Here is a 72,089-nt window from a genome sequence, read left to right on the forward strand (position 1 = left end):
AAAAGAAGATTTTTAAGTTTTCACTATATGCATATAGGGAAAATCAATGACCCCCTGGGGCGGGGCCAATTTTGACCCCAGGGCTTTTATTTGAACAAAATTGGTAGACACCTATTAGAACATGTTTGATGCTCAATATCTTAGCCATAGCTCTTTGAGTTCTTTAAAAGAAGATTTTTATAAGTTTTTACTATATGCATATAGGGAAAATCAATGACCCCCTGGGGCGGGGCCAATTTTGACCCCAGGGCTTTTATTTGAACAAACTTGGTAGACACTCATTAGAAGATGTTTCATGCTAAATATCTTAGCTCTAGCTCTTTGGGTTCTTTAAAAGAAGATTTTTTAAGTTTTTACTATATGCATATAGGGAAAATCTATGACTCCCTGGGACGGGGCCAATTTTGACCCCAGGGCTTTTATTTGAACAAACTTGGTAGACATTCACTAGAAGATGTTTCATGCCAAATATCTAAGCTCTAGCTCTTACGGTTCTTTAAAAGAAGATTTTTTAAATTTTTACTATATGCATATAGGGAAAATCAATGACCCCCCGGGGCGGGGCCAATTTTGACCCCAGGGCTTTTATTTGAACAAACTTGGTAGACACTCACTAGAAGATGTTTCATGTCAAATATCTTAGCTCTAGCTCTTTGGGTTCTTTAAAAGAAGATTTTTTAAGTTTTTACTATATGCATATAAGGAAAATCTATGACCCCCTGGGGCAGGGCCAATTTTGACCTCAGGGCTTTTATTTGAACAAACTTGGTAGACACTCATTAGAAGATGTTTCATGCTAAATATCTTACCTCTAGCTCTTTGGGTTCTTTAAAAGAAGATTTTTTAAGTTTTTACTATATGCATATAGGGAAAATCAATGACCCCCCCGAGGCGGGGACAATTTTGACCCCAGGGCTTTTATTTGAACAAACTTGGTAGACATTCACTAGGAGATGTTTCATGCCAAATATCTAAGATCTAGCTCTTATGGTTCTTTAAAAGAAGATTTTTTAAGTTTTTACTATATGCATATAGGGAAAATCAATGACCCCCCAGGGCGGGGCCAATTTTGACCCCAGGGCTTTAATTTGAACAAACTTGGTAGACACTCACTAGAAGATGTTTCATGCTTAATATCTTAGCTCTAGCTCTTTGGGTTCTTTAAAAGAAGATTTTTTAAGTTTTTACAATATGCATATAGGGAAAATCAATTACCCCCTGGGGCCGGGCCAATTTTGACCCCAGGGCTTTTATTTGAACAAACTTGGTAGACACTCACTAGAAGATGTTTCATGCCAAATATCTAAGCTCTAGCTCTTAGGGTTGTTTAAAAGAAGATATTTAAAGATTTTTCTTTTGGTTGCCATGGCAACCAGAGTTCTGCATGGAATTAAATTCTTTGAACAATTTTTAAAGGTGACCACCAAAGGAACATTCCTGTGAAGTTTGGATGAAATTGGCTCAGTGGTTTATGTGGAGATGTCATTTAAAGCAAAAGTTTACGGACGGACGGACGGACGCCGGACGGACGGACGCCGGACGAAAAGCGATCACAAAAGCTCACCCTGTCACTTTGTGACAGGTGAGCTAAAAAAATGGGGGCCTCCATTACTAAATACAATTTAGACTTCTTTCGCTGTGTTTTGTACATTAAGGACTGAAATTGGTGGGTTTTATTTGCAACAAGGGTGCCATAGTCACAAAATACGCCCGTTTACGAAAAAGCTTTAGATGGAGATGGGGGCATTATGGATAAGTGTTATCTAGCAAGCAAGTTTTTATTCTTGGCACTGTGTTGTTAAATGAACCTTAAAACAAATCAATAGGGAAGATATGCACAGAATGTGTGACCTTGACCTTGGTTGCAGGGACCTGAATTTTATGCACGGCACTCAGCCTCACAATGATGAACATTTGTGCCAAATTATATTGAAATCCCTCTATGCATGTAGAAGTTTTGCTCCAGACAAGTGTTTTTCTATGAGCTCTAACTGTGACCTTCACCTTTGACCTAGAGACTTGGTTTATGTGCAGGGCACTACGTCTCATGGTGGTGAACAATTCTATAAAAGTAACATTAAAATTCCTCCATGCATGTAGAAAATATGCTCCGGACAACATCTGGATATTTAATCATCTCCAGTGACCTTGACCTTGCAAATATTTACCTAAATTAAATGTGTAACACCTGTAGTCATGATAGTTACCATTTGTGCTACAATCCATCAATAAATGATGACTAAATGGTCCCTATAACCATCTTCAAATTTTTATCTGAACTTTGACCTCTATGTGTAACCTTGACTTTGGTCGCAGGGATCTGAATTTTGCATGCGACACTTAGCCTCACAATGGTGAACATTTGTGCCAAGTTATATTGAAAACCCCCTATGAATGTTTTGCTCCGGACAAGCGTTTTTCAATGAGCTCTAAGTGTGACCTTGACCTTTGACCTGGAGACCTGGATCATGCATGGAGCAATACATATCATGGTGGTGAACATTTCCATAAAGTATTATAAAAATTCTTCCATACATGTAGGAGATATGCTCCAGACAAAATCTGGATATTTCACCATCTTTAGTGACCTTGACCTTGTATATATTGACCTAAAGTACATGTGTCACAGCCGTAGTCATTATAATGACCATTTGTGTTACAATCCCTCAATAAATGATGATTAAATCGTCCCTATACACATCTTCATATTTTTATTTTTTTTTAAACGGGCGTATAAAAAGTACATGTAATTTAATTACTAAAAAATTCTGATTTAAGATTTTATTCTAGGGAAATACATTTCATTACAATTCTTAATCTTTGAATGAGCTGAACTGATATTTACTTGAAAATTAAAATATAATTAAATTTCTATGAGAAAGTATTTACATTTGATAAGGTAATTACTGTATGATCTTTATGAACAAATACCAAGTCTACAGAACACAATAGTTATCACAGTTAAGAATCTTGACCAATGAATGAAACATGTGTAAATAAATGTTACATTCTTTAGAACATACTCAAGTCCAAGAAAGAGGATTATTTCATGCCCTTTGATTAAATTCTATTTTTAGAATTGAAAGTGAAAATAGATCAAGGGGAGTAATTGTGTAAGTCATTTATGAACAAAGTAATAACTTTGTTGTCTCCCTTTGATTAAATTCTATTTACAAAATCTGGATATTTCATCATCTTTAGTGACCTTGACCTTGTATATATTGACCTAAATTATATGTATCACAGCCATAGTCTTGATAATGACCATTTGTGTTACAATCCCTCAATAAATGATGACTAAATGGTCCATATACACATCTTCATATTTTTATCTGAACTTTGACCTCTATGTGTGACCTTGACCTTGGCCGCAAGGACCTGAATCTTGCACGCGACACTCCGCCTCACAATGGTGAACATTTGTGCCAAGTAATATTGAAATCCCTCTATACATGTGGAAGTTTTGCTCCGGACAAGCATTTTTCAATGAGCTCTAAGTGTGACCTTGACCTTTGACCTAGAGACCTGGTTCATGTGCGCGACACTGCTCCTCATAGTGGTGAACATTTATATGAAGTTTCATTAAAATCCCTCCATACATGTAGGAGATATGCTCCGGACAAAATTGGACGCCGCCCGCCCGCCATGGGCGTTCCCATAATACGTCCCGTCCCGTTTTTCAAACGGGCGTATAAAAAGGCTAAAAACTGATCTTTTTGAGAACCCTGCCACATTATTTTGATGAATTTTTTTCTTATGGTACTTTTTCGTGGCTAAAAATCTACTGGCCCATCGGACAACCAACTTTGCAATAATCACCGGACCGATGCTAAATTAAGTGGCCTGGAGCCTCGGACTGGCGCTTATTTCAAAGACTAGTGTTTTTAACAAAATGCCTTTTCATTATCTACAATGTATATGACATGTCTGTTTTAGCCTTTTCATATTATATATAACATACCTGATCTAGCCTTTTCATATTCTATATAACATACCTGATTAAGCCTTTTTCATATTCTATATAACATACCTGTTTTAGCCTTTTCATATTGTATATAACATACCTAAATTAGCCTTTTCATATTCTATATAACATACCTGATATAGCCTTTTCATATTCTATATAACATACCTGATTTAACATTTTCATATTCAATATGACATACCCGATATAGCCTTTTCATTTTCTATATAACATATCTGATTTAGCCTTTTTATATCCTATATAACATACCTGATTTAGCCTTCACATATTCTATATACCATACATGATTCAGCCTTTTCTTACTCTATACAACATACCTGATTTAGCCTTTTTCATATTTTATATATTAACATTCCTTCTAACCTATTCATATTCTATATAACATGCCTGATTTAGCGTTTTTCTTATTATTTATAGCATACCTGATATTCTATATAACATACCTGATTTCGCCTTTTCATATTGAAACTGTTTTTGTTGAGGAGAATCTTCTACCTTGCGTCTTTTTATCTCCTACAACATAAATTATAATACAAATAATTGTGTTTTGTTTAGTAATTTTCAAAAGTATCTATTGTATACAGTAATATTGTCATTTTAATATTGAAATTGAAGAAAATAGTATTCACTTTCATTAGCAAACAGTGTCCAAATATATCTAAACAAGAGGGCCATAATGGCCCTGAAATCGCTCACCTTTATAAAGGCCTCCGGGGCGGGCAAATTTTAACCGACGGGCTTTTATTTGGACAAACTTGGTAGACACCCATTTGAAGATTTTTCATGATAAATATCTAAGCTCTAGCTGTAAGAAGATTTTTAACCTTTTACCCCATGAGCATATTGCGAAAAATGGCCGTTTTCATTGAAAAGCCTCCTGTAACAAGTTCAAACTGCTATGAAACTATGAAAAATGCTTCAATGAAACTTGGCACAAATGTTGACTACATGTACACCATAGCCTCTGTAACAGCATGCTCAATGGTAAATTTCCTGTTACCATGGCAAAGGGGGGACATCTCAAATTTGCCTAAAATCACTATTTTGCATTGTTTTTTTTTTCCATCAAAAGTGATTTCAAAGTGCTGCAACTTCTCAATGAATTGAGATAGAGTAAAAGGCTTTTCAGCGTCAGTTACTAGTTACCCTAAGATCGACCTGTGGCCATTAAGCCTGTCACATGTCTAAAATTTTCTTGGCGATGACAGGGACTCCGCCCCCTTCAAACCCCCAAACAGAAGGGGGCACATCCCCCTTCTGGCAACCCCCTGATGTAATATTTGGATGGGGGACGGCGCCAAAAAAGTGGTCACTTTTTTATCAACATTTCTCAAACGAAAAACAGTGTTTTGGGGCCTAAATAGGGCATTTTTTCACTGTTTGAGGCCTCAAAAAAGGGGGGGGGCAAAAAGCCGTCGAAACACGCTTATATAAGGGAAAAGGTTAAGTTTATACTATCAACATATAAGGAAGAACAAATTTTACCCCATCCCCCCTCTGGACGGGGCCAACTTTGTCCCCAGGGCTTTTATTTGAACAAACTTGGTAGTCACTCACTAGAAGATAGTTCATACTTGATATCTAGCTCTAGCTCTTTGAGTTTTTTAAAAGATTTTTTTTAAAGTTTGTACTATATACATATAAGGAAAAATCAATAATCCCTATGGCGGGCCAATTTTAACCCCAGGGCCTTAATTTGAACATTAATGGTAGATACCCATTAGAAGATGTTTCATGATAAATATCTTAGCTCTAGCTCTAAGGGTGTTTTTAAAGATTTTTTTTAAAGTTTTTACTATAAAAATATAAGGAAAACCAATGATCCCCGGGGAGGGGCCAATTTTGACCCCAGGACCCTTATTTGACTCTGTAGACACCCACTGGAAGATGTTTCATGCTTGATATCTAAGCTCTAGCTATTTGGGCTTTTAAAAAGAAGATTTTTTAAGTTTTTACTATATGCATATAGGGAAGATCAATGACCCCCCGGGGCGGGGCCAATTTTGACCCCAGGGCTTTTATTTGAACAAACTTGGTAGACACTCACTAGAAGATGTTTCATGCCAAATATCTAAGCTCTAGCTCTTAGGGTTGTTTAAAAGAAGATATTTAAAGATTTTTCTTTTGGTTGCCATGGCAACCAGAGTTCTGCATGGAATTAAATTCTTTGAACAATTTTTAAAGGTGACCACCAAAGGAACATTCCTGTGAAGTTTGGATGAAATTGGCTCAGTGGTTTATGTGGAGATGTCATTTAAAGCAAAAGTTTACGGACGGACGGACGATGGACGGACGGACGCCGGACGAAAAGCGATCACAAAAGCTCACCCTGTCACATTGTGACAGGTGAGCTAAAAAAATGGGGGCCTCCATTACTAAATACAATTTAGACTTCTTTCGCTGTGTTTTGTACATTAAGGACTGAAATTGGTGGGTTTTATTTGCAACAAGGGTGCCATAGTCACAAAATACGCCCGTTTACGAAAAAGCTTTAGATGGAGATGGGGGCATTATGGATAAGTGTTATCTAGCAAGCAAGTTTTTATTCTTGGCACTGTGTTGTTAAATGAACCTTAAAACAAATCAATAGGGAAGATATGCACAGAATGTGTGACCTTGACCTTGGTCGCAGGGACCTGAATTTTATGCATGGCACTCAGCCTCACAATGATGAACATTTGTGCCAAATTATATTGAAATCCCTCTATGCATGTAGAAGTTTTGCTCCAGACAAGTGTTTTTCTATGAGCTCTAACTGTGACCTTCACCTTTGACCTAGAGACTTGGTTTATGTGCAGGGCACTACGTCTCATGGTGGTGAACAATTCTATAAAAGTAACATTAAAATTCCTCCATGCATGTAGAAAATATGCTCCGGACAACATCTGGATATTTAATCATCTCCAGTGACCTTGACCTTGCAAATATTAACCTAAATTAAATGTGTAACACCTGTAGTCATGATAGTTACCATTTGTGCTACAATCCATCAATAAATGATGACTAAATGGTCCCTATAACCATCTTCAAATTTTTATCTGAACTTTGACCTCTATGTGTAACCTTGACTTTGGTCGCAGGGATCTGAATTTTGCATGCGACACTCAGCCTCACAATGGTGAACATTTGTGCCAAGTTATATTGAAAACCCCCTATGAATGTTTTGCTCCGGACAAGCGTTTTTCAATGAGCTCTAAGTGTGACCTTGACCTTTGACCTGGAGACCTGGATCATGCATGGAGCAATACATATCATGGTGGTGAACATTTCCATAAAGAATTATAAAAATAAAGTAAAAGGCTTTTCAGCGTCAGTTACTAGTTACCCTAAGATCGACCTGTGGCCATTCAGCCTGTCACATGTCTAAAATTTTCTTGGCGATGACAGGGACTCCGCCCCCTTCAAACCCCCAAACAGAAGGGGGCACATCCCCCTTCTGGCAACCCCCTGATGTAATATTTGGATGGGGGACGGCGCCGAAAAAGTGGACACTTTTTTATCAACATTTCTCAAACGAAAAACAGTGTTTTGGGGCCTAAATAGGGCATTTTTTCACTGTTTGAGGCCTCAAAAAAGGGTGGGGGGGGGCAAAAAGCCGTCGAAACACGCTTATATAAGGGAAAAGGTTAAGTTTATACTATCAACATATAAGGAAGAACAAATTTTACCCCATCCCCCCTCTGGACGGGGCCAACTTAGTCCCCAGGGCTTTTATTTGAACAAACTTGGTAGTCACTCACTAGAAGATAGTTCATACTTGATATCTAGCTCTAGCTCTTTGAGTTTTTTAAAAGATTTTTTGTACTATATACATATAAGAAAAAATCAATAATCCCTATGGCGGGCCAATTTTAACCCCAGGGCCTTAATTTGAACAAAAATGGTAGACACCCATTAGAAGATGTTTCATGATAAATATCTTAGCACTAGCTCTAAGGGTGTTTTTAAAGATTTTTTTTAAGTTTTTACTATAAAAATATAAGGAAAACCAATGATCCCCGGGGAGGGGCCAATTTTGACCCCAGGACCCTTATTTGAACAAACTCTGTAGACACCCACAGGAAGATGTTTCATGCTTGATATCTAAGCTCTAGCTATTTGGGCTTTTTAAAAGTAGATTTTTAAGTTTTTACTATATACAAGTAAGGATAAGCAATGACCCGCAAGGGCGGGACCAATTTTGACCCCAGGGCATTTATTTGAAGAAACTTGGTAGACACTGCCTGGATGATGTTTCATGCCAAATATTTAAGCTCTACTCTTTCGATTTTCTAAAAGAAGATATTTTAAGTTTTTTTTTTTTGGTTGCCATGGCAACCAGAGTTCTGCTTAGAATGTAATTCTTTTAACAATTTTTAAAGTTGACTACCAAAGAACATTCCTGTGAAGTTTGAATGAAATTGGCTTAGCGGTTTATGAGGAGACTTCTTTTAAAGTAAAAGTTGACGACGGACAGACGAAAAGCGATCACAAAAGCTCACCATGTCACTTTGCGAGAGGTGAGCTAAAAATTATCTATTCAATGAAAATCAATTTCATTGAAATGGGACAATTCTCTACAGAGAATGCCTAATTTCGACATTTTTGGGTGCAATCATACATAATTTTACAAATGAGTATTGAAAGGTTCTCCAAGATATTGGAATTGAGGGACTATAAAAACTAGAACTATCACTAAATGTGATTAATACCCCCCACAAGAGTGCTTCAGAAATGAGGATGTTACTAGTCACAGAATACCTTGTAAAATAATTGAAATATAGAGTTATGGTTGTGGGCAATTAAATATAGTTGTGGTTCTTGTATGTTGCATTTCCTTTCAATGTGGTTGGCCATTGATGAAGTTTTTTTGAATTACTCTGTAATAAGTCCAGAAAGACAAGGAAAAGAAACAAAGGGCAATAACTCTATAAATACTGAAGATGGAGTTATATCTCTTGTGCACTGCACTTCCTCTTATTGTGCTTGACCATTGTATGAAGTTGTTTTGAATTCCAAACAGTACGTTTTAAGTTATGCTCTGGACAAGGAAAAGTATCAAAGGGCAGTAACTATGTATTTTGTCAAAATGGAGTTATGGCTCTTGTGCACTGCACTTCCTTTTAATGTCCTTGACAACTGTATGAAGTTGTTTGTTTGTTTGTTTGTTTCATTTTACGCCTTTTTCCAACAGTATTTCAGTCATATAGGCGGGTAGTTTCCTAACCATCGTTCCTGGAGAGTTACACCAGTACTAGACTACCTTCCTCCGCGCTAAACTACCAAAGCATCTCCCGGGGATCGAACCCACGCCAGAGAGGTAACTGGTTTAGAAGTCATCGACTCTAACCCCTCGACCACGGAGGCGGTCATAGATGTATTGAATTTCAAACAGTAGTTTTCAAATTATGCTCTGGACAAGGAAAAGTAACAAAGGGCAATAACTCTGTAATTAGTAAAGATGGAGTTATGGTTCTTGTGCACTGCACTTCCTCTCAATGTGCTTGACCATTGTATGAAGTAATATTGAATTCCAACTTTTAGTCTACAAGTTATGCTCCGGACAAAAAAAGCAATGGAAAAGAAACAAAGGGCAATAACTCTGTAATTAGTCAAGATGGAGTTATAGTTCTTGTGCACTGCACTTCCCCTTATTGTGTTTGACCATTGTATGAAGTTGTTTTGAATTCCAACCAGTAGTTTTCAAGTCATGCTCTGGACAAGGAAAAGTAACAAAGGGCAATAACTCTGTAATAAGTCAAGATGAAGTTATGGTTCTTGTGCACTGCACTTCCTCTCAATGAGCTTGACCATTGTATTAAGTTATAATGAATTCCAACAATTAGTCTTTAAGTTATGGTCCGGAAAGAAGAAAGCAATGGAAAAGTAACAAAGGGCATTAACTCTGTAATTAGTCAAGATAGAGTTATGGTTCTTGTGCACTGCACTTTCTCTCAATGTGCTTGACCATTTTATGTAGTTATACTGAATTCCAACCATTAGTCTTCAAGTTATGGTCCGGACAAAAAGAAAGGAATGGAAAAGTAACAAAGGGCAATAACTCTGTAATAACTTTAGATAGAGTTATGGTTCTTGTGCACTGCACTTCCCCTTATTGTGTTTGACAATTGTATGAAGTTGTTTTGAATTCCAACCAGTAGTTTTCAAGTTATGCCCCGGACACAGAAAAGTAACAAAGGGCAATTACTCTGTAATACGTCAAGATGGAGTAATGGTTCTTGTGCACTGCACTTCCTCTCAATGTGCTTGACCATTGTATTAAGTTATAATGAATTCCAACAATTAGTCTTCAAGTTATGGTCCGGACAAAAGAAAAGCAATGGAAAAGTAACAAAGGGCAATAACTCTGTAATTACTTTAGATAGAGTTATGGTTCTTGTGCACTGCACTTCCCCATATTGTGTTTGACAATTGTATGAAGTTGTTTTGAATTCCATCCAGAAGTTTTCAAGTTACGCCCCGGACAAGGAAAAGAAACAAAGGGCAATAACTCTGTAATTAGTCAAGATAGAGTTATGGTTCTTGTGCACTGCACTTCCTCTCAATGTGCTTGATCATTGTATGTAGTTTTATTGAATTCCAACCATTAGTCTTCAAGTTATGGTCCGGACAAAAGAATGGAATGGAAAAGTAACAAAGGGCAATAACTCTGTAATTACTTTAGATAGAGTTATGGTTCTTGTGCACTGCACTTCCCCTTATTGTGTTTGACAATTGTATGAAGTTGTTTTGAATTCCAACCAGTAGTTTTCAAGTTATGCCCCGGACAAGGAAAAGTAACAAAGGGCAATAACTCTGTAATTAGTCAAGATAGAGTTATGGTTCTTGTACACTGCACTTCCTCTCAATGTGCTTGACCATTGTGTGTAGTTATATTGAATTCCAATCATTAGTCTTCCAAGTTATGCTCCGGACAAGGAAAATGCAACGGATGTCTGGACCGACCGACCGACCACCAGGTGACTCCTATATACCCCCTCCCAAACTTCGTTTTTGGGGGTATAAAAATTGGCTTAGCAGTTTATGAGATGTTGTTTTAAAGTAAAAGTTTACGGACGGATGCCGGACAAAAGGCAATAACAAAAGCCTCACCATGTCACATTGTGATAGGTGTACTAAAACAAAACAGTCTATAGTCCATACTTATTTTACCCCATTGATACACCCCTTTTTATTTTTTATTTATTTGCAGTCAGGTCTTTAGTTGCTGCATTTGAACCATTAAAGTTATGAAAACTTGCAATTGAGCTTGATCAGCCAAAATGAAGTCTTTAAACTTGCCCATGCTACCACGTGTATTAAGTAAAAATTTGTTATATGCGCTCACTGTAAATCCCCCGAACCCTACCCCCCGATCATATCCTATATACAGTACAGCTCAAGCAATTTTTCCTCTTTCCACTCAGTCACTGCGGACACTTTTAACGGCGAACAGAAAATCGCGGGGGACATACTATAGTATCCCACGGCGACAAATCGCCACGGACGGGTAGTTAAAAAAAACCTGCAATCCGCGGTTGAAAATCACAGAGATTTCATTTGCAGTGATTAATTTGCATATGCACGTAAATGTTCATTTAAATGTATTACGTAGTCTTCTTTTAAAAAACCAAAAAGACTTACAATGTGACTGATGATTTTAATCATTCAATAAATTATTTAGTTAGCTCCGCGATATTAAATGTACAATTACCGGGGAAAATCACATCACAAAACAGTTCAATGAAAAAAGTTTCAAGAAAACGGAATAAACAAAATATTAACGAAATTGGTCAACACTTTCAAGAAAATTAAATGCTTTGATGTTCTGTGTAAAAAGTTGAAACGATAGCTGCTAGAACACTTAAAAAGTTTTTTTTTTAGAAATTCTATTCATACTGGAAACAATAAATGCCACTTATTATATAATATACATGTACATTTAATAGCGACCAATCTTAAGAAGTTGTTAAATCCAATCAAGGAACTAATTTATTTATTCTTTGCTCAAGATCGCTTAATTAAGCAATTTACACCTACAAAAATTAAGCAATTAGCTCATACACCTAATAGTGCAGCCGTGGACTAGTTCATGTAAGTAATTATATATAATAGTTTAACAAACATTTCCTTAACATGTGTTTTTACGTAAACTTTGCAAGATGCCATTACAAAATCTGATCAAAAGCCACAATTTTTTTTGTCGTTAAATACGACTGTGATGGGAAAATGCAATTAAGAAGTCGAGAATTACTTCTCCATAATGGTGAGGTGAGTGTCATAGAAATAAATTAGAATCTATCTCATTACTTATTATACAACTACAGTAGTCCACGGTATGCGCTATCTAAAAATTTAGATCTGTGATCATGATGAAATAAACATATTTGTTACATCTTTTTTTCAGATCATAACCGTTAATGCGACATTAAATATTTCAAATAGAGAAATGTTAGTTCAAAAGTAAATTTGTGTGTATTACATGCTATGACCCACTTAAACTTTAGTTCTCGTCAATATTTGGAGGGAAGGTAATTAACACACGTAAATTTAACAGAAAAAATCGTTTAAATGGATCAAAGAAATAATTAAAAATTCTTATATGATTGTAGCACTGTAAAATCAGAAGGTTAAAATGGCTTAAAGCAGTTGAAATTAATTATGTTAAAAGTTACTACATATTAGGGTTTTAATTTCACACTCAAATCATTAAATTTTGTAATTATTTGCATATGACAGGTGTTACGTCCTTTTAAATACATAACATACAGATTTTCTTCTATAACAAGAGCTGTCGGTAGGACAGCACGCTCGACTATTCTAAGTGCTTGATAGTAAAAGAGCCTTGATAATGTTAAATTTTCTAAGTTCACAAAAGGGCTATTTTTTTTTATAAATTCATGTTATAGGCCTTAGAGAGAGTCTAATTATACAGTATTGGCTTGACTATTTGGAAGGTAATGTCACAAGGGTGTTTTATTGAGTATAATAATACTAATTACCTATGAATACATAAAATTGACAGAAAAGGTACAAAGGCTTGTTATTAAGATGTTTTATCAAGTAAATCACTGCTTTATCATTATGAATGCATAAAATTGTCCCAAAAAATGCACAAACCTTTCAGTTGTTATGGAGATAACAGCTTACAAGCAAAACTTTACCATGAATTTTTCAAGTTGAAAAAGGGAAGAAAAATCAGCCTAAATGCAAGATAGAATTATGGATCTTTGTCAGTGACCTACAATTCTGACCCTAAATGCATATGTGAAGTTTTAAATAAATATCTTTAATAGTTATTGAGATATGTAAAACTTGCATGTAAACATTAACCAAGAGACTAAGTAGAAAAGGGGATATGAATCAGCCTTAATGCAAGATAGAGTTATGGAACTTGGTCAGTGACATACAATTATGACCCTCAAATTATGACCCTAAGTACATGTGTAAAGTTTCAAGTAAATATCTTTGAAGACCTTTAACCTTTAACCAAAATCTCTAAGTTTCAAAGGGGCAAATAATTCTGCAAATATTGCAGACAGAGTTATGCAATTTTGCAAAATGATGGACATTGTTACTATAAAAAAGTATTGTAAATTTCAATTGAATAATTCAAGCAATAATTGAGATATTTGACTTTACAAAAAAACTTTAACCAAAATTTCTAAGTTTCAAAGGGGCATAATTCTGTCAATATTGTTAGCAGAGTTATCCAACTTGTCAATCTGATGAACCTTGTTACTATAGATAAGTATTGTAAGTTTTAATTGAATATCTCAAGCAATAATTGAGATATTTGACTTTACAAAAACTTTAACCAAAATTTCTAAGTTAAAAAGGGGCATAATTCTGTCAATATTGTAGGCAGAGTTATCCAACTTGTCAATCTGATGAACCTTATTACTATAAATGAGTATTGTAAGTTTCAATTGAATATCTCAAACAATAATTGAGATATTTGTCTTTACAAAAAACTTTAACCAAAATTTCTAAGTTAAAAAGGGGCATAATTCTGTCAATATTGTAGGTAGAGTTATCCAACTTGACAATCTGATGTACCTTGTTACTATAAATAAGTATTAAAAGTTTCAATTGAATATCTCAAGCAATAATTGAGATATTTGACTTTACAAAAAACTTTAAACAACGCAGACGCCGACGCGGACGCTGACGCCGACGCCGGGGCGACTACAATAGCTCTCATATTCTTCGAATAGTCGAGCTAAAAAATGTGTTTTAGTTCATTATATTTTACAGACATACAGTAATAGTAATAAATGTCCCCGTGTTATAAATAAACTAAAAGTCACCCAAGAGAGCGAAATACCGCTGCAATATTTCACAGTGATCCACGGTGACAATATCCCACAGCGCAAACTTCCCACAGTCAAGTTGACGAACGGAAAGTCACAACTATCGCAGGGACATCGCGGTGACAGTCCACCCATAAACAAATCGCGGGGATCGGCAGACTTTGGAAAAATTGCTTGAGCTGTACTGTATCTTTAATGTATTTTAAAGCGACTTTTGCTCAACGCGATCAGCAACAGCTAATTAGTCAGCTAATTGATATTAAACGACCTTTTAAATTGTAAAACACGGATTTTACTGCAGACATATTCTAAAAGTGCTCCTACCTATCAAGTGAAAGACTCCTCGTGATTTCACAAGTGTCAATAATCATAACAAAATATATAAATGTGTGAAGAACTGTATCTCCCAAACAGTTTTTAGCGTATGCAAATGAAGTTAATTATAGGTGTTACATGTATTATCTAATATAAATGATAGAACAATGCAACACCCTGTCCTTACTGAGATGGTGTACACCCTTCACTGTTGATTTTTTGACTGCATTGAATTGACCTTGAACTTTTATAATCAGCAATCAAATTAATAGCTACAGTTACATGTAGTTTGTTTCTTTGAATTGAAAATCACCACAGAAAACATTTACACAAATTAGGTTTTACGTGTCGAAAACAAGGAAAAGCAATGTAGTACAGTAGCTTGAAAATTTGAAAATGTAAAACATGTAGGTAATGGATCAAAGCTGTTTTGTAAATAAATATCAGAAAGTTATTTTTTACTTGAACATCTCATGAGATGATCACAGTGTTAAAATTATTAAACATTTATATAAATGAAGTTAAAAAAACATCTCCACCGCAGAGGAAAGATGACATAAAGGATATTTGTTTAGTTTAAAAAGACATTAAACTTAATACTGAATGAAAAGCGCACCAAATAATAATACAACATCACGTCATTTACGAAGTCAAGTCATTAAGTTGGTACCCAGTTCTGTGCACTCTGGTATTTCACTGAAACAAGGTAAGGGGCTTAAATTCAAAACAGTGAAATTATCAAAGTGGTAATTTCACAGTTTCAAACAGTGAAATTACCAGTTTTTATATCACTATTATATTTCTATAAACCACAGAAAAGCATGTACAGTATGCTCAGCGTGGCTTTTTCAAAACCCGCGTGACCCCGCGGATGAGGTTTACCGCGGACGAAAATTTGCTCAGATATTGTCCGCGTGACCCCGCGGACAGAAAATTTTCACCACCGCGGACATAAATCGGCGTCTGAAACCGTTTCCCCTTCGTAACGCAGCGGTAAATTGCGGAGGAACGCGGCGGTCAAACACCGGTCAACGCGGTGGAAACCTTAAATTTTAAAAATTAATTACTGTATTTAAACATCAGTATACGTACGTACTGTAACATGTACTGTACATATAACTACAGTATATGTAAAATTTGTTTGTTTTCTTTTTTGTTGTAATAAAAGTACATTTACAAATGCAGTGTATTTCTTGTTCTTCTTCTTGTTATTGTGTTTGGTAAAGTAATGTATAATATGTATTCGACATCAAGATAAATCATTGTCGTCACAACTTCATGGTAGTGAGAAACTTGAAGTCAAATGATGAAAAATTCGGCATATGACATTTATGAAAAAGATACTAAAACAATTTATATGCCAGCTTTTGTTTCTTATTTAAAAACTTTGAAAACGTAACCCTCAACAATTTATTCAGGCAATATTCCAGGACGTCTCTTTCAATAATTGTCAGATGCGTTTTACTGTTTCTTTTTTTTTGCATGTTGATCATAAAGTTTTATATTTTATTTGGAACATTAAAAAAAAGCGTTTATTTCACCAAAATATACATTAAATGATATTCTTGATTTATCTAATTACAGGTGTGAGCGTAATGTATAACTTTTGAAGTTTGTATCAACTGTTGAAGTTTATTTTCATTTTTGTTTTAGTAGTTTGTTTGTTTGTTCTTTTTTTTTTTATAGATTTTTTTTGCAGAATTTTGTTTAACTTGACGTTATACTTTTTGTTATTTTATTATGAACAGTATGCATGCACATACATGTATAAAAGGCAGTCAAGCAGTCATGACAGTTATTTTCTAAGAACTTCCATCGACCGATTTTCAAGTTAAAAATATTTCATTTTATTTTTATCTTAAGATATTATTGTTCATAAGAATAATAGTATTTGTAGACAACATGTAGTTTTAAATACATACAATTGAACGTAATTGTCTTTGCTTTCTTGTATTTATTATATTAAGTTTTCATTGAAATTAATTCCGAGGATAATAATGTAAGTTTATAATTTGTAAAAGGCAGCCTAATTATTATTTTTTTAATGGGTGAGGAATTTGTTTTTAACGCGTTTGGTGCTTATTATATATAATAAGCATACATCAAGAGCGCTGGAATAATAAACAAGCTTTTCGTTGTCTGTTCAAACAAAGATGTATTTTAGACGTGTGAAAGTCGCACCACATGATTGTGCTATCTTTAATGTATTATATGTATTGTTTGTTACTGTAAATTGTTTCTCTTTATTTACATCTCGCACCATCTGTCCGTATCTCGGCCTAGATGCCGTATAACCTAGGGATTTGATAACTTTCCGTGTGGTTGTCAATGATAAGTTATTACCATAAGTCATAAGTTTGTTATGAACATCTCTGCATGATTGTAAAGGCATGAGAAATCAGCACAAATGTCCTTTTTTAGTAAGTATCAATTTATGGCTCCCATATAGTTTAACAGCAATAATACTTTGAGAACCACAAGGAATGAAAAAGTAAAGATGACAGTGATAAATGACGATTTCAGTTGTAAAAATATTGGTATGTGTACGAATAGTTTTGTGGACGTTTATAACAAAAATATTAAAAACAACAACAAAAACAGGTACAGCTGTAATTATTTTTATTTCAAATTCCGTTCAAAAAATTTAACGTATAATAACATTTAAAGAGACGATTGTGGTCAATTTCCAAGTCATTGTGTAAAAAAGATGACGTTAAAAAATAATAAAACGTCTATTATTTTTGGAGGTTAATTTATACAGACCAACTGACCATGGCGTTCCCCCGCGGGAAACGGATGACTGATTCTATCAACGAATGAAGAACGGTCGTCAGAATTTTGTCCGCGGTGGAAACAACTGAACACCGGGGATCGCGGGGGAAATTAGGCTTTCATCGCGGACGAACCCCGCGTTTGTCAGCGATAAAAAAAAAAGTCCGCGGTGGTATCACGGAAAAAGCAAAACCTGCGGTGAGCGTACTGTAATAAACGTATAAAATTTTCCTTTTTTATCATGCCTTGTCTTAAGAGACTGTTTTGGTTAAGTGACCATTTCTAGAAGGTTTAACAATATAGAGGTATAATTTATAGGTCCTCAGTATTAAAAGAAAAAATTATAAACATGATATACTAAGGCATGGCTCTATTTGACCCATGTTAATGATTTTCATAACTTAGGCAATGCTTCACACTAAATATGTTTCACTTTAGCCATGTAGCCTAAGGATAGGCCATTGATTTCAAAGGGGCATGATTAATTTTACTTTTAGAGAGTACTATAAGGGGATCACTTCTTCACGTTGTTCAAAATCTATTTTGTTGTTTTGGCCAATATGTTGTTAAAAGGAATTGTAGATAGTCAAGCTCAGTTACAGATCAAAGTTATCTTTAAAGACGTTTTAGGACTTTTATACATATATAGGCAAAATTATAACTGTACAATAGAATTCCTTAAAACTTGGCATGTTCTTAGGCTATGATTAAGCTAAACTGGAACCATCACTGAAGATGAGTAAAACCCCCATCAGCAACTTTGACTTTTTGAAAATTAAGTGGTCTGAAAAAAATATTTGAACTCAACCAATAGTAAAGTGTACAAAGAATTATTTCAATTAATTGAAATCACAACCGGTGTTTTCAAATAAGCTTGCTTTACATCAAGTTTGATTCCAATATCTCATTCCTAACTCTAGTTATTGTCCGGAAACCATTTTTCTATTTTTAGTAACGATGACCTTGACCTCGACCCCAGGGGGTCGAAATGCATTACCAACCGAGATCTTCATATAAGATGCTATACACCAAAGTTGGTTAAAATATTCCATTCACAAACTCTAGTTTATGTCCGGAAACCATTTTTCTATTTTTAGTCATGGTGATCTTGACCCCAGGGATCCAAATGCAATACCAGCCTGGGTGACCGGTCTGCATATAAGCTTGCTATACACCAAGTTTGATTACAATACCTTATTCAAACTCTAGTTATCGTCCATAAACCATGATGTGGACCGACCGACAGACGGACAGACCGACCGACAAGCGGACTGCTATATACCCCCTTCTTTTGTGGGGGTTATAAAAATGGGGGCCACCATCCTTGTTATTGAGTTATCTGCTACAAAATTAGACTTGTTTGCTTATATAAAGAGCACAATACCTACTTTTTGCTTAATTTATATAGTTTACTTCTGTTTAAGTCAATGTACAAAATTTCAATAAAGAGTAGCTTGACTTTTTTCCACTCTTTGTGAGATTTTTCTTAAAACAATTACCTATTTTTTTTCATTAAAATTGAAAAAATAATTATGACAGAAACAAGAGCTGTCACCAAAGTGACGAATGCCTCAAAAAGGTTTCTTAAGCATGTAGGTATTATGAAAAGAAAAGAGAATGAAAGTAATTAATTGCTGAATATTGTTCTTTGCATTATTGTACCTGTAATCTCTAATTGTGATAGCATGATGCTTCAAAATATAAGTGTGCCCTTGACTTTTGAAGAAGGGACCAAGTTCCTGGACACAACAAAATGTTGTTTTGAGATAAATATCTGTGCCAAATTATTTCAAAATTCCTCAATGCATGATAAAGTTACAGTCTGGACATGATTGTTGTGTAAGTGGGGACACACAGACAGACGGACATGAGCCTTAGCCGCGACACATTGTCTTGATGTGGTAGACATTTGTGCCAAGTTATTTTAAAATCCTTTTATGCAAGACAAAGTTACAGTCCGGACATAAATGTGTATCCTCAAACTCTTCTCAAAAAACAAGTACCTTCAAACTATAAGTGTGACCTTGACCTTGAAGGTAGTGGCATGGGTCTTTGTTGTCACATATCCTCCAATGCATGACAAAGTTACAGCCCGGACATGAATGTGTGTACCTATAAACTCTAATTGTGATAAAGTGTACTTCAAAATGGTAGTGTGACCTTGACCTTTGAGGTAGGGACGTGGTTCTTAGACGCAACACATCGTCTTGATGTGGTAGACATTTTGCCAAGTTATTTTAAAATCCCTCAATGTATGACAAAGTTACAGTCCGGACACGAATGAAGTGGGGACGCACAGACGGACGGACGTAGTTGTATTGGAATACATGTACTGGTATATCAACCTGAAACAAACAAAAGGAAAACATTTTTTACCTGTTTTTGCTCTGTTATAACTGCCTCAAGTTCAGTAAACTTTCTTTTCTGTTCTTTCCCAGCCTCAAGTTGTCCCTCTTTTTCTTTTGCCAACTGTCTTTCAAGTTCAATAACTTTATTTTTAAGCTCCTCATATTCATCTTTAGTTGCAGCATTTTCGGTAAATTCCCGCATTTTTGTCATTTCATCTTTGATTTGTTTCAAAATTTCTTCAGAGCATTCAGTAGTGATAACAAAGTCTTTTTGCTTTAGCTGATGGATAAAAAAAAAAAGTTCAATTTTCTTTCAGAGATAAAATGTAGCTATATCATATAGCAACATTTTTATTTCAAAATTACCACAATTGTTTTTTTATTTTAACTCTCATACTTTTTCTGAGGGCTTCTAAAATCTTCTTTTAAGGCAGAATGTCTGGTATAGTCATTTGATTGCCAGAATTCTCTATTTTCTTCACATTTGTTTTTCTTACCTGTTACTAACAAGCTTAGATCCGTATTTTTGTATTTGTAGGTATTTCATTTGATTTCATCAATATAAGTTAACTTAAGGCAGTTGTTACTTAAATTTGACTAAAATGAAGTAACCACTCAAACCCCAGTCACACTAGAGCTTACGATTACTTGCGACCACCGGCGACTTGTAAAACTGACGATCATCAGCGATTGTCAGCGACCAAAACCATTTTTGCACAGATAAATTTACTTTTGTGAGTATCGTAAGACAAGTCATCATTGACAATCGCACGACAGGTCATAAGTAAACGTACGATGGTCTCAAGATTGCCTGGGATTACTTACGACTACCCGTGACATAACATGCGATTACCTACAACTTGTCGTACGACCATCACACGATTACTAAAGACTTCTTAAGATTATCAGTGACCAGTGGCAATTTGTAAAGACTGTCGTAAGATTGTCGCACTTCCGAACGACCATCGTGCGACAGCCTTAAGACCTTATAAGATCACTAGCGACCTGTTTGATCGCAAGGAGGTTTTTGTGCAAGCTCAAAAACCTCTCTACGACTGAAATTGGTCGTGGGACCTAAATAAGGTAACCTGCGACTGTCAAAGATCACCGATGACCGTCGTAAGACGTTTTAAAGATTGTCCGCGACCAGAGGTCACTGGTGATCGTGAACTGGTCTTCACTGGTCGTAAGCTCTAATGTGACTGGGGCTTTAGAGCACTTTTTTGTAAATTTAGTAAAATGTGCTTAATTCAAGTTATGATAATTTAACTCTTTAAAGATTTCAAACTTATAATTTATTATGTACACTTACATCTTGGAGTTTCCCGACAGCTTGTTGTGCATCTTGTCGATGTACAAGTTCTTTACCATCTTGTAGAACAGCTATCATGTCATCAATATAACAATTAGCCTTGCTCTCCTCTAACTCCATATTGCTCGAGTGAAAAATTTCGTTTCGGTACTGCCGTACCTAATATAAAGAAAACAAATAATACAACATTCACATAAATACAGTGTTCAGCAATGAGACTAAACACAATTCTTAAGTTGAGAATTAAAACTGTAATAAAGGAGTTAATTTAAAGTACTTACCATAATAATCATTATTATTATTGTGTTTAAACTGCAGATTATATAAAAGCAAAGGGAGTGGAAATGTGTTTTGATAAATCTTATAATTACTTTACTGAAGTAACAGTATTTACCGTAATAATTCTATTTAGCGCCCATCCTCTAATAGACGCCCACCCCAAAAAACGGCCACTTTTCAGCCCAAAGTTGAAAAATTAACTGCCCCTTTTAAACGCCGATCCCCCGATTTGAGTACAATTGAGCTTACCTATACAATTCAAGTTTCCCTATTTCCGTTTTCACGTAGCAACGAACTTCCCTTTTCTTGTCTTTTTTTCCGTAAAGTTTATATGTACACGGTATTTAAATGCCACCACCTTTTACAAAAGTTCCTTTTTATGACGAACGCGGTTCTCCAAGTATTTCGGCACTGATTTCTACAATAAGTCCATCTTTGAATAATTTTGTAAGAGGCTGACATAATCCCTCCGGTATATGTCCAACAAGAGATCCATTATTTTTTACGATAATTGCGCTATCACTATGCTCATTTTCTGGTTCCAAATTACACTGAAGTATAGTTCCGACTGGGCATGTATATTTGTAAACGTGATATCCCTTAATAACAGATTTTATAGACACAAGCATAGGTGTTGCAATAATTCAATGTGTTTTGTGTATAAGATATATATACATGTATAAAAAATTACCATTCCGAGATGCCAAAACTCACGCGCCTATTTCATTACGTCAGCAAGGTCAACGTGCGTGGTTCAATGTATTGGGGCCCAACATGGGAGATTAGTTCTGATTAAAATTATTTTAAACAATAGACGATTATCTTTTTATATCAAAATCCCGCATCAATCCCTTTAAGAACATATATGCTTGTGTCAGTAAAATCCGTCAGAACTATTCTTACTTTTTTTTAACAATTATATTGGCGGGTAAAAAATGCATAATGATCGGACTCGAAATATTCCATTGACTTTTTGAATTGTATAGAACATCCCAGATTACAGAGTTAATTGGTAACCTTACATAAATATTTCGTTGGGAAAAATCATAATATTTTTGCAGTAAAAATGCGTGAGGCTCATTTTTTATTCCCGTGCTCGGATACCGGACTCTACATGCACGGTATTAAAGTGCGGAAAAGAACAGACATAAGCCGGTACGTTACGATACCGAAATCGACTTTAGCGTTGTCTGCAATTATAAATCAACATCCGCTCTATCTTCGGATTCGATTTCTTCTTATAGTTATGAGGGGCGAGTGGATTTATAAAGCCTTGCTTAGAAAATTAGTTTGTCTAACACTCTTATGAAGATGCGTATCCAATTAACGCCCATCCCCAACTTTCGAAAAGTCTATGATTCTAATAAAAGCCCGGGCGCTAAATAGAATTATTACGGTACTTGTCGCATTTGCTTATAAAGCACAAATAATTACTTCTGTCATTTTACAGTAAAGCTTAAAATACAAAATATTTTTTGTTTCCCACCCATAAAAATTACAGCTAGCCAAAAAATTGTATTGCAAACAAAAAATATTTGTGAATACAATTTATGCATAACAATTTTTGAATCATTATTCATAATGTGGCAAACTATTTCTCTGACAAAAATAACTGCATTAACCTCATAGTCACCTTAGTGCAGTAATGGGTAAACTCCTATAAAGTTATATAATAGAGTTTATAACCAACAAAGAAGTTTGTAAAACATGTATGCCCCCTATCGGCAGCCAATTAGTCATGTGATCAGGTTATTATGCATGACTTCTGACCCAGAGTGAACAAACAATTAATAAGGGTTATCTAGTATCTACTGTTTATGACTAGTCACAAGGTAACAAGGTAATAATAATCATTGTGACCCCATAGGTTGTGTGCAGCAATTTAAGTTATTACAAATCTTAACAAATAATATATGCATAAATTTTGTGAATCATGCAGGCCTCATTAATGACAGCCAAGTTGTTACATAAGACCTTCAAATGTGTATACCAAAAGCATTTTTAGTTTAATATAAAAATATCAACCAAGTCAACTTGAGTTGTTGAGTTATTGGTCAGAAACCGTCATTAAGTACAAGGTCAAAATGACATTGACCCCTTGACTCCAAAATCAATAGGGGTCACCTACTGGTCATGACCAATCACCATACCAAGTTTGAAGTTCCTAGGCCTAAGCGTTCTTTAGTTATTGATTGGAAACCGTTTTTACCTACAAGGTCAATGTGATCTTGACCTTTGACCCCAAAATCAATAGGGGTCATCTGCTGGTCATGACCAATCACCATACCAAGTTTGAAGTTCCTAGGCCTAAGCGTGCTTTAGTTATTGATCGGAAACTGTTTTTACCTACAAGGTCAATGTGACCTTAACCTTTGACCCCTTGACCCCAAAATCAACATGGGTCATCTACTGGTCATGACCAATCACCATACCAAGTTTGAAGTTCCTAGGCCTAAGGGTTCTTTAGTTATCACTCGGAAACCATTTGGTCTACGGACTGACTGACCAACAAATGCAAAGCAATATACCCCATCTTCTTTGAAGTGGGGGCATAATAACTACACTAAGGTAACAATTATCTCTTTTACTTTTATAGGCAATTAACAGACAACATTTTAATCTTACAGTAAAGCCTAATATTCAACAAAATTTCAAATAAAAATATAGTATACCAATGGAGTTACCTTTGAAAAAAGATTGTTTGGTCCGGTAAATTACATCCAATGTGACTATGAAAGTACTTGTTATTTATGATAACATGAAGCAACCCAGTGCAATCAGTGTCGACTGCTGATGTCTTGTCCTTGTACCCAGGAGCATTTATAAAACATTTGCAAACCTCCCACAGTTCTGTTGACCACTGTTGGACATCACTGTTTTTCCAAAAAGGTACTGGTGGCATTGATGCATGATACTGTATAATTCTGTCATAGATGGCACCACATACATTGTTTGGACAGGGTCTCTTATTATTAGGAAAACAACAGTTACATTTATCTTGTTTGAGGGGACATATCCCTTTTGAAACTCGGATATGATCTGGCTGGAGAGTTGTTATCTGACATTTGCCACATGGTACGTTTGGTTGAGGAGTCTTTGTTTGTTGTATTTTGTTAATAATATCGTTGTGCTGCTGTCTTCCAATGTCATCACAAAATGGCGCAAGTCTCTCTTTAAGGTAACCCAAGCCTAGGCCAGCCTTAACCCACTGCCGGTATTTGTTATTCTTTAAATGTATCTCATGTGCCATCTTGATTTCTAAAACAAACAAAAAATATTATTAGCTACAATTTGTAAGAATCCAAGGAAAACCAACATTAACTATGACTGATCACAAACACTTGTATGCCCTGAAAGCTGGCCCCAGTTAAGGGACCATAAACTTTGACTTACAATGAAGGCATTGCTACTATCAGTAGAGGGCCATATAGCCCCAGATTGCTCATCTACAGTACAGATAACATGAATATGCAAAAACCTCGGAGGATCAAGGAATTCACTCGCAACTCCGCTTGAGTATTTGTCCATAAACCGAGTGACCGAGGGCCGCGTGAGAAACGTGTGATGAGAGTGAAACAGCACGTGGTGACTCAGAGAGAGTATTACCGCGTAAAACCATGTCAGTGTCTGGTGTAAATAAATGAGAGTGCAATCTCATTTTACATTTCATTTTAGATTAATCATTACGATTCGAAAATAAAGATGATTTTTACTGTTGTTGTTTTCAATTTACCGTGAAACAGTTGAAAGGTACATTTGATTAGACAAAACACTACCGTAAGCGTCATCAAGTTGTTTTTTTTTATCCCGATTAATTCAGTCAGTAGCAATAACCACAGGAACCTGAAATTCTATCAAAAACAAAAAACGATTTAAAAACAAAAAAAAACATATAAACACGGCCCAACTTTTTTGTATAAGAATAATTCAGATATATAAACTTTGTTAATCTTTAAATGTCTCTAGTCCTATTAAATCACTGCAACAGTTCCTAAAAAAACAAAAAAAATTGTCACTGTGTGACACGGGAATTGCGGGAAATCATCGGTTATTCTTTCCTTTTGATATTAATGAATCAAGTAGTCTACTTTCGTTTTCTTTTGTGATACTTTAAATCAACGAAGAATTTTCGACAACATTTTTATTTTGAATGAATAATAACATGTACATGCGTTCAAGGATTTTAGTTTAGAGGTAGAGCATTATTTAGGAAATTTATATAGGGTTAACTTGGAGTGTCCGATCCCTTTTATATAAATCTGTGTCATTATTAACAACAAATCTACATGAAAATATAGAAACAAATATTTAGAAAATCTTATAAATACAGTACTGGACACGCGAAACCCGCACAATTCGCGTATTCGCGGCGAACTCTCATGCTTTAAAACGCGAGCGAATTCGCGGCAACTTGAGACAATTGCCGCGAATTCAACTCGCGGCGATTTTGCCGTGAACATTTGCCGTGATTCGCGGGGAATAATATATGATTGTTCATTTGTATAATAAATGTAGATCTATTTATAATTGTACTCTGTGAACTTGAAACCAGATATACATGTACAAGTACGAAAATTAATTAGTAGATCTACATGAAGTTGTATCAAGAAAATCTTGTAATTTGCTAAAATGCCCTTTCTCTAATTATCTTTGATGCCAACAGCAAATATAAATAACCACGGCGAAATCAAATAACACCGTTAAAAACTTTCCGTGAATGGCGGAATCATGACCTCAAATTCAATGTATAAATGCGACGCAGTACAAGTATGCGGCTCCATCGGCAGGTAAATAGTGTACATGTACACGTGTAAAAATATTTTTTAGGGGGGGGATACATATTGAGTTTAAAGTATAGATATAAATATAATATATGTGTAAAAAGATACATAATTTATACGACATTAACTTGTTCATTTCTAAATGTATCCCCATATTGAAAACGTTACATAAGACATAAATTCAAGCATGGTCAAATTACCGATGTGATAAACTAATCCTGCGTAAATATTCCCGTACGACCTGGAAGAGTTATAGTGGATCACCGGGACATTTCGTTCTCTCGGGTTATCATTACTCAATTTATTACACGTCTGTAAAAGATAACACACGCAAGATTTGTCTCCTATAATTTCTGAATGGCGGATATTTGCACCCCTGTTTTAAAAATGTTGAAGTATTTAATTGTTAGTTACCGAAAATTATCACCGATTGTCGAAATTCCATAGCGCTAAAAGACACAAAAACACTCGCGCAAAAAGAAGCATCCATAAATAAAAGGAATATAATGTTTCCATTGTTAAATAATAAATACAAAATTTACACACGAAATGACCTCTGACAAATGACTGGTCGGCTCTTCTGAAGAATCTGTGAATCTTTGATGTTTACACACCTGTAGTTGTTGCCGAATCATCAAAGAAATGCCGACACTCGATTGACTTCCACCACTTTTTTATATATCAGAAAAAAACTGTCATTTCTTTTTGTCAAGGAATGATTACACATGTTTAATTATTGCTCAAGTAAAACTAGAACTGCCACTATCATGGCGTGAATACCCCCGCATACCACTTTGTCAGAATCAACAGTGGCCATTAAGAGCTCAAGGACAACCTCCCTGCAAAATCTGAGGTTACTAAGCCAGTGCATTGCTAAGTTATGTATTCTACATGCTTCAAATGTGAAATTGTCAATATCAATACATTGCGGACAGGACATTCTAAATAGCAAATGAAAAGAAAAGCTTATTTTTTGTCAAGGTCCCTGTGACCTTGACTTTTGACCCAGTGACCTCAAAATCAATAGGGGTCACCTTAAAGTCATGATCAACATCCATGCCAAATATGAAGACTGTGGGTCAAAGGAATCTAAAGTTTTTGGGCAGACAAACGTTTGAAGTCAAAGTCCCTGTGACCTTGACCTTTGATCTGGTGACTTCAAAATCAATAGGGGTCATCTACTAATCATGACTAACCTCCATTCCAAATATGAAGACTGTGGGTCAAAGGAATCTTAAGTTATTGGGAGGACAAGCTTTTTGAAGTCAAGGCCCCTGTGACCTTGACCTTTGACCTGGTGACCTCAAAATCAATAGGGGTCATCTACTAATCATGACTAACCTCAATGCCAAATATGAAGACTGTAGGTCAAAGGAATCTTAAGTTATTGGGCGGACAAGCTTTTTGAAGTCAAGGCCCCTGTGACCTTGACCTTTGACCTCAAAATTAATAGGGGTCATCTACTAATCATGACTAACCTCCATGCCAAATATGAGGACTGTGTGTCAAAGGAATCTTAAGTTATTGGGTGGACAAGCTTTTTGAAGTCAAGGCCCCTGTGACCTTGACCTTTGACCTGGTGACCTCAAAATCTATAGGGGTCATCTACTAATCATGACTAATCTCAATGCCAAATATAAAGACTATAGGTCAAAGGAATCTTAAGTTATTGGGCGGACAAGTTTTTTGAAGTCAAGGCCCCTGTGACCTTGACCTTTGACCTGAAGACCTCAAAGTCAATAGGGGTCATGTACTAATCATGACTAACCTCAATGCAAAATATGAAGACTATGGGTCAAAGGAATCTAAAGTTATTGGGCGGACAAGCTTTTTGAAGTCAAGGCCCCTGTGACCTTGACCTTTGACCTGGTGACCTCAAATCTATAGGGGTCATGTACTAATCATGACTAATCTCAATGCCAAATATGAAGACTATAGGTCAAAGGAATCTTAAGTAATTTGGCGGACAAGCTATTTGAAGTCAAGGCCCCTGTGACCTTGACCTTTGACCTGGTGACCTCAAAATCTATAGGGGTCATCTACTAATCATGACTAACCTCAATGCAAAATATGAAGACTATGGGTCAAAGGAATCTAAAGTTATTGGGCGGACAAGCTTTTTGAAGTCAAGGCCCCTGTGACCTTGACCTTTGACCTGGTGACCTCAAAATCTATAGGGGTCATCTACTAATCAATGACTAACCTCAATGCAAAATATGAAGACTATGGTCAAAGGAATCTAAAGTTATTGGGCGGACAAGCTTTTTGAAGTCAAGGCCCCTGTGACCTTGACCTTTGACCTGGTGACCTCAAAATCTATAGGGGTCATCTACTAATCATGACTAACTTCCATGCCAAATATGAAGACTGTGGGTCAAAGGAATCTTAAGTTATTGGTCGGACAAGCTTTTTGAAGTCAAGGCCCCTGTGACCTTGACCTTTGACCTGGTGACCTCAAAATCAATAGGGGTCATCTACTAATCATGACTAACCTCAATGCCAAATATGAAGACTGTGGGTCAAAGGAATCTTAAGTTATTGGGCGGACAAGCTTTTTGAAGTCAAGGCCCCTGTGACCTTGACCTTTGACCTGGTGACCTCAAAATCAATAGGGGTCATCTACTAATCATGACTAACCTCAATGCCAAATATGAAGACTGTGGGTCAAAGGAATCTTAAGTTATTGGGCGGACAAGCTTTTTGAAGTCAAGGCCCCTGTGACCTTGACCTTTGACCTGGTGACCTCAAAATCAATAGGGGTCATCTACTAATCATGACTAACCTCAATGCCAAATATGAAGACTAAGGATCAAAGGAATCTCAAGTTATTGGGCGGACAAGAAAAAACCGACGGACGGCCGGACGGCCGGACAGCCGGACGGACAAGCTGATTCCAGTATACCCCCCTTACAACTTTGTTGTGCGGGGGTATAAAAAAATGTTGGATATTGATTGTGTCAATTATTGACATATTATTAATCGTAAGTGCATTTTGATTGTGATTTTTTATTTACATTTTAATGATCTTGAAGATATTGTGCAATACTTGTGTCTGCTATCAAAACAATAATGCATATGAAAGGACCACAGCTTCCAAAAATTTATTTTTTCGGTCAATTTTATGACAGAATCCCCGCTGCTACAATTTACAATTTTCAACAATCATAATTAGCGTATTAGACGTAATAATTAGTTACACCTGTGAATCGGTGCTAAATGTCGCTTTGCATTGTTCTAAAAATAGAATATGTGCGAAAGTTAACAATGTATTTTAATTCCATTTGTATTATTATCAAAATAACAATTGGACAATTTGTTATCGTGCGTTCTTTGATGTAGTACCAATTACCTTTTGTAATTTCAATCTCGTTTTATTGTTAACTAATTTTCACCAGCACCTGATTGCTTTGTTTTAGTATACAAAATGTATACGCTGTACATGTTCAAATGCTAAATATTTATAAATATACATGACATTTACAAGATTTTTTTAAAGTTTTCAAAATAAAAGACCACGGGAATGACCAAGAAGTACTTTCTAATACAATTATTGCTGAAGATTCGCCGTAAATTACGGCGATACATCGCGGCGATTTTTCGTGAACCGCCATGAAATTCGGCGAACTTGCACGCGGCGATGTTTTACCGCGTAGTGTCCCGTCGCGTCATAGACTACACTCACGGCATAACGCGAATTTTGCGGGATTCGCGTGTCCAGTACTGTAAATTTTGTAATTAATTGTTTTTATTCATATTTGCAGCTCAAAAACATTTAGATGCCATTGCCAGATATATTAATTAATAAACTGTAGAAATATTATAAGTGTTGTTAATTGTGTTTATATAATAGTTAAAGGATGTATAGCCAATAAGCCATCATGATAATGCGGAGGTGAAATAGGGCGGACCGTGAGACAGTATGGACCGTACCAGGGCAGGGCAGACCATATTTTGGGACAGGACGGACAGTGACTCAAGACGCAGCGGACCATGTATATTTTCGAATTATATATTGCTATTTAATTTTCTATATATATTTTGACATCATTATTATCCTAAATATGTTGTAATTATAAGCATTTTCATATTGAACAGATTTGAATTTTAAAATTTTAACATCGATCTAAAACATGTTAAATCTACATATGATATAAATGTTTTAATCATGTGCACACAACATGAGGTGGATTGTGGATTAATTTAACTTTATATTCATTATTATAGATATTGACCCATACAATTATAAGTATAAAATAGGTTGTATAAGCTAATGTGAATGGTTTGAGAAAATCTCAAATATAAAACATATTTTCCTTATGCCCTCAATGTTAATATAAACTTGAACTGTCACTATCATGGCGTGGATACCCCCGCATAGCACTTTGTCAGAATCAACAGTGGCCATTTAGAGTTCAAGGACAACCTCCCTGCCAAATCTGAGGTTACTAAGCCAGTGCATTGCTAAGTTATGTATTCTACATGCTTCAAATGTGAAAATGTCAAAATCAATACATTGCGGACAGGACATTCTTTAGCAATTGAGAAGAAAAGCTTTTTTTGTCAAGGTCCCTGTGACCTTGACCTTTGACCCAGTGACCTAAGAATCAATAGGGGTCACCTTATAGTCATGATCAACATCCATGCCAAATATGAAGACTGTGGGTCAAAGGAATCTTAAGTTAATGGGTGGACAAACTTTTTGAAGTCAAGGTCCCTATGACCTTGACCTTTGATCCAGTGACCTCAAAATCAAAAGGGGTCATCTACTCATAAAGATCAACATCCATGCCACATATGAAGACTGTGGGTCAAAGGAATCTAAAGTTATTGGGCAGACAAACTTTTTGAAGTCAAAGTCCCTGTGACCTTGACCTTTGACCTGGTCACCTCAAAATCAATAGGGGTCATCTACTAATCATGACTAACCTCCATGCCAAACATGAAGACTGTGGGTCAAAGGAATCTTAAGTTATAGGGCGGACAAGCTTTTTGGAGTCAAGGTCCCTGTGACCTTGACCTTTGACCTGGTGATCTCAAAGTCAATAGGGGTCATCTACTAATCATGACTTACCTCCATGCAAATATGAAGACTGGTGGATCAAAGGAATCTTTAGTTAATGGGTGGACAAGCTTTTTGAAGTCAAGGCCCCTGTGATTCTTGACCTTTGACCTGGTGACCTCAAAATCAATAGGGGTCATCTACTAATCATGACTAACCTCAATGCCAAATATGAAGACTGTGGGTCAAAGGAATCTTAAGTAATTTGGCGGACAAGCTATTTGAAGTCAAGGCCCCTGTGACCTTGACCTTTGACCTGGTGACCTCAAAGTCAATAGGGGTCATGTACTAATCATGACTAATCTCAATGCCAAATATGAAGACTATAGGTCAAAGGAATCTTAAGTTATTGGGCGGACAAGTTTTTTGAAGTCAAGGCCCCTGTGACCTTGACCTTTGACCTGAAGACCTCAAAGTCAATAGGGGTCATGTACTAATCATGACTAACCTCAATGCCAAATATGAAGACTATGGGTCAAAGGAATCTTAAGTTATAGGGCGGACAAGCTTTTTGAAGTCAAGTCCCATGTGACCTTGACATTTAACCTGGTGACCTCAAAATTAATAGGGGTCATCTACTAATCATGACTAACCTCAATGCCAAATATGAAGACTGTAGGTCAAAGGAATCTTAAGTTATTGGACAAACAAGCTTTTTGAAGTCAAGGCCCCTGTGACCTTGACCTTTGACCTCAAAATCAATAGGGGTCATCTACTTATCATGACTAAACTCCATGCCAAAATATGAAGACTAAGGGTCAAAGGAATCTTAAGTTATTGGGCGGACAAGAAAAAACCGACGGATGGCCGGACGGCCGGACGGACGGACAAGCTGATTCCAGGATACCCCTTTACAACTTTGTTGTGCGGGGGTATAATTACCTTCATTGTACTATTTTTTTATATATACCATTCATAACATTACATTTCGCTGTATAGAGGAAAATAGATTATTTATATTACTTAATTACAATATGAAAACAAAGAAATAATAATAAATTAATATACAATGTATACATGTATATCACATGTAATTCACTAAACAGACATCATCTTAATTAAACAAATTCTAATATAAACTAACTTGTCGAAGAATCAAAATTTTACGTTATTTTGTTGTATTGTGCTTCACAATATCAGATGTGAATAACAAGTATTTTCTGTATCATATTATAAGGAACCCCAAATATGAGTTATATTTTTATATTACATAATGAATATTTTTGTACATTTTTGTATCTATAGTTTACTTGTTTGTATTTTTAAATTTAAACCTTAAAATAACATGTATTTTTTTACAGTAATAACTTCTTCAAACTTTGGGATAGAAACCATCATTCTTAACATGTCAAACATACTTAAGATATTGTTTAATCAACACATTTTTGCTTAAGCCTAGGAAGCACTTTAGGTCTTTTTAGCACTTTTCTTTGTTTAACAGATGGACTGTTTTTTATAGAGTTTAACAGATGGACTGTTTTTTTTTATAGAGTAAATACAAACAAATACAGAATAATAGCTGAGTAAAATATCAAAGCTTTGTTTCCTTCTTAGTTTTTGACATTTATAACTTCAAAGTGAAAACCCATTAATAAATTAATTCTACTTTTCAAACAATTCCAAAACATACCTATAAAAGAGACAGTTTAAGTTAGACAGACATAATTTCTTGGACTGTCAAATAAAGGATATATTTTTGACTTATACTGTCTATGTGTATTTTCTACAGGTATGTTAAACTTTATTTTATATTTTAACTCATGTTAAACTTTATTTATATATTTTAACTCTTTTTCTAAAATCTATAGGACATGAAATTTTGTAGACTTACTTTAGTCTCTGACTTGTTAAAAATGTAACTTTATGTTTTACTTACAACATATTTTTCATAGCTTGACTTATATTTTTGGAACACATGAATACTGTGATTGAACATTGATTTTTTGTAATGTAAATTAAGTATTTTATCATATACATTTTGTTTTTGACATGGTACCTGTTACCTATTTTAATTATCAAAATGTTCTCATAATGCTAAGTGAATAATTATTTCCCCAACTTAATTTTAAAATAAATAATTGTTATTATATTGAAATAAATTGTCAAAATTTTATATATTGATGTACATGTTTGAGGATTCTTATTATTATACATTGTATTTGTAACATAATTTCTTGGACTGTCAATAAAGGATATATTTTGACTTATACTGTCTATGTGTATTTCTACAGACTATAAACAAAATAGCAATCCTTCCCCCTCAAACAAGCACTTCGTTAAAGAAAAATTTTACGTTATTGTGTTTTGTATTGTGTTTTTCACAATATCAGATGTGAATAACAAGTATTTTCTGTTATCATATCGTTTAATAAAGAATTTCAATTTTTAGCGGCTTTCCATCTATATTTAACAAACAATGGCATGTAATATTGGTCAATTATCACCTGCATAATAACCCAACTCAATGTGGTTATTAATAATATCCTAAAAATATTTTTAATCAATAAACTGCATTAAGTAAAAGGTTAAAAAGTTTATTCCCGGTATAAACGGTCCACCCTGTCCCAAAATATGGTCCGCCCGTCCAAACATACGGTCCGCCCTGTCTATAATTCGTTAATGCATACACATTGGGTTGTTTCCCTTCTCCCCTAAAATTTCCCCCAGGATCGATGATCTGATTCATATATTAACTTCTTCAATAACTTTGATGGAATAGAGGGATATTTATACAGTTTACACATGTGAATGCATTTTTACGAACCCGTGCCTGGTAAATGGGAGGCCACAACTTGTATTTATTGTTTATATTATATACATGTATATAGATTTAATAAAATAAGAAACATATTTACCTTTTAACTTTTCGGAATGTCTGAATTTTGGTCGGATTATGGACACATTTTAGTGACATTATTGTTATATATTGGTTTGAATTGATGTTTAGAAACTGGTTAGATTCCGATCTGAATTCGAAGATAATTTAGAACGAAATAATTGGTTTATAATTTTAATTACTTTCGTTTTCGCTGAACACCTTTTGGAAAATTATCATAGATCTACTGTAAATTTTCTGTATCCTAATAAAATCTGTTTAATAAAGTATTCATCAAAATTATATTTCAGATAACAAACATGATTTACAAATGGCTTAATAAATGGGTGTTGCCTTTTCCATTTGAAGTTCAAGTTTTTTATTTCAAACTAGGCCCATTATGATATGGGCATCATGCAGTTTTTAAATTATAAACAGTAAAATTTCACAAACAAATCACAGACACTTGGAGTATAGACAACCCCGCCCTTCTCCTCCCCTGAATATAAAAAAAGTAAAAGTATTATCTTATTAGCACAGAATAAGTTTTCAATTTTTTGCTTATATTAGTATGAGACGGTTAAGTTTCTAACACGTGAACAAGTTTCAACCGAATTTCAATAACGTTTTAAAAAAGTCAATTTTTTACCAACGCTTCAATTTCCTGAAGATACCGTAACATATCATTTCCTAGTCAAAATGCTTTTAGAAAATTAATTATAAAAAACATTAATAATTTCAATAATTTCAATATTCATAAAAAAACTTACATTTTTAATAATCATTAAAAGAATTTCATTGTTGTATAAATATTTTGATAAAAATTACTTTTAGATTCTTAACTGATAAAATTTTTACAACTCTAAATATAAACATGTCATACGGGTGGTTCAATAAGGAAATATTATCACCTTTTGATTTTAATACTTTATGGCTTAATTCTCAATTTCCTAGTCTTTTTATCAAACAAGCCATAATTGATTATCCTATTGACATTTATTGCTAATATTGCTTAAGGCTTAATCACTATGACAAGTCTTTCTTAATTTATATTGTTGCTTTTATATTTTAAATTAGTCTTATTTTAATTTCGGAACTTAGAACATCTTAAAGTCTTATATAGAATTTCGGACATATAACATCAAGTCTTAACTTAGAAAATAAATAAGTAAAATTAACTTAAGCAAAATTCAGGTGCTAGCCCGGGTGTAGATTTTCCGAACGGTTTGTGAAAAAAAAAAAAAAAAAACCATGGAAACTGCTTCAAAAAACCTTGGGGGGAAATAAACCCAGTTTTACAAGGTTTTTTTTTAATTCCGAGGTTTTTTCTTTAAAACCTTGGAAACTTAATCCAAGGTTTTTTGGTATAAATCCTTAGAAATAAAGAAAACCTTGGAAACTATCTCGGAATTTTAAAACACTCTGCCAAAAATCAGCTTGGAAAAAGCTTGGAAATGAAGAACTTTGTCATTTTTTTGCTCGGAAAAGAACTTAGAAAATTTACGTAAATTTGTTGGAAACACTTTGCCAATATTTAGCTTGGAAATGACCTCGGAAATTTGTACTTTACTAAATTTCATCTCAAAAATGTAAAGCCATAATGGTAATCGTGATTTAACTTAACATGGGCATCCAAAGCAATGATCAACAGTTAAAGCTGGCAGATTAACTCAAACCAAGCTACCAACCCTGCTGTAGATTGCCCATGGATATTTATTTAATCCATGGTCAGAGCAAACACTTGTCCATGGTTAGTCAATAAAGGACAGCATGGTCCAGGTAAATCAATTTTCAGTATGGACATTGTCAATGGCCAACTACCTTCTCAATAAATTTTTTCTTAAAATTTCTGAAGCAATTAATTTATTTGGGAAGAATCAATAAAAAAAATTAAAGTGTGAAAACATGGAAAATTTAAATGAATTCCTTGTTGACATAAAATACTTTATTAATGGCTATAAATGTATTGCATCTAATGATAATAAAAGAAAGACTATTCAAATAACTGATGATCAGAAAGACTTAAAAAAATTGTCATATTTTTTTTATTATTTATAATTATCGTTACTAGATATCTTCTCCATTTTTAAGAATAGTGTAAGAGCAAAACTATAATACAGAAAGAAACAATCAGTATTTATGTCTATTAGTTTCCAAATGCATAAGTATTTTTCCTAAAGTTTCTTTCTATATATAGACTTAACTTAGGGTTTCTTGACAGCCTGTAAGCAACACTGAAATAAGAATGCTATATAATCTTTAATCTATGTTTTATACTATATAAAATAGTATATTCTACAAAAAAATCTGTGACATACATTCAGATTACAATTTACTCTGCCATTAATTTATGTGTACAATAAACCTACATAGTTATTAATTGTCCTTTAAATATAATTATGTACAATTAAATGTCTGAAATATAATAACCAGGAGACATTTTCACAAAAAAAACTTACGATTTATCTTAAGTTTTTCACTTACGATAATCGTAAGTTAAATCTTAAGTCATTTTCACAAAGCCACTCGTAAGTTAAAATTTTATCTTAAGATAAAAAATTCACTTACGATATATCTTACGACAAAAACATCCCTAGCAACGTTTATTTGATAGTGATGTGCATGCTCTATAGTTGATTCCGGTTTTAAAATCAAGTAATCAAGAGCTTGAAATATGTATTGAACACAATCAGATTTCAATAAGAACAAAAAAATGATTCAAACTGATATAATTTATATCTTGATTGAAGATAATTATAAATATCTAAAAGATTCAGAAAGAAGGTCTACTATGTTATTAATAAATAAAAAGGTACCACTAGTACATGCTGGCAATAAAACCGAACTCACCAATTGTACAAATTATAAGTTTTCAATAATACTAGTCTATAGTATACAAATGTCACAAATGTATATGTTGAAAAATAATTATACCTCAATTTGTGTTATTTATAGCATACTGTTTGCTTAATATTTAGTTGTCCTCCAACTTTTTGTTTGATTTTATTCAGTTTAGGTAAGAGATACATGATATTTTACCCTTAAGAGAGAAAAAATTACACTTACGAACGGGGAAGACCTATCGTAAAGTTACGACAGATTTTGCACTTAACATTTTCTTAAGATTTTTTGTGAAAAGGAGATTTATCGTAAGATTTCTCTTACGACAAAAAATTGTCGTAAGATTTTTTGTGAAAATGTCTGCAGTATGCTTGTTAATTTCTTATAATTAGGATAAATAAATACTGCATCCACTAAGATTTCACACACAGAATATAACACACTGATCAGATAAAACTAATGGCACCCCAGGTGGTTTCCTCTATCTAATGCATGATCAATCTTCTCATTGGGCATTCTGGGATAGACCAGATTGTTCCATGTGATTATTCAGGGGGAGTCTGGGTTTTTTATACATTCCAAAACAATAAGTCTAAAATGACATTGCAACAGTGATTCTCTTTCAAGAACTTATTAAAATTTTCAACTTTTTACATTTATTTATTTTCATTTGATATATTTGTACCTTCAATAAATGTAAAATTAAAATGATGGTGGCTTTGAATATTTTGGGATCACCCTGTTTCACATTATAATAAACCTATCCAACATACTGTTGAAAAATTTTGAATCTCAGACATTAATGGGTCAAGTGGTTATAGTTGGAAATAGTGGAAACATGGAGTTATTTAAGCAATTTTGGAGATATCTTGTTTTTAAATGTTAGGGAGCATATTATGGAATTTTCAAAGAAAACATTTATCTAAAGTGTGACAAGATTCAGGAAATGTTTGGTTGTTGTAATTGAACCTAAAGATCAATGACCTGAGACAGGAAGATAAACAAAAGAAACATAATAGTAAAAAGGTTCAGGTAAATAACTTTGTAGATACATTTATGCAGAAAAACTGTGTTTTTTTTTTCAAATAAGTATTAAATACAAACTATTTTAGATCTATATTTTTTAAACCTTTGTAAAGCTAGTTTAAATACAATTGTTTAGAGGATATTTTATGAGTATGAATGTTATGTTTGTCTATGATTGTATTAACAAGATGAATGCATGAAACTATGATGACATTCTTCATAAACTTTCATCTTTCATCTATTATTTGAATCTACAAATGTTTAGTTACAGAGTCAGCTTGAAAGCAAGTTTGCAGGTGTTCCAAGAAGATGGCAATCCAGTCTCTTATCATAGCATAAAGCAGATGAATATACTGGAAAGTCATTGGTATTGGCATAAAGGAAGCCAACTGTAGACCAGGAAAGGCTTCAAGGAATATACTATAGTATGTTTTTGTTTTAAAACTAGGTTTTGAAAGTTTCAATTTGAAATTTAAATGAATGATGGTTTCTGGAACTGATTTTTTTATTGATACTTGAAATGCTGTAAATGTAATATCAGATGACTCTTCAGCTTTATTGCCCCTTTGAGCAGACAGATACATTCAGTGTAGGCAATCAGAATCACCTTATGAAAAGCGTTATTTTTTGCAATATTTTTAGGGTGCTTTAGGTTGGAACATCCATATGACATAATCTAAAATAATAGTAACAGATGTTGCTTATTTTCTAAACATTGCAGAATTCTCACACTGCTAACAAAAATTTTTTCTTGAAATCTTGACACTAAATACTGATGAATAAAAAATAAAAATCAACATGAAAAAAATTAAATTCATTATTTCAAAACAAATTAGACAAACATTTAAAATAACTACAGAAAAGGTCATTTGAAAATATTAAAGCCTTCATTTTTAAAACAATAGCTAATCTAAACAACTTGTCATTAAAGTAGTTTTGGATCACTCAAAAGATATATTTCCTTTAACACACAAGTGCTGATCTTTTAAAACAATTATCAACTGATATTTTTGTCTATGGTCCTTGGAAAACGTAAGGAATTTTATTGATGAATAAAAAAGAAATTAAATGATGTAATTCTGATTGCCTACATATACTGAACTGTCCCGAGTATAACCTCAGGTAATCCTTAATCCTGGGCTTGATAGCTCCCTCAGAGAGAAGAAGCCAATCCTGGCTTCAAGAGTCAAAAATTCAATGTTGTAAGGCAAGTTTGAAGTTGTTGAGCCTGACCACATGGAGAGGGAAGTGCCCAGTAGTGATTTTATATAATTGTATTTTTTTAAACTTCTTTCAATGGCTGTACTTTATTAAATATTAACTTTATTTATTTCAGGAATTGTATCCAAGCATTTTCCACATGTGATCCCTGTGACAGTGAGGGAAAAACTTGGGGACACTTTAAAATCATGAAGAGTGAACAGGACTTCAATAGATTAATATTTGAATACATAAAAATTTGCCGGGTACCAAACAAATGATAACTGAACATTGAGTGTAATATTTACCATTAAAGACTACTAACTTAAATTTTCATTTGTAGTGCATAACTATTTACTTCACTCTGACATTAAATGTTTCAGTGAGTCATGTGATCATTTTTTGCTCTGTAGTATTGTTAATAAAGAAATTTATTAATTCTTTAAAAGGACAATATATAATTGCTCTTTTCAGAATATTTCATTGGTTGTTATATTTTTGATTTTCCATGGATATTCTAGAAATTTCCAAGGTTTTTGCTTAAGTAAACCTTGGAAAATGATCTTGATGCTTTAGTAAGAATCCTCAGGGAAATATTACAGTATTCCCAGTTTTGAGAAATTTTCCGACGTTTTCATTCAAAAACCTTGGAAAAAAAAAACCACGGAAATTGACTTTAAAAATCCTTGGAAATTGTTCCAATACTCCGAGGTCACTCATTTTACAAGGTTTTCTAAAAAAAATCCTCGGGAAATTATTTTACGAGGTTTTTTATTCTGAAATCCTGGAAATCGTTCCAATACTTCTAGGTCTTACATTTTACAAGGTTTTTTTTTTAAAAAAAACCTCGGAAATTTTTGACAAGGTTTTATACCCTCTCCCTATTTTTTCTTGAAATCTTGACACTAAATACTGATGAATAAAAAATAAAAATCAACATGAAAAAAATTAAATTCATTATTTCAAAACAATTAGACAAACATTTAAAGTAACTACAGAAAAGGTTCATTTTGAAAAATATTAAAGCCTTCATTTTAAACAATAGCTATCTAAACAACTTGTCATTAAAGTAGTTTTTGGATCACTCAAAAGATATTATTTCCTTTAACACACAATTGCTGATCTTTTAAAACAATTATCAAAACTGATATTTTTGTCTATGGTCCTTGGAAACGTAAGGAATTTTATTGATGAAATAAAAAAGAAATTAAATGATGTAATTCTGATTGCCTACATATACTGAAACTGTCCCGAGTATAACCTCAGGTAATCCTTAATACCTGGCTTGATAGCTCCCTCAGAGGAAGAAGCCAATCCTGGCTTCAAGAGTCAAAAATTCAATGTTGTAAGGCAAGTTTGAAGTTGTTGAGCCTGACCACATGGAGAGGGAAGTGCCCAGTAGTGATTTTATATAATTGTATTTTTTTAAACTTCTTTCAATGGCTGTACTTTATTAAATATTAACTTTATTTATTTCAGGAATTGTATCCAAGCATTTTCCACATGTGATCCCTGTGACAGTGAGGGAAAAAACTTGGGGACACTTTAAAATCATGAAGAGTGAACAGGACTTCAATAGATTAATATTTGAATACATAAAAATTTGCCGGGTACCAAACAAATGATAACTGAACATTGAGTGTAATATTTACCATTAAAGACTACTAACTTAAATTTTTATTTGTAGTGCATAACTATTTACTTCACTCTGACATTAAATGTTTCAGTGAGTCATGTGATCATTTTTTGCTCTGTAGTATTGTTATAAAGAAATTTATTAATTCTTTAAAAGGACAATATAATTGCTCTTTTCAGAATATTTCATTGGTTGTTATATTTTTGATTTTCCATGGATATTCTAGAAATTTCCAAGGTTTTTGCTTAAGTAAACCTTGGAAAATGATCTTGATGCTTTAGTAAGAATCCTCAGGGAAATATTACAGTATTCCCAGTTTTGAGAAATTTTCCGACGTTTTCATTCAAAAACCTTGGAAAACAAACCACGGAAATTGACTTTAAAAATCCTTGGAAATTGTTCCAATACTCCGAGGTCACTCATTTTACAAGGTTTTCTAAAAAAAATCCTCGGAAATTATTTTACGAGGTTTTTATTCTGAAATCCTTGGAAATCGTTCCAATACTTCTAGGTCTTACATTTTACAAGGTTTTTTTTTTAAAAAAAACCTCGGAAATTTTTGACAAGGTTTTATACCCTCTCCCTATTTTTTCTTGAAATCTTGACACTAAATACTGATGAATAAAAAATAAAAATCAACATGAAAAAAATTAAATTCATTATTTCAAAACAAATTAGACAAACATTTAAAGTAACTACAGAAAAGGTCATTTGAAAATATTAAAGCCTTCATTTTAAACAATAGCTATCTAAACAACTTGTCATTAAAGTAGTTTTGGATCACTCAAAAGATATATTTCCTTTAACACACAATTGCTGATCTTTTAAAACAATTATCAACTGATATTTTTGTCTATGGTCCTTGGAAACGTAAGGAATTTTATTGATGAATAAAAAAGAAATTAAATGATGTAATTCTGATTGCCTACATATACTGAACTGTCCCGAGTATAACCTCAGGTAATCCTTAATCCTGGGCTTGATAGCTCCCTCAGAGGGAAGAAGCCAATCCTGGCTTCAAGAGTCAAAAATTCAATGTTGTAAGGCAAGTTTGAAGTTGTTGAGCCTGACCACATGGAGAGGGAAGTGCCCAGTAGTGATTTTATATAATTGTATTTTTTTAAACTTCTTTCAATGGCTGTACTTTATTAAATATTAACTTTATTTATTTCAGGAATTGTATCCAAGCATTTTCCACATGTGATCCCTGTGACAGTGAGGGAAAAAACTTGGGACACTTTAAAATCATGAAGAGTGAACAGGACTTCAATAGATTAATATTTGAATACATAAAAATTTGCCGGGTACCAAACAAATGATAACTGAACATTGAGTGTAATATTTACCATTAAAGACTACTAACTTAAATTTTTATTTGTAGTGCATAACTATTTACTTCACTCTGACATTAAATGTTTCAGTGAGTCATGTGATCATTTTTTGCTCTGTAGTATTGTTATAAAGAAATTTATTAATTCTAAAAAGGACAATATAATTGCTCTTTTCAGAATATTTCATTGGTTGTTATATTTTTGATTTTCCATGGATATTCTAGAAATTTCCAAGGTTTTTTGCTTAAGTAAACCTTGGGAAAATGATTCTTGATGCTTTAGTAAGAATCCTCAGGGAAATATTACAGTATTCCCAGTTTTGAGAAACTTTCCGACGTTTTCATTCAAAAACCTTGGAAAACAAACCACGGAAATTGACTTTAAAAATCCTTGGAAATTGTTCCAATACTCCGAGGTCACTCATTTTACAAGGTTTTCTAAAAAAAAATCCTCGGAAATTATTTTACGAGGTTTTTATTCTGAAATCCTTGGAAATCGTTCCAATACTCCTAGGTCTTACTTTTTACAAGGTTTTTTTTTAAAAAAACCTCGGAAATTTTTGACAAGGTTTTATACCCTCTCCCTATTTTTCCAAGGTTTTCTTAATAGCAAAGTTTTGCATTTTCTCGTTCCAATACTCCGAGGTTTTTTTCCAAGGATTTTGAGCCAAAAACCTTGGAATATCTACACCCGGGAGCTGTGAAAATATATGTGTTGACTATATGATTATTTTGTATTTGAGAACTTTCAATGGGCTATAAAGAAATAAATGAAATAACATCATACTGGACTTTTGAGTTATAAAATAAGTCATCATAACAAAGAGGATACTGGATAATAATAGTACACCAGTATCCCACACACACCCAACCAACCGAGGGTTTTCGTGTAGGGCGCTCACTACGCCAGCGAGTATTCCCCAAACGACCCCAAAGCGAAGGCCCTGCCGGTGACCCTTGGCTACAGATTTTGGTGGAGAATCCGGGTAGAAGATCCTGCCAAGACATCGAAAAAGTAGAACATAATGAAAAAAGAAAAATGGACTTAAAGTTAATAAAGTGAATGGAAAATATTAGATTGACACAACCAGGAAATTGGAAAATACACCATTTAAAAAATGTTATAAATTAATCTTATACTTTGTATGTTTTTTTTTATTGTATTCATTATGTAATATGACTATGATTGAGGACAATCATTTTATAAGGACAGGTGATGTGTAACATAGCATTTCCTAGTCAAAATGCTTTTAGAAAATTAATTATAAAAAACATTAATAATTTCAATAATTTCAATATTCATAAAAAAACTTACATTTTTAATAATCATTAAAAGAATTTCATTGTTGTATAAATATTTTGATAAAAATTACTTTTAGATTCTTAACTGATAAATTTTACAACTCTAATATAAACATGTCATAGTGGTCAATAAGGAAATATTATCACCTTTTGATTTTAATACTTTATGGCTTAATTCTCAATTTCCTAGTCTTTTATCAAACAAGCCATACTTGATTATCTTTTGACATTTATTGCTAATATTGCTTAAGGCTTAATCACTATGACAACTCTTTCTTAATTTATATTGTTGCTTTTATATTTTAAATTAGTCTTATTTTAATTTCGGAACTTAGAACATCTTAAAGTCTTATATAGAATTTCGGACATATAACATCAAGTCTTAACTTAGAAAATAAATAAGTAAAATTAACTTAAGCAAAATTAAGGTGCTAGCTGTGAAAATATATGTGTTGACTATATGATTATTTTGTATTTGAGAACTTTCAATGGGCTATAAAGAAATAAATGAAATAACATCATACTGGACTTTTGAGTTATAAAATAAGTCATCATAACAAAGAGGATACTGGATAATAATAATACACCAGTATCCCACACACACCCAACCAACCGAGGGTTTTCGTGTAGGGCGCTCACTACGCCAGCGAGTATTCCCCAAACGACCCCAAAGTGAAGGCCCTGCCGGTGACCCTTGGCTACAATACCAAGCTTCGAAATGTAAACACAACTGACCAACATATATTTCAGGTATTTATGTTAACGCATGCCATTTATTTCTGGTGTAAATCAGTCTATGCATATATTCCTTTAATAAATAAATGCATGTTATTTTCAGATCGTACCTTTCTTCCAAGCTATGCACTTTTAATTACATTTTCCTAACCGTGTCACATGCTTCTTTCCGAATTCTTGACGACTGGAATGTTTCCCGTAAATTACAGCGAGAAAATCGCTGGGAAAAAGAAATTCAATCGCAACTACTCGGCCCTTTCCGTCAGTCTTCTTGATTTGGTTTCTGTACTGATTAGGGGAAGTAACCGTTGCGGGGTTTTGGTTCTCGGCATGAAAATGAGAGCGCAAAACAGTGCCGAAACTCATTCCAGTCGTCTCACATCAAAGGAAAGCGTACGTTGTTATCTTTATGAAATTATGATATTTTAGGTTCTTCTTTAAACGTTGTTAAAATAGCGGAAAACAAGTTTTATGTTCAAGGTATGTGACCAGGTCGTAATAATATGCAAATATATTTGGACGTACGGTTTGCGCGATAAAAATACACAAGGTGTATACAAGTGCGGATCAAGGAGGGGAGCCACGCACATAACCCCAACTGTCTGTGAAACAAATGAGCATTATAACAAAATAATACAGATGTGTAAATAAAGCTTGAGACAAAATAATTTGGATGATAAATACAAAAATAAGACTAGAGATACTTTAATTATGAATGACTTTACAAATGAGTGACTGAAACATCTATAACTTATAGTATAAGTATTAGCCTAATGTGGGAGTTCCCCCAGTTTTTCATAAATCTACTTTCGTTTTTAATTGTTAACTTTTTGTAATTTGTGTTGGAACATTAGTTATTTCAGTTTCATGAAGTAATCATTTCTTTTCAGTATAAAATATGTAACATAACGGCTACAATATTTAAAAGATACTTACATCAATTTCTTCAAATTTTAAGAAAAATCTTATCCGGGACTAACCTCCGCCATACTGATATTTTCTTCAATTTAACAGAGCATGCGCGATTCACAAAGGCCTCACAACACTAAATATTGTCCTCCACTTACCAGTACCTCTATGGCTATATAGATTTCTAATTTTCTAAATAATGCCACGGATTTATATTACATCCGTGATAATGCTCAAGGCAAAAATAGCATGAAAACTTTGGACTTTAAAAAATAATAGATTTTGTTTTGATTGTTTTTCTATATTAACTAAAAACTCAATGGTAAAAATGTATTATATAATGATTTACATAAAAGTATATATACAGTAGCGTTTCCGTAAATGTGTTCTTAATGCAATAAAATTAAGTATGATAATGGCCTAAGCATTTTGTTTTGGTTAAAAAATTACAATATTTATGTTACTTTGTTATAAAATAAATAAATAAAAATGCGATACAGTTGTTTGACCGGTTCCAGTGCAGTTTTTCAACTTTTGGTATGTAGCTGCATACAAATTAACAAATAGTTGGTTTAAAAAATGTACCTGCTATAGCTAGTTGATATTTAATTCGACTTCAAACCTAAAAATTATTAGGAAATATACATGTATTATCTTTTTTCTAGTAAGAATACTGCTTGATTGAATCTGGTTGGTTTCACTATTTCCAAAGCAAGTTCCGGTGCACATAACGTTACAAATGCCATTTGTAAACTCTGAAGCACCACAATGCTTGGCGTGAGATGAAGCAGAACTGCAATTGCATTGCATGCATTTGATTTTTCTCATTATTTCTGGTAAGTTCTGTTTAAAACAGGGATCGTATACATGTCCAAGATGAAAATAAGTTTTTTGTTTTGCAATAATGCTTGAACAACACGCATTCTAGTCCCATTACTGGTAAATACTTTTCATAGATAATCTATGTTTTAAATTTTATCCATATGGACAAACATCTTTATTTTAAATAATATCTGTCAACACTGACACATGTAGACATCCATGTCCATGTTTTGTTTTGCTCTATATATTCTGCATTTTATTTCATTATTCAGTTTCAGTTATATTACACTATACTAAATTAAATCTTGTTATAAAATGATAACATTGTAGGGTATTTTAAGTAACGACTTTCCTACTATATTATAGTGGCCTACAGTAAGCGCATTTAAAAAAAATGATTATAATTTAACTTTAAAATACGTATACCTCAAATAACCTCAAATAAAATGTCGGCACACTTTCTTACATAATAATAGACTTATTCATATATTTCAATATCAAAAAAAAACATTTATTTCTTGAAAGAAAACGCGAAAGGTTTTCATTTGGGTACATTCTGATAGTAATCCCGTCATCAAAAATACATGTTTCGGAACTGGTCAAAAGAGGTCTCCTGGTTTAAACATGAATCTTTATGTTAATTTTTTTTTTTGCAAACATTTTTGAATGAAGTTGTAAGGCAAATAACAACTTTTCCATCGATATATAAAATGTGTCACTTTCTTTCAGTTGACATTATAACATGTACCGATATACAAATAAACAATAAAAATGCGGATATGGATTTCAGCATTTTTGCCTCATGTTTGTTTGTTTGGTTTTTTTTTTTGGTTTTACGTCACATCGACACAGTATATGTCATATTGCGACGTTCCAGCTTTCCTGGTGGAGGAAGACCTCAGGTGCCCTTCCGTGCATTATTTCAGTTACGAACGGGCACCTGAGTAGAACCACCGACATTCCGTAAGCTAGCTGGATAGCTTCCTCACATGAAATAATCCAAAGTCCCTGTCGGGATTCGAACCAACAGCGGTGATGGGCAAGTGGTTTGAAGTCAACGACCTTAACCACTCGGCCACGTTTGCCTCATGTAGATTTAATTATCGGAGAAGCCGCAATAGAATAATGACTAAAATATTTATTTGTTAATGTCAATATACAACAAAACCAGTGAATATGTTTTTATATATTTATGGTCGTTTACATGAATGGCTTTCAGCGTTGGTTACAAATTACCTATGATCAACCTGAGACCATTTTTAGCCACTTACAAGTCCACAATTTTCTTGATGAAGCGGCGCTGAAAAATGTGATCACTTTTTATAAAACATTCTTAAACGAAAACAAGTGTTTAAGGCCGAAATAGAGTATTTTTTTCACTGAAATGGAGTGAAAACAACGCGCGTATATGAGTTAATTGGTTAACTAGATAAATCTGCATGATTTGGTAGTATCAATTGTTTGTGTTTCAGCCTCAAATAGTATAGCTTGTTATTGGTAAGTTACAGCAGAAATAACAGTAATTATTTGTTCTATGTTGCACTTTTTTTTATCTTATACTGTAATGCGCATGTCCATTATCTTCCCGCCACTCATATATACACTTATATATACACTGAACAGTCTGTGGTCATAAAACGATAGAACTATATTTATAGCATCACGTATATGTGATAATTATATATTACAAGTGCACGCTCTGTGTATATTAATAAATAAACCCATAATACATTATTAAAATAGCAAAAATCAGCTATGATCCCTTATGAAATCCCAAAACGACAAAATTAAAAACGTTGCAGGCTCAGTTTGATTGAATCTGTTCATGGAAAGTACTGGTAAGTGAAAGCTACCGCCCACGCATCGCTAAAGCAGAATTCAACATTAAAAACATGAAAACAGCGAAAAATTTTATTTAAAAACGTCCGCAAATGCGTTAATACGGCGGATATCACGGAGCTTTCATTATGGTATGTTCGAGCTTTCCATGAAAAGCGTCGAATCGCCCTAAAGTAAAACAATGCGTGTGCACTAAACAAGAAAACGATGGGCGGATATGAATAAAATGGAATTTTGAGGGATAAGAGGCTATGCATTAAATTCTTTACACTTCCGGGACTACATATGGATCTCAGAATTGAGCTTTGGTATTAATTAGGTAAGGAATGGAGCTTATATAGGTGTAAGAGGCAAAATCTACTAGTATTGATGGATAAACAGTTATTTATTGGTATCAACTAAGTAAGGTCTGGAGTTTATAGGTGTAAGAGGTAAAATCTACTAGTAAGGATGGATAAACAGTTATATTTATTGGTATTAATTAAGTAAGGTCTGGAGCTTATAGGTGAACGAGCCAAAATCTACTAGTATGGATGGATAAACAGTTATTTAGAAAATCGACAGCAAAGAGTACAGAAAAACGGAACTTTCTCAAGTCAGCAAACTGTTATAAGTGGAGCTCCAAAGGGAAATATAATATGACCAGTTTTCTTTTTAATATTTTATAAATGACTTTCCTGAGGCAATATCCTATACATATAAACTTTTACAGAAGACACTAAAATATGTTTTATTTTCAGGATAACATTTTGGAGTGACTATTCAAGGAAATGACAAACTATCTTCCATAAAAAGACTAAAACAGCAAAACTTTCCACATAAGGTAAAATGTGCCCTATTTTTATGAAATACTAAAATACCTGAGTGTAATCTTTAGTAATCAGATGAATAGATAAATTAGTAAGGCTACTAGGAGCCTAGGACTTAAAGTTGTTATTTTTTACCTATACGAATAAAGAAATGTTTTTACAACTATTCAAATCACATGTCAGATCACATTGAATGCACCTCTGCAATATGGACACCTTGATTAAAACAAAAATGTAACAGCCATTGAACATGATCTCTTTATTTTCTTTATATGAAACTCCGATGAAATTTTGATCGCAGATTTAATGTTTTAAAGAAAAATATCAATCAATGTTGAAATAAAGGTTTGTTTGAATAATATTTAGCATCATTCCGCGTTCAGTGTTCGTAAATCTTTCTGTTTTGAGCCCGTACTTTGTGTGGCATTAACATTTCTTTGTTTTCGCCACACAAGGACCCATAGACACATCAGGACCAACGCAGGAAAAAATATATCCACACTGTGCGGAAATCCTAAACTGATAAATATAGAGGAAGTCAGAGGGTAGAACTTAATTTCGATATTAAAAAAAAAAATGAATTTTTTAAGTTTTTTTTTTTAACTTGAACTATTAATAACCTTGTGAATGAACTTTCGCCTTGAGTTAGGTGTTCAGTTACACTTCTGGATCAACAGAAATTAAAATATTTTCTACCGATGATCAATTTTATGATCCATAGATTATGTATTACATAAAGGATATTTGTTTGTTTTGCATGTAAGATTGAAATTTAATTTCACTGAGTGAACACCAGATGCAATATTTTCACGAGTGGCGTAGCCACGAGTGAAAATATCATTGCTGGTGTTCACGAATGAAATATATTTTAATCTTATATGTAAAACAAATAAATTTTCTTTTTATTTCATGCTTTTTAAGTGATTTTGAGTATTTTTACTGATTTTGCCGCGTAACGTCGCACATTCTCCTTTGTGACGTAATCACATCGTGACGTCACATCATCAATTTTGAAATATAGTTCTGTAAAATTTCTCTAATTTTGATACATTTTTAACATGATGTATGTTAACATCGACTTTCTTTTCCTAAAGAATCACAATTTACGTATGACGGCATTTATTTCTGCCTGTTATTCCATTTAGTAATGATTTTCTTTTCATCCGCATTCGGATATAGTCCGGCTACAGTGAAAATTATATTTTATAAATTTCACTAGTGGTTTATCAGAATATATACATCTGATATATAACAATAAAACACTGGAAAGCATGAAATAAAAATCTTTATTATAATTCTAATATCACCATCAATCTGATATCTTCATTCACATTCTGATATCTTCATTGTCATTCTGATATCTTCATTGCCATTCTTATATCTTCATTGTCATTCTGATATGTCTTTATAATCATTAAATATCACCATTTTCACTCTGATGTGAATGAATTTTTATGTAGATACAAATGTACGATGAAACGCAGTAAGATATATGGTTGTCATTCCAATATCATTATTGTCATTCTGATTTAGTTATTATTATACTGATATCTTCATTATCATACTGATATCTTCATTATCATACTGATATCTTCATAATCATTATTATACATAATTATCATTATTATTCTGAAATCATTATCATCATACATTTGTATCTACATAAAAATTCATAAGCAGATCCTTCACAAAACTATAACTTTAGAAATTAGTACCTGTTATTTCACTGCCTCCGTGGTCGAGGGGTTAGAGTCGATGACTTCTAATCCAGTTACTTCTCTGGCGTGGGTTCGATCCCCGGGAGATGCTTTGGTAGTTTAGCACGGAGGAAGGTAGTCTAGTACTGGTGTAACTCTCCAGGAACGATGGTTAGGAAACTACCCGCCTATATGACTGAAATACTGTTGGGAAAAAGCGTAAAATGAAACAAACAAACATAACCTGCTATTACCCGTTTGATTCCGTGGAGCATTTTGTTTTAATGACCACGAACAGTTTACAACTTAAAATAAAGAATAGGAAAATTATTACAGCTGCAATTATTTAATATCATTTGCCATACCATACAGGGTTAAATGACCCGAGGTCGGTTTCAGAAAACTTAAAGATATAATAGACTCGATCATCTTTGGGCAAAATACTTTTAATTCTACCTAAGGTTTATGTCGGATTTTTATACTTCACAACAGCAGGTGTCAAGTGCTGTGTGGCAGCTGTAAAAAAGATGCCCCGTACTTCACTTCCGTGTTGTTATATTTTTCTGGTACTTCGGGATCATTGATCAATACCAGCACTAGTGTTGAGAATTGAGTACCGCTCAAGCCGGTGCTAGGGGCGCGAGGAATGTTGCACTTATTCAGTAGCCCTCATGTACAGACTTATGTAATTTTGTTGTGATTAATGCTTCCGAGGGATCACTTTCTTTCCTGATTTTTGAACACTAGAATGCTCAAATTGTGTTTCGGGAGCTGCATTTCTTATTACAGGTTAAGTCGATGTAAGCCTTTCCCATTTTTCATAGATCACAAGACGACTTTCCAGCTCTATTGATTGAGGAAGACCTCAGGTGCCCCTTTGTCCTTTAATACAGGTATAGTAATTAGAGCAAAGATGTATCCATGGAAGGTAATGAACGTAACCTTGTAAAATGTTACACCCATTCATGTGATCACTTTATAAGAAAACAGAAAGCTTGTTTTAAAGCCGCACATTTTCAAAATTCTAATTTATATGGATGTCTATCTGATTTATGATCAAATGGAATTCATCACAAAGTCAATGTCTCATTCCTAGTACAGTGCATATATTAACATTATTGATGTACTGGCAGCTTAGTCTTTGCTATATACATATATGAAAATAGTCGGAAATAATTTTTAACAAGTTTTATACCCTCAACTTGTTCTGTAAGAGAGGAAAAACAAATGATTCACAAATCAATTTTGTACAATCTTTTATTAAGAAAAGTCACACATTCATGCTATCAAAACCAATCAAACAAACATGTTCTAACTTTTTAACTTACTACATTAATAACAAAAACAGTATAATAACAATTCTGTCTATGAAGCTTCCATGATAAGATCATATACTGAATACTGTTTTCCATAAACATTTCATGTTTAACAGTCATGTTTAATATATATGTATATTTACAATTGACATATTACAGCATGATCTTATCTTAACTTCATGTATAATTGTTTAAGCATAAACCTTGCCAAAATATATGTGTTATCATGTGCATGTAATTTAATGTTTACAAATGTACTAGATCAGTCTAGATGGATTTAATCATACAATATCAATTTAATAGACATAGTTAATATATAAAATGTACAATTGACATAAAATATTACAGCATGAACTTATCTTAACTTTATATAGAATTGTTTAAGCATAAACATGGCCAATATACATTTGTTATTAGTACATGTAAATTGTATGTTTACAAATATACTAGAATTATAAAATCTATATTCCAAGTCACAAACAAACATGTTTGATGCATATGTTCACAAGACATAACAAATCTAAGCATGAAATAAAGATAAACATTCATATATCTAGTTAACAATTAATAACATATTCATGTAATTATATGTTTACTTATATACCAGATGAATTTACTCTACATATACATTTAAAGTTTAAAGGCACATTTCGCCTCAGAAATGAATAGATTTTTATTTTTGTAAAAGGGCCAATATGTGTTTTATAATGTTGTAATAATATATTTAGAAAAAGTGCTATTCTTATCACCTGCCAAAAAATTGAGTTTGTTAATAGAGATGCAAAATGAAAAAAAAAATGTAATTTGACTTCCATATATAATACTTATTCACCATACTTGTACTGGTTGCTAAAATGCAAAAGAAACAAAAGTTGGCTTAGATATATGGCCTATGAAAAAAGTTAAGGACACCAAAAATATAAACTTTTGAAAAATAACTTTCTGCATTTTCTAAGCTTAATGGGCCTTTAAATCAAACATGAATAAATGAAAAACAAACAAAGGATGGCTCTGGTATATGGACAATGAAAAACTCTTTGGACACAAAAAAATTAAGCTTTTGAAAAATAAAAGGGATTGCATTTTTTAAGGCTTAATGGGCCTTTAAATCAAACAGGTATAACTGTTTAAAATGTACGTAGGATTACATGTCCCAAAATCTTTCTTTATATAAAATAATGTTATCTTATTTTCATAAAAGCATTGCAATAGCATGTCACTTAAACAACAAACATGTATATATATGTGATAATATGCTTACATATGCACTTGATACATTCATTCATTCATTCAGAATAAAGGCACAGACAAGTGTAACATATGTTTATATATAACATATCTTAATCCTGGTACATGTATATACTAACATCAGCAAGCATAAAAAACTAACTAAACTTTAATAAAATGTAGTTATATCTTTACTGTCTGAAAACATTTAATTTTCAGTCTTAACATCATATGAATCCACAGATACTGGGCTGAACTACAATCATCACAAATGAAGTGTATTTGTTTATATGCATGGGTTACCCATTCACATTTATACTGATTGAATTAAAATTTACATTTTCTCAGTGCACAATATTTCAAAAGCTAGGCAATCCTTTAATGGTAAATTTTATTTCAAAGTAACGGTACTTAAATGTGCAGAAAATCAAGAAATAAAGAAGACAAATGTAACATTTTACTGAAATATTGAAATAAGCTGAGTAATTATAGACTGACAGATATTTCTGTCATAATTAATTTAATAACACCTTAAAATTTTATTGTAAACATTACATAATCATGGTTATAAATAATTTTATAACCTATGGCTGTCGGGGTGAAAATGGCAATTTGTCATCACGAGAACTGGTATATCCCCAAGGGGCATTCATAAACTGGTATATATTTCCTAAGTGTAACCAAAAACTGGTATATATACCCGAGGTGCCACTGAGAACTGGCATATTTCTTCAAAAGGCAGCCGAGTACTGGTATATTTCTGCAAGGGACAGCAAAGTACTGGAACATATGTTGATAACGAAGGGGCTGGTATTTGCCCATGGGGCAGACGAGAACTGGTATATTTCCCCAAGGGTGAGTGGAGAACAGACTGAGTGGTATATATCCTCCAAGGGCAGGAACCGATACATATCCCAAAGGCCAATAGCTGAGAATTGCTATTGTAGTAGTTTGCATTTTCAATGCGTATTTAAGTCAAATTCCTTTTGTTTTTACTTACAATACTTTCAGTTATTGATATTACATGGGCGCAGCCATTTTGTTGTTTATGCCGAAGTTAATATGGTACGGCTTTATTCATTGGTTATATCGTTCTATTTTTGTCCAATGTTTAATTGTTTACTTGGTCACGTGATTTTTGCACTTGTATTCACTATATAAACTCGTGCATTTCTTTATTTTGCAGCTAGGTGTATCGGCCTACCGGTACTCCTTCGAAGCCTAGTGCTTCAACTTAATTTGAGAATTTATTTCTCTTCATTTTATTTATGCTGATTGCAAAATAAATAGATCTATTATTGTTTAAATATCATAGGGCAATTCTTTCTATAAACTTATAAATTATCGTAATCTTAATTAGAAAACATAGGTTCTCTATATCTATATAATTATTCATTCACTCAATTAAATTTATAGTTTGAATTTAAAAACTTGTTGTTGTTTGTTTGACTTGTATATTTCCAATTCCACTATACGGCCAAATTATTTAAGAAATAGTCTGCGTGATTAATCATCACGTACGATATATACAAAGTAGAGCCTGGTACATTGGTGCCGTGACCTTTGGCTTTGTTTATTAATTTACATTTATAAATATACAGGTCAAAAGTACTTCAATAAGTTACTTAAAATAATAAAAAGTAAGGTAATTAATATTTGAATAAAGACTATGGTTTTTAGTGCATAAATAAAATAAATAAATACGTTAGGACAGCATAAAATAGCAAAGTAAATTTGTAAACGTAAAACATAAAGTGAGAAACGTAGGTAATTGCGTAAACATAATATTCTTATATTAAAAATTTTAGGAATAAGAAAACAAGTGAAAAATAGGGTATAATAGTAAGTTTCTAAATTTTGTAAAATAGGGAATAAAACTAGTAAACCAAATAGGTTATAACTAAGTTGTTGTGTGTATGTAAACTTTATACATGTTGTATACATGGTAAATTATTAGTCAACCAATAAAGTGTAACTAGAATTTTGTGTATATAAACTTTATACATTTGTAAATGTACAATTTCCACGTGAAACACGATGGATAATCAGTACACGTGTAATACCGACGGTATCGGTACAAATGTAAATGACCACGTGTATATTGAGGTAGATACTTCTTATCCACGTGTCAGTGAAGGTGTAAGGTCTTGTCAAGAAAACGTAAGTCCTCATATTTCTCCTCGTAGAATTAACTTAGCTGATTCTTTTTACGAACTGCCTATATATCCTCCGAGGTTAAATAACACGAATTATGCGGGTTCGTATCTTAGTCCCGTCTCAAGGGATGAGAGAGACTTAGATTTTCAAAATAGGATGCCAACAGTTACTTTTGATAAGGGAGTTGATGAAAAGACAGAATTATAATAATAACTCTGTCCCCTCTCAAACATTAGGGACTTATTTGCATAACAATGCAGCCCTACATAGTACATGTGAACCTAAAGTAAGATACTACGATAGTCAAAACAGACTATTACAACCTATTGATTCTATGAGTAATATTTCCTCCTCATGCTTTGCCCAAAGTTCTAGATAATAATCAAGATTTTGATAGGCAAACAAATCTACAAATGACATATATAAATACATCGTGTGAATCCAATACGTTGCATGGTGATGCTTGTAATTTAGGGATGTATTCACGTCCAGTAACGGTAGATACTGTGCAAAAACCTTTGTCTTATCCTGCTACCCATGTAAGTACAGGTTTACCAAGGGTGACAACAAATCAAACTATGTATACTCAACATACACCGTCATATACCCCAACATATACACGACGTATACCGTCACATACCCATATGTATACCCAACAGGTACCTTCACATAACTCTATGTACACTCGACATGTACCGTCGCATACCCCAATGTACACTCAACAGGTACCTTCACATAACTCTATGTACACTCGACATGTACCGTCGCATACCCCTATGTACAATCAACAGGTACCGTATACGAATTATACCACTATGTCCCCTGTACCGCAGCGCTCGAACAATAGGGAAATTGACCCTGATAAATTGATGGTACAGCCACAAGAAATGGCCTGATTATATTGTGCATTTTGAAGCAAGTTTGCTAAAAAGTTGGAAACAATTGGGGATGATAATAAAAAGTTTGTATGCTTTCCATTAATTTAAGAGGTTTGAAGCGCAAAAGACTTCTGTCAACCCTTAAAAACCAGAAACAAATTATCAAAATTATGTGAAATTAAGAAGGGCATTACTCAGAGTTTTTTCCCCTTTCATGAAAGAGTAGTTAGCTTTTAAGAATGTGAATTTCGGTTGGGAAGAGACAAAAGGGTGAAAATCCTTTTGCGGGATTATGGATACTTTTTACGAAAAAACTTGGGTCAAAAGCCTTTTCCCCTCTAAGCCAGTTTCGCTTTTAGAAACCCGTAATTGGGAAAAGTATAATACAGCGGGTTAGGTAATTTTGATTGCAAAAGCACGTTCAATTTCTTTCATCCTAATACCTTAGATAAAGCAAAAGTGCGGGCAGTAGAGTATTGCGCGTTTTACAAGGGTTCCGTTGACAAAATATCCAAAAACCAGAAAATATCGAAGCAAGGGGAAGTAAACTTCGTCAGCCTTATCTGAAAATCACCAAATTGCGTCCCTTAAGATCAAAGAATTTAAAAGACTGAATGTAACTTGGATGAATTACAACAAATGTTATCCTCGTTACTTGACCAAAAACCCTTGAGCAAAAGTTTGTCAAGAAAATTGTCCTCAAAATTCAAATTTTTTCCCTTTTCAGAGGTCGAAAATCATTTTTCCGCAATATCATACTTCTAATGTGTCTAATCAAAAACGCTTTTGTTTCTCGGCAATTTCGGTAGAAAAAAATTTAAAAAACATATTTGTGGATATTGTCAAAAAGAAAGGCCATTTTTGAGTCACGTTGCAAATCTTAAATTTGTCTAAAACACACCTCATCAGAATTATTATGACCCAAAGGGAACCCCAAAAAGGTCATATACAAAATAAAAAACCTTTCCCCCAAAACCAAATGTAAAATGATAAATTTTTTCCCCAAACGTAGAAAAACTATAGTAAACCCTTTCTCGAAAAAGAAAAAGAAAATCCAAAATCATTCGAAAAACAGGAAATAAATATGACTAAAGTTTGGGGCCCCAAAAAATTCAGTAAATTTCTTTTTACAAAAAGGGCCGGAAAAGGGAAATTATAAAAAAATTTTTTCATGTACGGAAATAAATCCGCAGATTTTTTAAAATTAGGGTTCAAACCGAAAAAACCCCGTATTTTAAATTTCACCAAAAAATTAAAATCATCCCCCCCCCTGTCAATACCAAAAAAAATACAGGTAAAGTTCAAAATGAAAGGAAAATTGGGTAAAAAATAAAAAAAGGTCAAAATGAAGGTAAATATAAAATTCCGATTGGGTTCAACTTTAAAAACAAATAGAGAGGGTCTTTCAATAAGTAAAATACATGCTATTCCCAACCCTTCAAATGTCAAAATGCAATACACGTATCGAAAATACGCCCTTTTTTAAAAAAGGGTTTTTGGGGCAACCCCTTTAAAAAAGATACAAGGAGGGGTTCAAAAATTTAAAAATATTTTTGAAAAAGTTTTTAAAATTTTGAAAAATCAAGTAAAACAGGTTCAAAAGGGGTTTAAAAAATTTTCTTTACCAACTTTTTTGAAAATTTAAAATTTTTTAAGTTTTAAAAAAATGAGGGTTTTTTCAGAAAAAATGGAAAAATTTGGGAAAAATTTCAAAGTAAAAAAGCTTAACTCAAAAGCAAAAAAATAAAAATGTACAATACAAAATCAAGGGGGGTAAATAATAAAAAATTTGCTCACAATTTCCCTTTTTACTATTTAAATGTTTTTTTGCCAAATTAAAAAGGTAAATTTTTAGAAAGATACGGGTACCCCGTTTTAATTTCTTCAAAACAAAAGTTTTTAACAGGATCTGTTTTAACCATATTTATTTAAAATTTAAATGAATTTTTGTTTCAAAAGGGGCACTAAATTTGGAAAAAAAAAGGGGTGTTTTACTTTCCCATTTTTAAAAAATTGAAAACATCCCAAATTATTTTAGGGGTTTTTATGTACAAAAAAATAGAAAAATTAAATTTGGCTTTTTTGGGGTTTGATTTTTTGTGAAGAGTTAAAGTTATTTTTAAAAATTTTTCTTAAACGCATTTTTGAAGACAAAAAGGGAAAAAGTAAAAATTCCCAAAAGATAACCAAAGTGAAAATGTTGTCTAGAATAAGGTTTTCAGATTTTCTCAGTTATCCCTGCTGGCCCTAAATTTGTTCTTTTTTCCAGCACACTTTAAGGGAAAACACTTTTTTAAAAAACCCAAAATTTTTCCCAAATCCTTTAAAAAAGATTTCTTTAGAAAAGGGAGTCTATATTGCTCATTTCCTTGGAAAGATACAAAATGACCCCGAAATTGAAAAAAAATAAAGTTAAAAAATATCATGACTCCCCTTTTAAAATTTTAAAAGGGTTGAATACTATTTTTTAATGTGCCCTTTTGCCACAGAGGTATATTTGGGGAAAAATAAAAACAGTATTCCCAGCCCTTAACCCAAAAACCCACTCCTGGGGTTTTTAAAAACCTTTAGTCGATTTTTTTGTCAAACTACGGGGCTATAGCCCCAAAAAGAATAAAGGTCGAGTCATTTTTAAATTAAATTTCAAGATTTTTTGTGGGCCCTTTAAACCGGCCCAATTGGGCCAAACTGAAAAATTGCAGAACTTTTCCCTTTTACCTGGAAATCCCCAAAACCAGTACAATGAAAAACCCTAGGCGGATCCCTTTACATCTGAAAGCAAAAAAGAAAGTGAAAAATTTAAAAAAAATTTTAGAAAAAGGAAAGGGTTTTATCAAAACCTTGCCTTTTCCCAGGTCATCGGGAAAATTCTTGTTAAAAAAAAAAGACAACACATTTAGATTTGTATAACCTTGGGGCCCTTTGAATCAGGTCAAAATTTTTTGATGCATACCCCTTTCCCAAAAGGATTGATGAAACCTTGATAGGTACTAATAGTTTAAATTTTTTTCAAAAGCCTGGATTTAGCAGCGGGGTTTTTGGCCCGAAAAATTTAAAAGAATTTGGGTGCCCCCAAAACAAGCTTTAGAAAAATTTACTCCCGTGGGCAGTTTAAAATTCAAATAGTTTCCCTTTTTTTTAAAAAATGCACCTGCATCTTTCCCCCAAAGTTTTTAAAAGGGGAAACTTATTAGCAGGACTAGGCTTTTATAAATAAAAAGTTTAAATTAAGAAAGTCTGCATTTTGGGGAAAAAAACTTTTTATTTAGTCTCTTTTAAAAATTTTTGAAATTTTGCTTTTAGATTTAGACAAAACAAATTGGGAAACTTTAAACCCCCTAAAAATTAAAATTATTTCAAAAAAAAATTGGTGTTTTTTGGTATGAAAAAATCAATAAGGGGATTACTGCAGATTTCCCCTAAAATTTAATGAAAAAAAGGCCTTCCCAGAAAATAAAGCCCTTTTATATAAAACATGGCTAGGCCCTTTTTGGTTTAAATTTTAAAAGGAAAGATAAAAAATTTTTTTTTAAATTTGCCTTTCCTCTACAAAAGGGCACCGAAAAAAGGCAAATTTTAAGGGGATCCTGCACAAATGGGTTTTGAAAAATAAAAACATTCTGATAAGCCCGCCAAAACTTTTTTCCCAAAAAAGAAAAGGTGGAAATTTTTTTTAAAATTAAAGGATGCCCAAAAGGGAAAAATAAAATCCCGGATTAATTTTTCAGTTCAAAATGGTTTAAAAAAAAATCCCTAGCATAAAGGAAAAAAACTTTTAAAAACTGCTCACAAAAATTTGTTTCAAAAAGAAAGCTTTTTCAGAAATTTCATTTTGACAACCAAAAACATTACTTTTTAGTGAAAAATTCCCCCCCTAAAACAGACCCCAAAATTTTAAATTATTTACCTTTTTAAAAAAGCCTGAAGGGTTTTTTAGTAATGGCCCTTTGTATTTTAGGAGATTTTAAAATTTATTTTTGTATTCGTTGGGGCTCAAAACATTTTAAAAGCAGATAGCCCTTTCAAATCAAAATAAAACTTCCCCGGGGAATAAACAACTTTTCCGTTTTTAAAATCAAAAATTTAAAAAAAATCATAAAATCATTTTTTTAAAAAATAAGAAAAAAACAAAATCACCAAAATTAAAACTTCAAAACAGTTAGAACGAAAATTTTGATGTTAAATCAAATTGGGCCCATTTAAGGGCAAGGAAAAAAACAAAGTTTCCCGAGTTTAAAGGGGAAAATTTTAAATTTCCCCTAAAAACCCGAACGAAACACCCGATTTCAAAAATTTAGATAAATTTTTAAATTGTTGGTCTCCAAAAGGAAAAATTTAAACAATTTTAGAAAAAGATGTTTCAAAAAAGGCTTTATTTTTACTTTAAACAAGTTTTATTCTGAAAAACCCGATAAAAAAATTGTCAGTTTCGACCTGATTTGAAAATTATGGCAGAATTTTGGGGGAAAACTGGAAGTACATTTAAAACCTTTTGGGGAAATTGTTAAAAAAACTGAAGTTTTTGGGGCCAAGAGTACTTTTTAAAAATTTGTGCCCCCGAAGAGATAAAAAAATACATTTTTGAACCTCTTCATTTCAAAAAAATATTGCAGGGCATTTTGGGGAAAAGGGTAGAAATTTTTGAACAATTAAGCGCCGTTTCAAAGGTCCGGCAATTTAATAAAAATTGGGGTTATGGGTACCAATGTAACCCTTTTGCACGTTGCAACCTTGGGCCCGGGAAGGAAAAACGAAAATTTGTCAGATTTTGACCAATAGAAACCCATGGAAAAAATGTGCAATAGACATTTTTGGGCCCTTTGCCTCACAAAAAATAGTAATGAAAAATATAATATCTTTGTTTAATTTTAAAACCAATAAAAGGCCCTTTTCAGTACCTAAACAAAACCCGCTTACAGTTCCCGAAACCCTAAAACACAAAATTTTTTTACAGTTTGGGTTTCCTTCCCAAATTTCCACTGATCAAGGAGAAATTTTGAGTCCCAGTTTTTTTCCGGGGAAAGTGCAAAATTTTTACAAATTGATTTAAAAACCAACATGTCCATATAAACCCCAAAACGAAATGGGGTGGTAAAAAAAATGTAATAAAAACAGATAACAGATGCTGACCCCAAATTTTTTTCATCTGAAGAAAAATTAAGGGGGTTGGGGGGAAAAATCCCCCCTTTGTTAAAAAGGCAACATATAGGGGCCACTGAACAAAATCAATACTTGTTGACACCAAACTTTCCAATGCCGGGGAAATATTAAACCCCCTTTATTTAATAGGTCCTCCCCCCCCTCAAAATGACAAATTTTTTTGCCCAAATTTAAAATTTGAATGGTTTTAAAAACTTCAAAAAAAAAGCGTTTTTTTCCCCAAAAGACAATTAAGGGATACCCCCAAAACAAAAACGTTATTTTAATCGGGGCTTAAAAACCCAGAGAATTTAGTTCTGGTGACTGGGTTTTGGAGTGGTAAAACCCCCCCCTGAAATAAGAAATTAGCTTTTGGGGTGGACAGGGCCATACCCAGTCAAGAAAAAAATGGGCCCACTTAACATATAGGTTAAAAATCCAAAAACTCAAAACCCCTTTTTGTACCCCTAATTTATCAAACCCTTTAACCATAGAAAGGGAAATCAAATGGAAAAAGGGGAAATGGTTTAGTAACCGCCCTAGCCATTGATACCAATATTAGCAATGTAATGATGCCACTTGATTTGGCGCATAATGTTAAATTATGAATAAGGGTGGATGTCACAAATGAGACAGATGATGTCATAAATGAAGAACACATCAACTACATGTACCTTTTGTCCCCCAGAACTAGAAGGGAACGAATTGTAAAACCTAGGCAAATATATAGTCTAGTTAAAAGTTCAAGATGTAAATGAACAAGAAAATAAGAATCTCTAATCATTGTATATAAAATATAAAATTTTCAAATGTGGAAAATTTGTTTGAATTTAAATTGATAATTGACGCCTTATACAGTGTGTAAATATGTTATTTTTGTTTAAAAAAAAACTTTATAAAAATATAAAGTTTAAAATAATTATGAGATGAATTTAAGTTTAAAAAGTAAAAACTTATCATGGCACATGTCATGTTTATAAACAATGTAATTGTTTGAAAATAATGTTTGTTTAAATTATAGTTTAAAACTTGTAAGTTTCATATCAAATGCGTTATTTGCATTTATCAAATCAATATTTATAAAATGTGTAAAATATTTAGATAAAGGGAACATAAACCTGTAAATTTGATTGTATGTGAATGAATGAAAGAATTGCCTCCATTAAACATTTTGGAAAATATATATATATATAAAAACACTTATACGTTAATTGAAAGTGTAATTTTATAGTAATCCTATGTCTATGATCAGTCGAATATCTTTTTAGGAAAATAAATTGTACATTTCAGTATAGTATTAAATGGATCAAGCTAGCTGATTAGTTTTCATGCATCAGACCAACTGTGGCCCCTATGAGGGTTGGCGTGCCCAGTAACAAGGTTGTCAACGCAAACCAAATTTTTCTGAGGTACGAAGGTTTTTCAAGAAACATTGGGCCAGATTCACCTCCCCAATTTGTAACGCATTTATCATTGCATGAACTGTGATAGAACATTCCAGAGGGCAACCTGACGGGAGACGCATTTTCCCGTCAGTTTTTGGCCCAAAGACACTCTTGCGAAGTTGAAGAGAGTTGTAAATGTCAAATTATAGAAAGAACCGGTAATGTATTAAAGCCCCGGTATCCATCAGCTGCAAGAAAAAGAACCCAGAGCTACCAACAGAAGGAGAAGGGAAGAGGAAAGAAAGAAAGAGAGAAGAAAAAAAAGAAAGGGGACCAAGCAGGAAAGAAGGAAAAAGAGGACTTGACATTTCTGGGGGGATATTAAGCTTCACCCCAAGGAACTAGATTATTCGACGACATTGAGTTTTTAATTTAATTATTTTAAAGGTCCTTTTAAATCAAATGGTTGATGCATTGTTTTTCCTTAAGGTTTTACGTGTGTAATGTTTTAAATTAAGTTGTAATTATAAAAACTGATAAATAAATTTTGAGTTTTTGAAGTTTGAAATAAAAGTGATTTTCCTATTTTTCTTTAAAAAAGGGTTTTTTTTTAAAAAACAAACCCTTTTTTTTAAAATTTATTAATAAATTTTTTTCGTTTAAGTTTTTAAATTTAATTTTAAATTTTTTGTTTTTAATTGAATTCTCCCTTTTATTAATTTTTTTTTTATTTTAAATATTTCAATATTTTTAAAATTTAAAAGGGGAAAAGGAAAGTAGTAGTTTTTCATTTTTTAATGCCCATTAAGTCAAAATTTCCCTTTTTTTTTAAATTACAAAAATTTCAAATTATGATATTACATGGGGGGCAGCATTTTGTTGTTTAAAGCCGAAGTTAAAAAATGGGACGGGTTATTCATTGGGGATATCGTTTCCCATTTTTGTCCCCATGTTTTAATTTTTTAAATTGGGCACGTGAATTTTTTTCAACTTTTAATTTCCTATATAAAAACCCCTGCATTTTTTTTAATTTTTCCAGCCCAAGGGGTATCGGCCCACCGTCTCCTTCCCCAAAGCCTATGCTTTAAAATTAAATTTTAAAAATTTTTTTCTCTTCATTTTTTTTGGCCCGATTTCAAAAAAAAATAGATCTATTAATTTTTTAAAAAATCAAAAGGCAATTCTTTCTAAAAAAACTTATAAATTAAAGTAAAAACTAATTTAAAAAAATAATCTTATACATAAATTATTCAATTTACTCCCCAAAAAAATTTTAAAAGTTTTTAAATTTTAAAAAAATTTTTTTGTTTTTTTTGACTTTTATTTTCCCCAAACCCCCTAAACGGCCAAATTAATTTTAAAAAATATCGCGGGTTAAAACATCAAAGTACATATATAAAAAAGTAGGCCGGGACACTATTAAAACCTGCTACTGTCTTAATCATCTGCTGGATAAAGCCTTAAAAACTTATCTATCTCACGTCATATGATGACGTCACACCGTTAGCAGCAAAACAAAACTACTTATAGATGTTATTTTATCGGGGAAAAAAGAAGAATGAAACCATTTAACTATTCTAAAAACATGATTAAAAGCAGGATAAATCAAATACATGGTTGATGTCGGGATGGAGAAGGTTTATCTGGTGAGCGAGAAAGTACTGTAACCAAATTTATATTCGCTAATACAAATTTTCGCGTTTTGCCGAGGTCGGACATATTCGCGAATATTAATTTCCGCGTTTTCTTGATTTCAGAAAAAAAATATTCGCGGATTGGAAAGTCCGATGGGGCCGTAAAATACATTAGCCGACTATTAATCTTCAATAATTGAGGTCATTATTGGTGTCTTAAATGGGATTAACAATACGCTAGCCTTATATTGTATTGGTAAGTGAATTGTAATCACAATTCAGCAAAACATTTTCTCTATATATGTACATGTACGCATCGTTCGTCTGTCGCTCTTCCAGCTCGGCTGGAAAAAACACATGCTCTGTATAGTACCCTATACGGAACGTGATTGACAAAAGGCCTACTAGTATTTCATAAACTGTATTAAAATGTGGATGTTTATTTTGATTGCTATATTGACATAGAGTTCTTTGATATTTTTAAAATAGTAGTCGTTTACTTTATTTGTGTTTTTATTGCTTTATGGCAATATTCGTAACAATTCATTACTTCCTAACAGGTGCCCGTAAAATTGGAATATATCCGGTCAAGTAGCTTTGCATGAACAACGTCTAAAATAAAAATTTCTCTCCAATTTATTCGCGAAATCGTGCGGACTTATTCGCGCAAACAAATATTCGCGCTTCGTGGCCATCCGCGAATAAAGCGAATATTAATTGGTCGCGAATATTCGTTGGGTTACAGTATAACTTGGCGAGCTTTAGCGAGCCAAGATTCACTTTCGCAGCAAACCGAGTAAACCTTCTCCATCCCGACATCAACCATTTATTTTCTATATATCCTCAACGTGCAGCATATAGCTGGTATATATCCTATCCCCACGGTCCACTGCTGCAAACGTGTATGTATACCAAAGGGACTGCAGAGATCTGGTAAATATATCCACTATGGGACAGCAGAGAGGCAAAAAACAAAGTTTGAAGGGTTTGCAATATGAACTTGCACCTGACAGCCATGTGTTAAACATTGTAAATATATTTTTATATTTAAGGATATATAATGGGTAAAGTTATAAAAGGATACATAATATGTATAACAGTATACACTAGTACATCCAAATTAACAGTTTAATTTTTCCTCTAAGGGTTATCTTTACAATTTACAAATAATACACATTTAAAGTTCTGTTAAAGCAGCTCCACTGAGGTCTTAAAGAATGAATATAAAACAATCAAAAGAAGGAATCTCTAAAATATAACAAGTAAATGGTGCTCACCTCAATGAAATAAATTATGTATACCATTTACTTGTCCTATATATCATCTAACAGGTATTCAGATATATAAGATTACAATTCCTCTATAGCATATAATCCTATACTAGTATATCATAACACAGGTAATAAAATATACTGTTCCCATGATCTATATATCATATAACTGGTATTAATATAGACCATTCCCTTGTCCTAAACATCATATAACTGGCATTGATATATACCATTCTCTTGACATATTTCTCATATAACTGGTAATAACATATACCATTCCCTTATCCTATCATATCATATAACTGGTATTAATATAGACCATTCAATTATCATATATATCATATAAAACTGGTATTTATATATACCATTCCCTTGTCCTTTATATCATATAACTGATATTTATAAATAATTCAATCGTCTAAATATTGTAAAACATTCCTTTGTGTCATATAACAGAACTGATATCAATTTATACCATTCCATTTTCCCTTATATATTTTAACAGTTACTGGTATTGATATATACCATTTCCTTTACACATTTAACATATAACTGGTATTTTTATATACCAAACACTTGTTCCATATATCATATAACTGGTATTGATATATACCATTCCCTTGTACTTTATATCATATAACCTGTATTTACATATACCATATTCAGTTGTCCTATATATAATATAACTGCTATTTATATATACCATTCCCTTGTCCTATATATCAATTATAATTGGTATTTATATATACCATTCCCTTGTCCTATATATCATTTAACTTGTATTGATATATACCATTCCCTTGACATATTTCTCATATGACCGGTAATTACATATACCATTCCCTTGTCCTATCATATATTATATAATATAACTGGTATTTGAATGTTATATTTATCTTTTACTTTTTCTGACCTTGTACATTATGATATTTCCATTCAAATTACTTATTATATTTACTTATTCATTAATTTATCTACTTGCTAATCTATTTATCTATTTATGTATTTATTATTCAAAGAACCTATTACTTTTTCAAATTATACTTTTCACAAACTATCCCTGATCTTTAAAAAAACAGTTACCTATATGTCACTGCATTTCTTTCATTTATTTATTTAAATACACATTTGAATATTACTTTCATTTTTTAGTGAAATACACATTTGAATATTACTTTCATTTTTTAGTGAAATACACATTTGAATATTACTTTCATCAATTTCAATATTATTACAATGACCAGAAATTAATATTTCAGTTCAACTGTTTTTAATGATTGTTATCTATCATATTGCATTACATTCATTATTTAACTTATCAATATGTAACTTTAGTATTACTTATTTGCTGATAATGAAAAGTCTACTTTTATATGTCTTTTATCATGAAATAATTAAGATTAAACAATACGTTTACTGCATGTATTCTCCCTCACTATGTTAACAATTCGGATAATTTCGGATAATTTTTTTTGTCGAAAATGAAAAACCAAATTATCATCTCTCTATGTTCACTTCATGCATCCTATATCACTTTTTTGTTGAAAATATTAACGCATTACCATAATCATGTTCAACATGAAATAACTGATCCTTATCTTTTACATACTGTTTAGCATCATTTCCCTTCCCTCCACTAAATCCTTGTAATGTCAATGTAAACATATCATCATTATACTCCTCACCATCTCCTGTTATATAACAGTTCCCTACACTCACATCTACAGTATGAGGAATATCAGGAAGACTATCAACAAACTTCTGCCATGTTGTCAAACTCATTATGACATTCTCAAGCTTAATGTACTTTAAACTCTTCATCTCTAAAGGTAACTGTATTATATTGTCAGTTAACCTACAATACCCTAACTCAAGCTTACTGAGATTGTGTAACAATGGTAATACTGTGACTAGTCTCTTTGTTATGTTGGTATGATATAATTGAGATTTATTGAATTTGTTATATTCTCCATACAATACAAGTTTTTTTAATTTGTTAGATTTTGTAATAATATCAAATATTTTCTCATAATTACTATTTTTCAATTCTACAAATGTAAATATTTCAAGATTTGTAGTATCAGCATCTATCACACTAACAGTATCAAACAAATAAAGGTACTGAAGTTGTTGATGTTTTGATAAATTTACATCATGCTGCTTCCTACACCTACATTTAACATTAAAAAGATGTATTTGTTCAAGATGACTGATTCCCTCAAGAAAATTACAAAATGTAGTAGTATCATCATGACTCATTCTTATATTACTCATACTTATTGCTACAAGATTGATCATACTAGGTAGGTAACTAACAACTGTTTTACACACTGGTAATACTGCCATAGAGAAGACATGAATAGAAGAGATTTAATTGAAGATTTACTTTAATTTCTACAAAACAATTGCTAATCTCATAAATAAATCATTTTTCGTTAAAACCTTTTTTTACTTAAAAACCCTTTGGATATCGTCTATTTTTATTTAAATTTTTTTTCAAGATGAAAAAACTTTGGAATATTTTTGTAATTTTAACAGTTGTTTGATTCCCCAAATTTAAAAGACAGAACATTTAGGAAAAATCTACTGACATACTGAAAAAAAATATAAACAACCTCATAATAAATAAAATTTTATATAAAAAATGATACTTCCTATACTACATCCTTTTGAATTCTCCATTGACTCAAACTAAGTTTTTAATCATAAACAACTAAACCACTAATGCTATAAAAATTCACTACTTTTTTTCTCCTTACCTGAACACAGAGTCTTTTGACACAGCAAAATAATGTTTTTTGATACATGATTTGCTAAATTAAGACCAAAAAGCAAAGAACTTTTGACGCTCAAAAAATGTCTTTAAAATGTTGAAAAATTTCGAAAAACCTCAAAAAATTTTTTTTGACTAATTAACATTTCCGTACATCTACAGACTTTTTTTTCTTAAAAGAACAAAATTTACTGCGCCAAAAATTTCTGCATTGTTTTGTGAAAAAAGAGAACAATGAGTTGTGTTTTCATACAGAAAATTTGGAAATTCTCTCTGTCAAATTCCAAATTTCAAGCAATTTTCTCTTACCATCTGATTTTTCTTTCTAAAACATAGAAATGCAAATGCAAAATTTTACCCTTGCCCCATTAAATAGGCCCATAAGCCAACTTGACACATAAAAATGAGAGGCTGTTTAATTTTAATATGTTTTTATAAAAGCAAAAGGTTTTGGGAAATTATTTTTCTAAACCCTCATGATGGGGTACTTGTTCCTGTTTTCATTCATTCAGTAAAAAATTTCAAATGGGGTTTAAAGGCACTTTTTGAATTTTTACGTTTTTACCATAAAACCATAGACAAATCAGTTGTGCGCAAAAATGGATTTTTTTAAATTCCAGGATTTTTTCTTTTAGCTTCACAACCCGGGGCATTTTAAAACTACATCCGCAAATTTTTAATTGAGAAACGTTATCTACCATTCCCTTTACATTCAAATCAAACCCTTTCAGATCATTTTTGTTCAATTTTTTCTCACTATCCTAAGGGTAACTTTCCATGGCCCTAGTATTTCTTGTGTAGTCTTTATAAACCTGTTTTTGGGGGAACCCATTGTCTGAACTGATTTAGGGCTTTCTTTCAGAAACCATCATCAACCACAAGAAAAATTTAACTTTTCAGAGTCCTTTTTGAGAACTGGGCTTGAAATTTAAAAAAATACATTTTTAATCATATCGGGCAAGGGCCCATTCCTGATATTTTTAGGGAATAAAAAATATATCAAATTTTTCATTTTTCCCTTACCCCCAAAAATTACATTTCATTTTGCTCACGGTGCAATACCCAAAAAGTTCCAAAAATTTTCGAAAAACTTACCAACCCTTTCCAAAACAAATTAGTTTTAAAAAACCTTTTTATAAGAACGACATGACTTGACCCAACTCCTTTTCTCTCTTTTTCTCCTTTTTTTTTCTTGTTTTAAGGGGGAATAAACTCACTGAATTACTTTTTTGACCTCCCTGGAGAAAGGCATGCGGACTTTGAGCAAAGTCTTAAGATGATGCATCACTCTTTCTGCAATTTAAAAAATTTAAAATTAACATTAACATAAACCCGATAAGGGACAAGAGGGCTCACAGATTTCAAACCCAAAAAAAACAAATTACACAGATGGCAAACATTTCATACCCGACAATGTAACCCCACACTTTTCCCAAAAAAACTTTTTAGAAACTATAAGACAAATGAAAATTTCTTTAAAAAATACTTAATTTTGACTTTTGAAAGCGAAGGGCCATAGGGGTAAAATTTCTACCCAAACTATGAATAAATACCCCGTAATTTGGGGTTTTTTTTACAATTTTTAAAAGAAAACATTAGTTTTGAAATGTTTCGAAAGGCCAGATCCCCTCATTTTTGTTAGGGCACAAAAAGAAACCTTTTATAACAGACAGCACAGTTTTTAATTTCATAACCCTATTGTAAAAAAGACCTTTTCAAGTAAAAAACAATGGCTTTTAAAAAAAGTTTGTTCAATATTCAAAACTTGGACACAAACCCCTCTTTATTGTCAACTGGAGCAATAAACTTAATAAAAATAACTCGTAAAAATTTTACGCGAAGCCCCGAAAACTCCCGGGGTTTGATGATTTGGGACCCAAAATCAATTTCCTAACCCAAATTTTACAAAAAATCCACTTTTTGACGATTTTTAACAACAAAGCGACAATTAAACTTAATTTTATTGGTTTTTCAAAAAAAAATCCGGAAAAACTCGATAAACCAAGGAAAAAAACCCCTTAAAACACCAAGGGGGCAGCGTAAAGAAAAACGTGCCGGTTTTTGGTCTGTATAAAAATGACGAATAATTTAGTTTTGTTTTAATTTTCACGACTCAAAAAGACCCAGGACTCACGAAATCCCGGATTTCCGCGGGCCGTGGGAAAACGGCACCCCGCCATAGAAAGATCAAAAGTCCCGTAGGGACGCCCCACGGGGAAGGGGGAAGTGGGGTTTGAAGTCAATACCTTTAAACCCCCTCACAGACCCCCCCTATTTTTAAGGAGGGTAAATCAAATGACTTATAATCTCACTTTTTCCACATGATTTTGACCGTCCCGGGTAAAAGAGTGACGGGAAGCCAGATTTTCTAAACTGCTGACTGACCTCTTTTGAGAAGTGTGACATTTAACTTTGACCTTTTGGGTTTAATTTTCACCCCCAAACATGCTTATCATGCCAAAAATTTTTTTCAAAATTTTTTAAAATCCCTACAAGCAAAAACAAAGTTATGGGCCTAATAAATTTTATAATTGCTGACAAAAAAACCCTCTGTGTGACCTTGAACAAAACCCCCCAAAACCCAATGAACTGGGGTAACACTTATCCCCCTTGTTTTTTTAAATGATTTTTAAATTTAAAAAAGCATCTCATTTATAGAGTAAAAAAAAAAGGGCCTTTAAAGAAGTGACTTTTCTGCATATCCCTTTAGTTTGGGGTTCAACTTTAAAAGGGGAAATTAAATTTGTATTGGGAAATTTTGAAATCTAAACAAAAAATTTTAAATATGCATTGACCTTTACCTTCAAGAGTGAATTGACCTTTTAAGAAGCTTTTTAAAAAGGGCATGTAGATTAATAGACCTAAACACAAAAGTTTTGTATTTGACCGATTTTCCTTTTTCCTTTCCCTTTAAAAGCGGGAAATGGTAGTGGCTTTGGTTCTGCCCATTCCCTTATTAGATGAACATCTGAAAAAAATCCATGACCGGGTTAGGATTATAAAGCAGAGATAAAAGTGTTCGATATATTACTTTTGACCTTCAATGGTTCCCTTGACCCAAAAACTGGCAAAAAGCTGTATAGTCTTTGCAGGGTTCAGTAAACAGTTATCCCCAAATTTAAAGAAAATTTTTAAAACAATTTAAAGCCCCGGGATTACTTTTTTGTCTGTCTGATTTTTTGGACCTTTAAAACCAAACGAAGAAACTGTGAAAAAAGGCACTGCAGAAAAATCGGTTCTAAACTTTGGGCCTTTGTTAAGATGCACTTTTTGAGTCAATTTTTAAGAAAAATCTTCAAAGGGTATAGGACCCAAAAAAGGGAAAAAGAAAATCATTGAATTTTTTCAAAATTAGCCCTTTTGCCCTCCTTTAATGAAAAGGACCTTGAGAAAAACCAACCCACCCCCCTTTGTTTAAAGGGCCATACTGTTTTTGTTGGGGAAAAATTTTAAAGGGAAAATCACACAGGGGGTATAGAATATATAGAAAAAAGAAAAATAATTTTTGATTTTTGGGCTTTTTGCCCTTTCCCAAGGGGGAAATTTTGACCTATGGAAAAAAAAACAGAGGGAAAATGACTTTTAATTAAATCCCGCAAAGGTATTCCAGTATAGCCCCAAACCAAACTTTAGTGGTAGGATATAACCCAAAAATGTTTACATTTTTAATTTCAAAAATTTTTAATAATATTAAAAATTTAAATATTGTATGAACCGGGAGAAAATATAATTAAAATCAAAAATTAAAAATTTCTAAAAGAAAAAAGTAACGAGGACTTTTAAAGCGGGTTTTTTATTTATATTAAGGGAATATAAAAATACATTTGTATGAAAAACCATCAAAAAAAAAATATTTACTCACCAAATTTGGGTTTTGCTCAAAACTCTGCCTGCCCTTTAAAACCTAAAGGAATTTTCCCTGTTTTAAAATTTTTGCCTTTCTCCTGAAAAAACCCCAAATCATCTTTTTTTTCCTCCAAAATCTTTTATTTCCCAAGACAAATCAAATAAGTTTTTTTAAGATGTTACTAGAACTGGGGATAAGTGGCCCCAAAGGGGGTTAAAGGGTTTTTTGGGACTTCAAACAACTTCCCCCTCCGGGTTGGGAGATCAAATCCCAAAAAGCCATTTAAATTTATTTCATTGAAGAACTATCCAGCTAGTTTAAACCAAAACGACCAGGTTCTACCCCAGGTACCCTTTTT

The 72,089-nt window shown here is 32.9% G+C and overlaps 1 protein-coding gene across 2 annotated transcripts; it reads right to left on the minus strand.

Annotated features, from left to right (window-relative positions):
* Positions 1-4,221: 4,221 nt before the first annotated feature.
* Positions 4,222-45,040, minus strand: LOC132754488 (uncharacterized). 2 transcript variants are annotated; one of them, XM_060745124.1, is made up of 5 exons: positions 44,965-45,040; positions 23,988-24,561; positions 21,025-21,183; positions 19,741-19,992; positions 4,223-4,498 (listed from the first exon to the last, which is right to left on the minus strand). In XM_060745124.1, the coding sequence occupies exons 3-5, from the start codon at positions 21,142-21,144 to the stop codon at positions 4,397-4,399; spliced, it is 474 nt and encodes a 157-aa protein (XP_060601107.1). In that variant the 5' UTR covers positions 21,145-21,183; positions 23,988-24,561; positions 44,965-45,040; the 3' UTR covers positions 4,223-4,396. The 2 variants fall into 2 exon arrangements, with proteins under 2 accessions (XP_060601108.1, XP_060601107.1); XM_060745125.1 differs by lacking the exons at positions 23,988-24,561; positions 44,965-45,040 and having other exon boundaries at positions 4,222-4,498; positions 21,025-21,487.
* Positions 45,041-72,089: the final 27,049 nt, after the last annotated feature.

Source organism: Ruditapes philippinarum, unplaced genomic scaffold (assembly GCF_026571515.1).
Source record: "Ruditapes philippinarum isolate M1 unplaced genomic scaffold, ASM2657151v2 ctg11022_1_1_1_1, whole genome shotgun sequence".
NCBI classification, from domain to species: domain Eukaryota; kingdom Metazoa; phylum Mollusca; class Bivalvia; order Venerida; family Veneridae; genus Ruditapes; species Ruditapes philippinarum.

Coding starts and splice junctions, on each gene's coding strand:
- LOC132754488 (XM_060745125.1), bottom strand. CDS start 21,144: ATGGAGTTAGAGGAGAGCAAGGCTAATTGTTATATTGATGACATGATA. Junction 19,993..21,024: donor CTGTCGGGAAACTCCAAGAT/GTAAGTGTACAT, acceptor TTTATCCATCAG/CTAAAGCAAAAAGACTTTGT. Junction 4,499..19,740: donor TTATAACAGAGCAAAAACAG/GTAAAAAATGTT, acceptor TTTATGTTGTAG/GAGATAAAAAGACGCAAGGT.